Source organism: Lycium barbarum, chromosome 3, assembly GCF_019175385.1.
Source record: "Lycium barbarum isolate Lr01 chromosome 3, ASM1917538v2, whole genome shotgun sequence".
Classification (NCBI taxonomy): domain Eukaryota; kingdom Viridiplantae; phylum Streptophyta; class Magnoliopsida; order Solanales; family Solanaceae; genus Lycium; species Lycium barbarum.
In genome coordinates, this window is record NC_083339.1 from 2,250,235 (window position 1) to 2,322,323 (window position 72,089).

General features: G+C 35.6%; 4 protein-coding genes across 6 annotated transcripts in view; 2 read left to right on the forward strand and 2 right to left on the reverse strand.

Moving 5' to 3' along the window:
* Nucleotides 1-19,584: 19,584 nt before the first annotated feature.
* LOC132629898 (dnaJ protein ERDJ2-like) lies at nt 19,585-27,636 on the forward strand. Of its 2 annotated transcripts, XM_060345308.1 has the most exons (12): nt 19,621-19,740; nt 20,918-21,097; nt 21,175-21,394; nt 21,489-21,584; nt 22,531-22,651; nt 22,749-22,855; nt 23,024-23,241; nt 23,514-23,691; nt 23,826-23,945; nt 25,176-25,262; nt 26,032-26,142; nt 26,276-27,636. In XM_060345308.1, the coding sequence occupies exons 3-12, from the start codon at nt 21,209-21,211 to the stop codon at nt 27,110-27,112; spliced, it is 2,061 nt and encodes a 686-aa protein (XP_060201291.1). In that variant the 5' UTR covers nt 19,621-19,740; nt 20,918-21,097; nt 21,175-21,208; the 3' UTR covers nt 27,113-27,636. The 2 variants fall into 2 exon arrangements, with proteins under 2 accessions (XP_060201290.1, XP_060201291.1); XM_060345307.1 differs by lacking the exon at nt 20,918-21,097 and having other exon boundaries at nt 19,585-19,740.
* Nucleotides 27,637-28,043: 407 nt separating this feature from the next.
* On the reverse strand, nt 28,044-34,154 carry LOC132629899 (tyrosine-protein phosphatase RLPH2-like). Its single transcript, XM_060345309.1, has 5 exons — nt 33,734-34,154; nt 33,024-33,176; nt 29,908-29,975; nt 29,466-29,645; nt 28,044-28,490 (listed from the first exon to the last, which is right to left on the reverse strand). The coding sequence occupies exons 1-5, from the start codon at nt 34,107-34,109 to the stop codon at nt 28,320-28,322; spliced, it is 948 nt and encodes a 315-aa protein (XP_060201292.1). The 5' UTR covers nt 34,110-34,154; the 3' UTR covers nt 28,044-28,319.
* A 26,949-nt stretch (nt 34,155-61,103) lies between these two features.
* On the reverse strand, nt 61,104-66,147 carry LOC132634237 (uncharacterized). The gene is made up of 2 exons (XM_060350522.1): nt 61,414-66,147; nt 61,104-61,367 (listed from the first exon to the last, which is right to left on the reverse strand). Exons 1-2 carry the CDS (start codon nt 66,145-66,147, stop codon nt 61,104-61,106), a joined length of 4,998 nt encoding a protein of 1,665 aa, XP_060206505.1.
* A 2,382-nt stretch (nt 66,148-68,529) lies between these two features.
* LOC132629900 (uncharacterized) overlaps nt 68,530-72,089 on the forward strand; it is a 5,575-nt gene continuing 2,015 nt past the window's right edge. The window contains exons 1-6 of one of the 2 annotated variants that reach the window (XM_060345310.1): nt 68,530-68,691; nt 68,784-68,856; nt 68,938-69,122; nt 69,651-70,478; nt 71,524-71,988; nt 72,088-72,089. The exon at nt 72,088-72,089 is cut by the window's right edge and continues 91 nt beyond it. In XM_060345310.1, the coding sequence (XP_060201293.1) occupies nt 68,820-68,856; nt 68,938-69,122; nt 69,651-70,478; nt 71,524-71,988; nt 72,088-72,089 (1,517 nt within the window). In that variant the 5' untranslated portion in view covers nt 68,530-68,691; nt 68,784-68,819. The remainder of the gene's footprint in view (nt 68,692-68,783; nt 68,857-68,937; nt 69,123-69,650; nt 70,479-71,523; nt 71,989-72,087) is intronic. The other variant, XM_060345311.1, reaches the window with a different exon arrangement.

Genomic DNA, 72,089 nt, shown 5'->3' on the forward strand with positions numbered 1-72,089 from the left:
AACTCCGGATACCTACATGAGACTTAATAAAAATGTTAGTAAGAGAATAAATAACTATCAGACGAATTAAAGAAATAATGAATAAACTTAAAATAAAAAATCCGTCTTTGTACATGGAAGACCTTGGAAATCGACGGAAATTTCTTCATCGGCCATTTGGGTTTAGTATTCGCCCAAATGAATTTAACTAAATGCGATAAAAAAAAAGGTAACAATACCATTTATTGCCAAAAGTATTTTTTCAGGCACAAAGCCAACATTTATTTAGTAAAAGAAATGTAAAATCAGTCCGAATACCGATAGTAACAGCGGGCAGTAGCAACGTAACAAACCAAGCCAAATTATCAAAAGATGAACAATTTATATAGGCAAAAAAATGGAGACAATTAGCATCAGTAATAGAGGTCACCGGAGTTCGTAATAAAATGACGGAAAGTTGTACGAAACCAGTCCAACAATAGGAATCAAACAGATACATATACGAAAATAATATATAAAAAAAAACACAGAATAGGGGAGGGGTTGTTTGGGGTCTTTTTGGTTTGTGGTGAGTTTCTGCCGGAGCTCCGACGGAGGGAGTTCGTCGGGATTGGCTTGGCAGTGAAGAGTGGTGTTGCGGAGGGAGTAGAGGGTGACAAAGTGGCGGGGCAATGGTGGTGTTTGGGGTGTGACGGGAGTGGAGTTCGTGGTGGTGATGTGGTTTGAGTGGGCGGCGGCTGTGGTTGAAGAGGAGGAGAGGGAAAAATGTTTAGGGTTTCTTAGAAGAGAGAGAGGGGATGGACAAAATCTGAAAATGTGCTTGTGTGTTGTGCAAATATGTGTTGGATTTTTGCTCTTCCCACGAGCTTTATGTCAAATTAAGGAATATTACAATGGTTTGCAAATGCTCATTTTAATAGAATAAGCATTGTACAATAATGTGGCACCAATCTGATGCATATGGGCTAGATTTTAATATTGTCCTCCCCTTTCTTTTATATCTATATAATAATAATCCCACCAATTGACATATTGCTCTTCCACCTTTCACGTGCAACTTTGCATTCCAAGGAATATGACTCATTACAATATGAATACATAATACTACTAATTTAATTTGCTTCATCCATGAGGTACTACCATAGTTGCTTCCACGTTTCCAATGCACATGGGCATGTCCCCTCAATTTATCCATTAATTCCCAACCAATTTATTTACTTCCACTATAATGTCCCCACTTAAATCAACTATAATGTCCCAACCATGTGCAAAATAATGATTCTTGGAAAATAACAATAAATTGAGAAAATTCCTAAAATAAGAATAATCATCAATAAATTGTTGAAAAAATGTAAAAATGTGTAAAAATGTATTTCGTGCTCTTTAACGAATCAAGGCCCCCCAAAACGTTAATTTTAAGCACGTCGAGCCAAAATTAGGTGTCAACAATATATATATATATATATATAACATAAGTAAAACATGATAAGTAGGGAGATCATTTCATAAACCGACAACATGATATCACCACGTGGATACGTGGAGTCTGGTACCTCGCCGGACCAGCAGAGCCCCCATACCTTGCCAGGGTATAAGGTAGTAACGTGCCTGATGGATCTATTCAGTGTAAAATTAAGGTATCGTCCTAACTGGGCGGAGCGATCCTTGTCCTACGGTGGCTACGTAGTTTCAGGCTATCTGAGCCTTCTCGGTAATTCGTGCAACTACCAAAAACATGAACATAATATAGTTAGCTAAGAAGCCCATGATTTTCGTGAAATAACTTGTAATCATGATTTCACGAAGTAACTTGTAACATAGCTTGTATCATGGTTTCATGAGATAACTTCTAGCATGGTTTCATGAAATAACTTGTATTTAGCATGTATATTTCTTGTATTATGGCATGAAAGTAATTATATGATTTAATTGCGTGAAAACTTGTAGACATATAGGATGTTCATGACATAATCATTCTTAATAAAAAAACATGCATGCAAGAACCCATGGAATACAAAATATGAGTTTTCATGGATCACAGACAGATTCTCAATAATCATAATGAGTATCAAGAACACAATGATAGAATAATAGCAATTCAAACATAATATAGTCATAGACATGGACCTAGGGTTATCATGAGCATAGTATAGAATAGAAACCCTAGTTTTGTAAAGTTTCATACTTTATGGATTAAGAGGCGTGGGGAAGAACAATGATGTTCCCACACGTAGATAGTAACTCTACATACCTGGTAATGCTCCAAACTTGAACTAAAGACTTTAACTTTGAAGAAGATTTCCAAAATCTTGAATCTTGAACCTTGAGATGGGTTATCTTGAAAATCCTAGGTTAGGAATGATGATTCTTGTTTAGATTACAAGGATATATATTAGAATTTACTTGGAATGATTAGAATAGGCTTACCTTAGTGTTCTTGATGATGGGAGAGAATAGAAGGTCGTTCTAGGGCTTGGGGTGTGAAGAATGAAGTGAAAAAGCCTTAAAACGAAGTTTTAAAATTGCTGCCGGACCCATTTTACGCCCTATTTTACGGCCCATAAAAGTTTTACAGACCGTATATCCCACCGTAAATCAATCACAGTGATTTGGTCTTTCTGGGCCAATTTTACGGCCTAAATCTATGGCCTGTATAATTTTCACGGCCCGTAGATTCCGCCGTAATTCGGTAGAACACTGTTTTAGTAAAACGGGCATAACTTTTTGTACAAATGTCTGTTTGACCCCCTTAATATACCGTTGGAAAGGTATTTCAAAGATCTACAACTTTTAAGAAGGAAATTCCATACAGATTTTTCTGTATACTCATTTTAATTGAGATATGGTGCAAACTCACTTGAAAACACGCTCCGTAGGGTAGCTTCCGGCTTTACTTTGCTCAAGGACTCTTCTCATGTATTGATTGGGTTTCAAACACCATTTATACACTACTCAAATTGGGTTTATTATACCCCCGTCTTATGTGTCAAATCTTAGCCCGAATGCACGAGGTGTTACATGTTATTATAGTTGTTTGGGAGTTGTTTTGCAATATGGTGGAAGATGATGAAATAAGGGAAATGCTGCCCAATTTTTGTTGGCTCATGAATTATTCTAGATTGAACTTAAGAGTGTCTTTAAGGCTTAACCATGGTATGAATTCTTTTAAATGTAGATTTCTCAAGCGTTGGCGGTGAACATTAAGTAGTTAAGAAGACGTAAAGGTATGTAAGGCTAACCCTTCTTTCTTAAGGCATGATCCCATTGTTGTATACCCTTACGTGAATTCCATAATGTCTTCCATTATGACTTCATTCCTAGAATCACTAAAGCTCATAGTTCTTGATATTCTCATGATACCTGTTACACCCCGTATCTTCGAAGAACGCTTATCAAATTTGAAACATAAGTACGTTGAGTTAGGGTTAAGTAAAACCACTTTGAAATATAAGGAGAAAGCATTATTAAGTATATTTAATAAGTGAATGATGTATATAAGGTATACCGGAAGGTTTTATAAGGAAATGAGTGGAAGAAATGGAGTAGTACGACTTTGGAGAAAGGATGGGTAATGTTTTGTGTGAAAATTTTGGTCCAACTTGGGGAACGAATATCTCTTAGCATAGGAAGTGTTTTAAGATGAAACAAAAGTCTAAAATAAAGTTCGTCGAGTCTAGTTTCCAACGCAACAAATCGCTCGTTGATAGGATATCGGAGTAGAGAATTATGGACGTTACAAGTTCAGCTGACAGAGCAGAAACGCATGCTACAGTACTGCTACAGTACCGACCTGCTACAGTGCTGCTACAGTGACCCGACCCGAATTTGACCCTAAATAAAGGGTAATAACCCTTTTTTTTTCATCAGATTTTCCTACAAAAACTCCAGAACTTAGAAGACAGAAAGTGAGGGAATCAAAAGTGAGCAATTTTTTAAGTAGCGGAGCAGTGGTTTAGGTCTAGGTAACGCATGGTTGTGATTCTAGTATTGTTTTGAGGTGGATTTTAGCGGGGATATTGAGGGTATTGCTATCTTAACAAGAAAAAAGGTATGAACCTTTCTCTTTTGGTATTATTTAAGACTTATTTACGGAGATAAAGTCGTTAAATAATTGTGTAGTAAGTTGGTTAGTTATGGAAGTTGAAAAACAGCGTGTGGGCTGTTTTATGGTACATATTGGTGTTGGAAATGATGTTATTGATGTTGGTATTTTTGTTGTTGTTGTTAGTTGTTGGATTGTGATTTCAGGCTAGGCATATAAACAGGGGAGGTGCTGCCCGAATTTCGGCAGATTCTAAACAAAATTAAATTGAAGGCTTAAGATGAGCATATGACATTGAGCCTAATAATAGTATGAATGGTTTATATGTAGATTTACGAGCTTGGAAGGATAAACGTTGAATGACTAAGGCGACCGAAATGTATGTTAAGGCTCGTCCATTTCTTTCAATGGCATGATTCCTAAGTTATGACTTTATAAATGTTTCCATATCTTCCTTGTTATCAAAAGTTAAAAGTCTATGATTCCAAGGCATGATTTCCTTCCTGATAACCCGTAAATGTTTTCCAAAATGTCCGTATTTTTCCAAAACAAAGGTTTATGATTTTGTAAGCTTTTATGACTACAACGACGGACATGTTTTTGTAGTGGCAACGAAGATGTCAAAGATGAGAATATGTCTATGATGATTATGATGGGAATGGTTTCATGTTTGAAAGTCTCAAGTTGTGGATTCAATATGAATATGAGAATATTGAGCTATTTCTTGATCCTCAATTTTATTCCTTGATAATGACTCTATTTTCTAAAGACTTCAAAGTATATGAATTGATGCCTTATAAGATTTATGACCATATTGTATGTTTTCTCTTGATGTTATTCTTCATTGATAGTCTCACCTTAAAATAATTGTTCCTTCAAGGTGAGATAGAGCGATGATTATTCCATAATATAATCGAAGGTTACCGACCTTACGCCACTTCGATAGAGTTATAGCTTTTCTTGGGCTCTCATGCATGCTGCTTATATGATATAGGAATATGATATATGTATATGTATATGGGGAATATGGGAAAAAGGGCGAGGCGCTATAGACGCATGGCCACCTAATCAGTTGGTATTATATGACATGATACCATCCCGGATGCGGGATGCCCGGACGCGGGATATATGTGGATAAATGGATCGGAGTCGACGTTCCTCGGCAATATGATATTTTTTATTTTATGTATACACGTACAAGAAATGTTTTTCAAAGAAAGCATTACTATGTATATATGTATGTATGTGTATATGTGGATCGGGCTGCACGTTCCGCAGCACTAAGCATGCATGGTACCCGCCTAAAAGGCACTCAGATGTACAGGTTACTCTTTTATCTCATGATATGCTCTATATTTCCATCCTGTTACTATTCATGCTTTGTATCCTTTGCTATGTTATTATTCATGCCTTACATACTCAGTACATATCTCGTACTGACGTCCCTTCTCGTGGACGCTGCGTTGATGCCCGCAGGATCAGGTAGCCAGTCGGACGATCCATCGAGTAGGTCCTCCCCTCAGCGGCAGTCAGTACGCTCCATTGATCTGGAGCTACGACCCATTTGGTATGCTATTCTGTTATGTACATATATGGGTACGGCAGGGCCTTGCCCTGTCCTTTCTACAGTTTGTACTCCATAGAGGTCTGTAGACAATGATGTGTAGTTGTGATGTTATGCAGCCTCGTCAGCGTTTATTTTGTTGTACAGTATATATATGTGGCGGCCAAATGGGCTCGCGCTATTACTCTCAGTGTTTATGTTTATATGTATGTGTTGGCCGTGAGTTCCCGGTGCAGTGTCTCTTATGTTGATTGTTCGGGAGACAGTACAGCTCAGTTACAGATTGTGTATGGGCCCAGGATAGTCAGTGAGTAGTAAATGCAAACATATGAGTGCTTGGCCAGTAGTGGTCGGGCACTTGTTACGGCCCATCAGTTTGGGTCGTGACAAAACCATTGGTTCCATCCTATGATAGTTGATCCTCTAAGGAAAGATATAGCGAAAATGATGATGATGTTGATGATACTTATGTACTCCTATATATATATATATATATGTATGGCTATTAAGTAACACTAAGCTTATATGGTCGGGTATGATATCTATTACGCGCGCACCACTGCAGTTGGGTACGGATAACACTGAGCCTTGGTAGGGCCGGGTATGCATAACACCGAGCCTTGTTGTGAACGGGTATGTAAGACACCGATCTCACATGGTCGGATATGTTACTACTATATATGTAGGTGTATGTAATGGAAGGTTCCCATTAGAAAAAGGGTAAGTAAATATGATAAATGTCGCTAGAGGTATAAATGGCTCTACCATCCCATGACTCTGCTATCTTATGCTATCTTTCATGCTTCTATTATGCTATTGATTATGCCTTACATACTCAGTACATTGTTCGTACTAAAGTCCTTTTGTTTGTGGACGCTACGTCATGCGTGCAGGTGGACAGGGAGATAAACTTGATCCTTAGGCTGCCTATTCAGAGACTGCTTAGAGAAACTCCACCTGATTCGGAGCTGCAGCTATTGGTACTATTCTTTTGTGTATATATGGGCATGGCGGGGCCCTGTCCCGTCTATATGCTGTTTCATACTTTTCTTAGAGGCTCGTAGACAATTGTGTATAGCTAGATGTCCTTTAGCCTTATAAAATCGTATTTTGTATATCATTTTGTTAGCCTTGTCGGTTTGTATATATGTGTATGGTCATAGCTGATGATGTTTATATGAAAGTGCCTTGCCCGATTAGATTTGTGTTGTTGATGCATAGAAATTACGAGTTAGCCATGCGGCTCACCTAGATATGATTGTGGAAGTAAGATGAGAAATGCCCGGTGAGTTAGCTCCGGGGGCCGTCATGGCCCTCCGATTGGGTCGTGAAAGTGGTCTTTTGAGATATTTTTACTCTCCACGCTTTAATTTACACCAAAGTAGTTTGGAGCAATTACTTTTTTTTTTTTTGGCTTAATTACGGATATCATTTTATGAATGAAAATAGCCAAGAGGCTACCATTAAGGATGCATTTGAAAAATTAGAAAACTATGTGCGAAATTCTAGTAGGAGCATCCGGCAGGTTAGACATAATTGCATAAGTCGGTTCTATGTTACGAGTATCTAGAACCCTTCACATCAATCTAACCTATTAACTTTCTCCATTCAGTTTGACAATAAAAATCTATTATTTTTGCTAGTCAAGAATAAGTTGAAAAGTTAAAAAATGTCAGAATAAAAGTAAATATCAAACCGAAGAATATTACTCCACAAATAAGAGTAACATGTTTTCGTATATAGTTAATGTGACAAAAAAATGATTTGTCGTCTAAAAATGGACAAGTAATTTTATTTTGATAACAAAGCGGGCGTGTTTTCTATTTCTGTAGAACTTTACGGAAACAATCAAATAGGCCATGGCTGATAAGATCTTTACAAAATATTATTTAACTGTCGCGATAAAAGTGTTAAAATGATTAACACTTTCCCAATGTGAGAGAGAGTTTTGTCTTTCTCAATGTCTAATTGAGAGACAATTTTTGCTAAATAACTGAAGAAGAATAAAAAAAGTTACAAAGTTTTTAAGCAAACACCAAGTTTGCAAATGCGTCTAGAAAAAATTACTCGAAGTTCAAGCATTACTGTCAACTTAACAAAATTGTTTGAAGAGGGGCCAGTTATCCCCTAGATGCAGATTGGAGAAGTTCAAAGGATCATACACACAATTTATTTACTGAATACAATAAACCTACACAAAGCACAGACTGGTTCTTATGTATTCTTCTTGTGCTTCAACAAGCCGATTAAAAGAAACGTTATAAATCATGTCACCAGCAAATGGATGGCTGGAGATAGATCTCAGGCACGTGAATTCGATTATAACACCAACGTAAAAGTTAACTGGAAAGGACAGCTATTGCGATAAAACATGTTATAACACCCACATGAACAACAATAGATTGCGAATTGATATGATCTGAATTTCTAGCACACATCTAACTCATGTGAATAGCCATTTAGCGCCAAGTGGTTTAGCTCGTTTTTGCAAAATTACTTATGACTTAAGTTAGCATTCCATTTTAGCTTCTCTGATACAGTTAGCTATAGCTGAGTCCACAGGTAAGATTTTTTTGTTCCGTTGTAAATCGTCTTTTGAGAAATGAAGTAACCCAGTTTAGTTAGCTAATTTAGACTCTTTCTCCTTTCTCTGCCTTTTCCTTCTCACTACAGTCTTCTTCTAATATTTCAGTGGCCTTTCAATTTCAGAATGTACCGCGAATCAATCATGTAAAGTGGTACATAAACGCTATAGGAACAGAATATTAACTGGCTGATAACTACAGAAGACAATTGATTGAAATTTAATTTTGACATTTAAGGATCTTTCTGTTCAAAATTCCTTTATGGTTGCACAATCAATATGCTAGAGCATCTTATTCTTTCTACATTCACATTCTGTACCAGGAAACTTGGGATGATAGGATGAAAGACTGAATACAACTTGTCTAATCCCTCCACGGGGCTCCGGAATAACACACGGGGGAAAAAGAGAGAGACTGAAACTATACTTCCCCTTGAAAAAGATGTATGATTCAATAACACTGCATCTTGCTACGAATGTCTTTTCTCAAACTTCAAACACCTTGGATTGGGAGTCTCTTCAATGACCTTTTGTCACAATGGCTTTATTAAAAAGTGTCCTAAGAATGATCTGCAGCTTCATCATAGCTGGCTTTGAGAAACCAAGAACCTTAGAAGCAAAAAGAAAGACTTGAACACTGGTACTGTCAAACTTCGTCATGATTCATGAGTAGCCACCCTTCAAGTTGATGCTAACAGAAGCTTGCTATGGAAATATGGATAGCTGAAATGCACATCCTTTATTATGACTAGTATAGAGAGAAAAATAATTCACTTAATTGAGATCTCTGTTACAGTTGTTTCCTAGAGTCTATTAACAGGCTCTCCATAGATACAGTCGAATGGCAAGTTGAAACTAGACTTAAGGTATTACGTATCAAATTTGACAAGTGACAAGATTGATGGAATATAGGCATAAACAGCGGAAGTAAATAGCCAGGATCGAACTTGCATGTGATATAGACAACACATAATAAAGATTTTAATCAAACATAAAAATCGATACTTATCTCTTGAAGCGTGAATGTTACCACAAATGTAGCCTTCAAGCATGAGCAAAAACTATCCACGGGATCATCCTCCAGTTCCACAGTCTTCTACTGTGTAACCCAAATGTAGAAACTTGTAATGGCCATCACCTCCTTATGGAATAAGACCCAATTTGTAACTACAGATTTTAGGGTTTACACACTTTTTCCAAACCTGCTAGGTCTTTCTTTTCCACCAAGAAATAGGATTCCATTTAATTCTTTATTATTCGGGCAGTGCAGGGGCCACAAAATTTAATTACGAGGCTTCCTATTATGAAATTAATTCGAAATATCTGAGTTAATTCTACCATAATAAATTGAATTATTCCACTAAAAATTAGTGATTGCACTCCTCAGTTCAATTTCGAAATCTTTCATTAAATCTTATTTAACTCCCCATGTTAAGATTACAGATACCAATCAATTAAATTAAATTACTGACAACTTAATTCATTGATGAATTAAATCCTTTATACTTCCGCTTAACTTTTTTGATGTTGACGGATACAAAATCCACCTGCAGGGTTTTCACATAAAAACTTATAAGCATCCACAAAGGGGTATCATCAATCTCAAAGTCGAGACACGGATTCTATCAACTAATTATTATTTCTCAAATGTATTTTGCCATTATCCAATTTACCAAGAATACATAGACCTGCAATTGAATCATATCTTTTAATAAATCAAAATACTGAACAAATCACATTGATCATAATAATCATAACAAAATTAAGAGTATAAGTACATAGACAGGTTGTTTTATATATTCAGTACGAAAACAGTTATCTCTACTTGGTTTGTTCAATACACACAAAATGTACTAGCACAAGAAGTTGGAATAAGTTCATTCCCATAATCAAGATAAATTATATTTAATCTTGTGCTACAATCATACCGATAGCTTTGTCCAATTTTCATCTTAGATTGTGAACATAAACTTTATACTTATAAGAACCGATGATTTAATCTTCCGTGTATAGGCTAAACTCTATACACTAAATCATCTACTAAATAAGTAAAAGACACACATATTAGTACATGATCTATTTAACTCTCTATTAAAAATTGAATAAATAATTGTTCTATAATAAATACTATATTCAAACACATGGTTAATAGTATATACCCTAATAATCTCCCACTTAGACTTTTAACTATGACAATTGTTAGAATATACCATATCTAAATGCATGGTTAATGGTATATACCCCAACAAAGATAACATGACAATTTCAATACCAGAATATTTACTGAAAGATAAATATTACTACACTAGTAATTTCCTTCCTGCTAAATATTATCCACCTGCAACAGATCAGTGTGTCTTCCCCGGTTGTCACCTCAAGTTTATTTGCTGTATTTCATACATAATAAGGCAAAGAACATCCTTCCAGGAGGTAAAGCTACGCTTACCTTCTAAGATTCTTATTCCTGGGATAACTTTTTATCACATTAAACCAGATACGAAAATACACCTAATTATTATATAACAGCCAGTAACTCTTGTTTGTGTAGTAACATTCTTCAGTTTAATATTTACTTCACTATTTGATGGACAGAGAAGATAAACCAACATTGGTATTTTGAGTCACGTTTTATATTTAAAAATATATTAACTAACTTATGGATCTTTTTTTTTTTTTCAAAAGATAAAGTTATGGGTTAAGTTTTACATTTTAAATCATGGTTAGGAATCCCAAATCTAGTTTTTTAGAATTTGAGATTTGAATTTATGATATGAAGTTGAAGTTAAAATTTTGCGCAAATTTAATAAACAAATGCTGGTTTGAAATAAAAAATGTGAAATCCTAATTCAAATCGTATGACCAAACACCTACTAAGTGTCTTAATTTTTAAATTTTTTGGTTTGTCCCAAAAAAAGTGTCTCTTTCTATAATTAATAATTTTTTTAATTCTAACAGTCGACATGACAATTTTAAGATCATTATAAGATTTGTTGGACTACACACATTAATTTATTAAGACCACAAAATTCAAAAATCTCTTTGTTTGTTAAACTCCGTATCCACTCAAATTAAGACACTTAAATTAAGACAAAAGGAGTAATAAAATCTAGTATTAATTTCTATATTATATTCTTGAGGTATTTTCTTCATTTTAAAGAAAAACGTGCAATAATTCATCATCCAAGGTTATTTTCATCAAAGGCGATTTTCATCTTATTTTAGACTGTTGATGTATGATCAAAGGGGATTTTCATTAATAAGATGAAGAAAGTATATTTTAATTTAACAAATTTTAAGGGTTTAAGGCTGTTGATTAGAAGAGAAAAGAAATTAGGGGATATATAAAGAGAGAAATAGAAGGAGCTTTTGACCAAAATCATCCGTATTGTTTCATCACAACTTTTATTACATCTTATACTATCTCAGTTAACCAAAAACATCCCTTAAGTTTTTAAAACTTGACCAAAAAATTAACTTTTCCATCCAATCTAACGGTGCTTTCTTCTCTCATGCACAATTTTTTTTAGTTAAATTCCATAATCTCATTAAAGAAAAGAAACACAATAGACTTCGCAGACGACATTAAACCAGTAACAGAAATAAAAGCACACCCAAGCTTCAATGGGTGATTATATATAAAAAAAAATAAAAAAAACATGTTAGTTAGACAATTGTTTCACCTCCTGAAACATTTATTTCATGATGGCTTCCTAGGACATGTGCGCTGATATTCAAAGCTTTGTATGAATTTAGGTATAAAGACCTAACATGAATGATCAACAACAACTTAATTATTTTACAAAATAAATCAACTACACAATAACCTTTTTTACTTGTCTTTTTTTCATAATTAAGCAGTGACTATGTGTTAAGAATAGAAGAATTAACCACACACCAAAGGAACCATAATAACTATGCTATTAGTTGAGGAGTTGGGACCTGTAAACTTTTTAGTTTTGTTATTGGAAAAATTACAACCAAGTACCATTCGGCCCGTCTAGTTTACATAATATGTACACAATGTATATGTAGTGTATAGTTTATACTAAGTATATATACCTACATATAAATATAATATACATATCATATATATATATATCTAGACATACCTATACAGCCGAAGTATATAGGTAGTATATACTTCGGCCTTATTTGGTAAACAAGATGGCCGAAGTGTATATTCACGTAAGTTTTCCTTTGTTATTGGGTCAAAATTTCATTGATCAATTCCAAAATGTAACGACCCATTTGGCCGTTTAGCACTTTTAGACCTAATATTCCTAAAACACCCTTTCGGTGGTCGTATTTTGGTGTTTATAGCTTGCGGTAATGGGTGACTCGATTATTTAATTGACAGGTAAATTTTTGAATATATACTTATTTAACATGTGTGAATAGTTTATTCATAGGAATATCATTTACACCCATATAAGGTATAAGTTGGTAAATATATTATTTGACGAAGTCGGTAAATTTTAAAGTAGATAAAGTGGTTAAGGGAATAAATGAATTAAGGAAGCTACTGTGATAAATAATCGGACTAGGCCCACATATCTTTTCCTTGGTGGCCCATCCGTGGAGACCTACTATATAGAGTCTTAATTCATTAATTGCAAAGAAAGGGTCTAGGAGCAGTTGGTAATACACTATGCACAAACTCTGCACAACGAGGAAAACATAACTATTTGCAGGTAAATTATTTAACCTATGTCACGTGAGTTATTGAATTGAATTGTTGTACTAGTAGTAATTTAAATAAAGTAATCATTAGGTTAATGATTAGGATACATAATTGGATAATGATTTGCTAATCATTAAGAAAATGGTAGGGTAAATGTTGCACTGTTATGGGTATTACATATGTTGCTGTGTATTATTGTTGAGGGATATTATTTAGGGGATTGAAGTCATTATCTACTTTGGGTTTTACTGATTTCGGATTTTTACCGAGGGAGTAATAATTTTGGGTCAATAATCGATAGTAATGATGAGATGGAAAGGGCTAACAATCATGAGGTAGTGATGATTAATGATTATGGTTTCCTGTATAATGGCTTAAGGGTCGATCATTAATGTTTCTTAAAAATTGCCTCTGGTTTCGTGAATAGTGTTCCGAGAATTGCTTGTGGTTTCATCTTCGGTCATAGTTATTAGGTTAACAACTTTTATATATTTTGGGTATATGTAATTGAATATTAGTTTTAACCTTATCTGACTCCCTTTTTTATGCTTCTATTGAGCCGAGGGTCTCTCGGAAACAGCCATCCTACCTTGGTAGGAGTAAGGTCTGCGTACATTCTACCCTCCCCAGACCCCAAGATGTGGGATTTCACTGGGTTGTTGTTGTTGTAATTGAATATTAGGGTATTGGATTATATGCACATCTTCAAGTTCATGGTATTTGAGTTGTGGGAAGTGAGATGTTAATCCTAAGTTAAGATTTTGGGGTAATTGAAGGTTTGAGTCCTAGTCCTAAAAAAATGAGAATTTATGAATTGAGAACCCATTTGTGGATGGAATTGTTTTTTTTTTTTTAAACATAAAATACTTAATTGTTAGATTTCGATCGTTCGGAAGCGTTCCGGAAGGGTAAAGCTCAAGTTTGATTGTTAGTGGCTCTTGTTCAACTTCGAGGTAGGTTACGACTTACCTTCTTGGTTAGACTTCGATTAGCGAAACATATGCATAGTTAGATACTGTTGGAGAAAGCATGTACGCCTTCGGGTACGAAGTTGGGATGGACTAGGTTGGTATTGTTGACTGATTTGTGGGCTGGTAGCCTTATATGGTTGTGTTTGTGACTTGTGTGGCTTTCATCTCTCTCTTGACATCTCTCTTATCATCGGAAAGAAAGGAATATTGATAAATGGCCTGAAATAATGAAGTTTACTTTGTAAAGAATGAAATTGATAACCTGCATGACATAATATCTTATTTTACATGATAACCTGTTGTGACTGTGATTGGAAGTGATGATACGGAAGAGAGTATACGAGGCCCGAGGTCTTTATCGGGATCGTGAGAGTACACGAGGCCCAAGGTCCTTACCGGGATCGTGAGAGTACACGAGACCCGAGGTCCTTACCGAGATCGTGAGAGTGGTACATGGACTTCGCGGGTCCCCCATAGATTATGGTTGTTGGGCGACGATCTACACCGCCACAGCATGTGTGTACGGATAGTGCATTGCGTTGTATTGTATTGCCTTGCATTGCGTATTCATTCCTCATATCATCCTTTTATGCCTTGGATTCTGTATATGCCTTTCTATACTTGGACTGATATCTTGGACTGTGATTTTTACTTGTACTTGATTGCGACCATGTCTATTCTTCAGTTTCTTCTTGTATATATGTTAGCTAATTATTGTCGGCCTGTGATACCTACCAGTACTTGTGTTTGTACTGAACCTACCTTACTGCATTCTTTTTTAGTGCAGAGTACGAGATCGATACCACTTCTACACCTCGACACTGATCCCGAGGCTATCTACGAAGTTTTCTAGGGTGAGCTTATTGGACGGGTCCGCCGCCCCCGAGACTCATTCTTACTATCATACTTTGATCTTTAGACAATATTTCTAGTTTTGAGACTCATGTATTATTCAAACATGTTGATTAGTGGCTCTTGTACTTTTCTGACCATTTTCCTTGGGTTGTATTTAGAATTGGGAATTCCGCACTTGGTATTTATAATATATGTTAGACTCTTAATTAATTCCCCTTTATTTATTAATTATTGTTGTATAACTGATTAAGGGAAGAGTTCTCCTACAGAGGTGGGATATGATAGATGCCCGCACGACTTAGTGGTATTTGGGTTGTGACAAGCCCAAATCTTATTTGCATGCTTGTCTTGAATATCTCCGAGTCCATTGACTGGTTGGAGTAAGTCGAGGCCTATTCTAGGGCCCAAGTGAGTATGATTCTTAAACTATAGTTGTGACTTGGGTCAATTAGCAAACTTATTTTTGCGTGGATTGCCCTTCATTTGGGGTGGTCTTTAAGTTTTGCCCTTCAAATTGGTGGTCTTTAAGGTTTGCCCTTCGCTAGGGACCCCTTGGTCACGGGTTCGAACCCCCGCTCAGTGATTGTTTTTTTTTTTTTCGCAAGGCCAAATTCTGCCTTAGGTAGAGTTATAACTCTGTCTTTTTTCTAAACTTATGCCTTGCGATTTTTTTTTTTTTAATTTTCGCCTGAGTAGGGGTTTGAACCCATGACCAACCGGTCCCTAGCGAAGGGAAAACTTTAAAGACCACCATTTTGAAGGGCAAAACTTAAAGATCACCCCGTAATAAGGGCATTCCTGCTAATTGCCCATTAGCAAATGGTTGTACTCTGATAAAAGTATTAATGCTCACAAAGCTTGATAAAAGTAAGCTTACAGCATGGTTAAGTGATTTAGTAAAGTTTAAAATAAATGAATTAATCATAATTAAGTGAAAACTGTAGATGTTTATATATAAAAACATATCATACATTTATTAATTTGATGTAAACATTAGATGCGAGTAAATTTTTATCCCGATCACACTCATCATAGTTAAGAATTTGGTAAAATGGGCACTGGCTTGTCGGAGCAAGTTGAGGCCTATTCTAGCGCCCAAGTCAACATGATTGATTCTTAAGAAATAGTGGAATCAACATAAGAAAGTTAAATAGTTATGCTCACAAAGCTTGCTAATAGTAAGCTCATAGGGCATGGTTAAGAATATGGGCTGAGTTAGAGGGATGAAAGGGAGTTTATCAGAATTTTCGTTGCTAGAAGTCACACAAATTTATAAAGAAGTTAAGAGAATTCAACATCTATACTATATACATAAATAATTTAACCTTATATGCATAACGTAATTTTCTGACAATGGGGTTCAGATGAACCTCCCTGTTCCCCTACCCTTATCCATGCATTTATTAAGTGGTCAGTCAATATTAGGGGTGCACAAAGTAAACCGACAAACCGCACCAACCGATAAACCGAGTCAAACCGAGAAAAAAATCCGACTAGTGATTTGGTTTGACTTGGTTTGGTGTTGAGAAAAAAAACCCGTTCATAATTGGTTTGGTTTGATTTTAACTAAAAAAAGTCAAACCGAACCAAACCAACCCGATATTACATGTATTCAATTTTTAAAATATTTTATACATAAAAATATTTATTTGTAATGGAATTTATAAATATTTCTTTTATTTTTTCGTGGTTTTTTTATCCATTATCATATTATTTAAGCTTGAACTTAGAATTTTGAATGTCAATAAGTTTTATATCCTATGGATATTTGTAACTCAAATAAAGTTCAAACCAAAACCAACTCAACACTATCAATAACAAAAGAAATTCAATTTACCACTAGGAATGACAATAATGTTGGATATCTATTCTTTAGTTTTGCATAATTAGTTTAGAGAGTGAAAATACATAACCTAAGTTTTTTTTCTCTGTCATGTAATTAATACTTATTAGCCGTGCTTATTTTAGCATGACTTAGTATTTTTAGATTATGGTCATTTTTTTTATGACTTGTTAATTACCAATATTTATTTTAACTGATTTTATTAGTTTTTATTGAATATTTTAATACAATGTCATCACTCTTCTCACATTTTGTGTTATTTTCTTAAGAAACACCTTAATTATATAGTTGTATCTTACTAGGACAGAAATATTTGAAGTAAAAGTTATATGTATTGTATAAAGACTATTCCGAAAAAAAAAACCCGAAAAACCCGAGAAAACCGAATAAACCGAGAAAACTCGAGGTTGAAAAACCCGAATTTTATTGGTTTGGTTTGGTGTATAAATTTAAAAACCCGACGCGATTGGTTTGGTTTGATGTTTAAAAAATCCGAACCAACCTGATCCATGTACACCCTAGCCAATATAGGTAGTGTCAAAAATTTACTGCTTCTCTAATTTTGACACACATTATGAAGACGTGAATTCTATGGGTTAGCTTTCAATGTGACAACAGTACACTAAAACAAATTTTGTTAATCGACTAAGAAAGCTTAACAAGTGCACTATTGTTGAAGTGATAACTCTATTATTTGGTGATTAGATTACGACAACAATAGTGATACTATAATATCAAATAAAGAGTCAATTTTATAACAAAATTTAATACCACGTCCCCAAGTATGACAGTATGAGCAGACTTTAAAAGCCAGCCACCTATTCGTTTGAATCTTGATTCATAATGGTCTTTTATGGATGACCATCGAGAGTCTGTTTGGATGGACCTTTTGACTTTCTAAGTCGTTAGGAATTCTAACTTATTTTTACTATTTTAGCTTTAAAATAAGTATTTAAAAATATTTTTTATTTTATTCAAATACTACAGAAGTGTTTAAAAGTCATTTTGGCTTTAAAGCGCCTAAGATAAGCCAATCCAAATAGGCTCATAACCATACAAAAAAAATTCAAAGGGTGTGATATAAGAACCTATCTTAAGACAAAACATTAGTGGTTGTTTTCGTGGCTTAAACATGTAACTTATAAGTCATACGGAGACAATTTTACTGTTGCTCCAAATCTCCATTTAAGTTTATAGTTTCAAATTTATAGGTGCAGTTGTACTAGTGGGATTCTAAACTTAATAATAGTAGATATTTTTAAATTACATATATTGGAAAGTGGCAAATTATGAATTAATTAATTTTACCCCACTATAATTCTTTTGAAATGAAACTAAAACCAAATGAGGAGTTAACGGCTTTTAGATACTTTGTCTTGGCCACGTAGAATATATGACGTGGCATGATATAATTAGTCTGATGAGGTCATTGCACCAATTGAATGAGGCTTTTACTCCAACATTACATGATACAACTAAAGTTTAATTGGTCAAAGGTATTCAATTTTAATGTTCCAAAATATTTATTACTTCACCCCTGCTTCAGGAAAGGACACATAAAATGCTTCCCATCCAATTTTATTGAGTTTGATATAAGTTTTTTTTTTTTTTTTTTTGTTAAACATTGATATTCTGAAATTACTAAAGTGACTAATATGAATTTGCATTGGGTAATTAAGTTCGCTAAAAAAAATCTAAAGACTCTCTATCGAAACAATTTTAGTTTTAAAGTTCAAATTCTAGACCTAAATATAAAAGAACTCAATTAAATTGTCATACACCTTAATGGTCAATATATTATCAAATTATCCGCAAAAGGGTGAAATATATGAATTGACGGATCATATGATATAACTTAAATTGTAATTTCCCAGCACGTAAAACAATTAGGAGCCCATCAAGAGTTCGAACTCCACTGCGAATAATAGCTCACTGATCGAGTGCTCTTGCCCCGAAAATGAACGGGGCTAAGCGATCTGCCGAAGCTGTGGGATGTCAAAATACATCGGCAAGGATATTTGAATTCCTTGTCTACTCTTTCCAGTATTTTTTATAAAGCATGTTATTTAAGTAAAAAGAAATAGGAAAACATATTTATGATATATCGAATTTCAAACTGTGCGCTACTTACATTTGAAGATTAATCGATTATAATTTTTTTTATCTAGGTGATTTCTTTCCATTTGCTCTAGTTTCGGTGGTTAAATTACCTGGTGAGATGTGAAATGTATCCCAATTAGTCGAGGTGAGCATCATTTGGTCCGGACACCATGATTATAAAAAAAGTTAAAGAAATTATCAAGCACATAAGATATCAAAATTATAAACGGTGTAACTGAACAAAAAAAAAAAAAAAACCACATAAAATTGGGGTGAGAACATATATAAGGAAGATTGGATAATAAAGGTAATTCCGAGGTTACAATAGCAAATAACTTTAAAATCCTTATACTTCAGTAGAAAGCAAACTGTAGCAAAAAATTGAGTAAAGGCTTGAAACTACCCCTCTATTTTGGAAAAAGGGTTAAAAATATCCTCCATTATAAACTTAGGTAAAAAATATCCCTCCCGTTATTAAAGTTTTTAAATATATCCCTATCTTAACGGGAATTTCCAAAATTTCATTTAAACCCGACCCAACTAAATAAAAAATTCATATGGGTTACCCGCTCCTATGCCTGGTGGCTCCAGATGTAGGACTCTGGAACAAGTTGGTAGCATATGAGTTTCTTATGTAGTTGGATCGGGTTTAAAAATAAAATCGTGTTACTTTGGGGGATTTGAGAATTTCCGTTAAGACAGGAATATATATTTGAAAACTTTAATGACGAGTGAAGTATTTTCAACTCAAATTTATAACGGAGGATATTTTTAACCCTTTTTTCAAAGTAGAGGGGCATTTTTGACCCTTTCCCCCAAAAAATAATTAATATTAGAAATTAAGTCGAAAAATGTGTAAGAAGAGATCAAATTTTGGACTGTCAAAGTCAATCAAACAATAGTCTTGGGGTGAGAACATATATTAAGGAAGCTTTTGAGATAAATTGAACAATAAAGGTAAATTGTGAGGTTATAATAGCAAATGATATAAAAACCGTTATGCTACTTGAGTAGAAAGCAAACTGTTGTAATAGCCGATCCAAAATTTAGCTCAATTTTAAAGCCACCTAATCTCCGGCGAATATTCCGTCGAGATACAACATCGCCGATCTGTATTTATAGTAAGTCAATTTCCTTCATTCGCTTCATTTCTATAAATAGCTGAAATGCTAGGGCAAACAAATAGCTGAATTTAGCAATTGCTGTTCAATTTCTATATGATGTAGTTTTGCTAGGGCAAATAAATAGCTGCTGTTTTTTTTTTTCGTGATGAATACATGCAATTGATAATTTTTTTAACCGAATATCTGTTTGAACTGATAATATATCGAATTTTGAACTGTGTATCGCTAATATAAAATTTATCTGTGTTTTTCCTAATTCCTATATTTTTGAATCGATATGTGTGAAATGATGAATTGATAGTAAGATTGATGAAGTTCAAAACCAAAATTAGCATGAATTTAGCAATTGCTGTTCAATTTCTATATGATGTAGTTTTGCTAGGGAAAATAAATAGCATTTTTTTCATTTCTATCTAATGCAATTTTGCTAGGGTTAATAAATAGAGTGAATTTAGGAATTGCTGCTCGATTTCTATATGATGTTGTTTTTCTAGGTCAAGCAAATAATAGCATTTTTTCATTTCTACTTGATGCAATTTTGCTAGGGCAAACAAATAGGTGAAGTTTTTAAGTGATGAATATGTAATTCGTAATTGTTGAATCGAAAATCTGTGTGAAATGATAAATTGATCTTCAATATCGAGCTCTTTTTCATTTTTAACATGTAGTAAGATTGATGAAGTTCGAAACGAGAATATGCATGAATTTAGCAAGTGCTGTTCAATTTATGCAAGTTTTTTTCCATTTAATTGGAGGATGAGTGAGCATTTTTTGGTGAATCGAGATCCACCATTTTCAGGAGTACTCAAAGTACCTTTTCTTAGCTCATTTTGTGAGAGTGAATACGTATTTATGAAGTTCGAAACGAAAATATGCATGAGTTTAGCAATTGCTGTTCAATTGTTGCAAGTTTTTTCCATTGAATTGGAGGATATGTAAGCATTTTACGATGAATTGATAGAATACTTTTTTTAGCTCATTTTGTGAGGGTAAATAAGTATTGATAAAGTTCGAATAGACAATCTATTAAAAGTTGATGTCAAACTTCTGCAATTCGGTATCATCGTGCTAGCTTGTTGTTGATGGATCAGAATTGCACTCGGCATAGTTCTGCTTAGCTGAAGTTCTCATGATGAAAGTACTTGAAGTTGAACCAATATATACAATTTTGCAGTTAATGTTTGGTTCTGCAGTTTTGAACCACTGTTCTGTCCTTGAATTGGAGGCTGTCGTGATCTTATATTTGATGAGTTATGCTCAATGGAAACAACCATTTCAGTAGTATATCAAGCTTAGTTCAGCTTAGCTGAACTTGTCATGATATAAGGCAGAGTTTGAGAAAGTTTGGTTCGAAGTATATAAAATTTTCAAATTATTTATTAAGGCTGGTTTGAGCCCTTTATCGTACTCTAATAGGAATCACCATTTCAGGAACATATTTGCTAAATTATAAGAGAAATTCAATATGGGGGCTTCTGAAGAGAACAGCGCACTTTTCCCCATTTTTGTCTTGACTTTAATGGCTCTGCCATTAGTTCCTTACACTATAGTCAATTTATTTGGTGCTTTCAAGAAGAAGGCTGCCAAAATCAACTGCCAGTGTTCGGTTTGCGTTCGATCTGGGAAGTATCACAAATCCATATTCAGGCGGGCAAGTTTCCGTATAGCCTAGTTACTGGGTTTTTTTATATTGAAGTTAATTCTGTAAACGGATTTATTTATTTATTTTTCCTTCTGATTTTCAGATTTCAAACTTCTCAACATACAGTAATCTGACCCTCGTACTGTTGTGGGTCGTCATGGCTGTTCTTGTTTATTACATCAAGCATATCAGCACTGAGGTACTTGCTGTTTATCTGGTTCTTTTTTCTTAAACTCTATAGCCATATCTTTGTTGGTAATGCAAGTGTGTGGCAACCTTTTTCCAAGAACTCCTTAAGTGGACAAAAATACTATTGTTAGTAATAGTTGCAGAAAATGCGATGTTTTTTCATCTATATGTGCAAATTTATCAGCCCATTTTAGGTGTTCTGGTGCTTTTAAGCCTTCTTTAAATAGGATTCAATTTGGTTTTATTTTTATAAGATAGTGTTTGCATGTTCTTGAATCTAGTGCTGTCTTCAATAGTACAACACTTGTGTTCTTAAGTTTTTTAGTGTTTGTTTCCATTGGTCATATTTGTAAGTCTTCGAGTTCACATATCATAAATGTTTTACTTACACAAGCAATGAGGTATTTCTTACTGATGTCAAATTCTCATGTTGCGATGTGGGAGAGAGAGGTGGGGGGATAGCTTTTCCATCTCGTTTTCTCCTTGCCTTAGTAGTATTATTTTGGTATCGTGTAGATCTTTAACCTTATGTGTGTAGTACGATGTGTTGCTTCATTTGTTTGGTATCTTGATATATTTCTGTCTTATTTCTCTTGCAATCCTACATTGACTTAGTTTCTTTTGAGCCGAGGGTCTATCGGAAACAGCCTCTCTACCCCATAAAGGTTGAGGTAAGGTCTGCGTACATCTTACCCTCCCTAGACCCCACTTGTGGGATTACACTGGGTATGTTGTTGTTGTCAAATTCTCATGTTCATATATATATATATATATATATATATATGGATAAATTCAAGTTCCATCGGTCATAAAAACACATTATCATAACATAAGCACCATCTTTATCAACCTTCATACTGCCCTCTTGGATGTCCCTTTTATCGTGGTTTGTTTTCTTATGACTTCTTATCAATGGAGATGGTGCTTGTGCTCAGTTTAAACATTTTACTGTGTAGGTTGAAATATTTGAGCCATTCAGTATTCTTGGACTGGAACATGGAGCTTCAGACTCTGAAATAAAGAAGGCATATCGGAGACTTTCCATTCAGTATCATCCCGATAAAAATCCAGATCCAGGTTGAACCCAGAGCTATCATGTGTTCACATCTAGGTATTACTGTGACGAGCTATATTGGCAGCCACTTGGCCATGACTGTTGTCTCTTCTATTGCAGAGGCACACTCATACTTCGTTGAATTCATCTCAAAGGCTTATCAGGCTCTGACAGATCCTGTATCTAGGGAAAATTTTGAAAAATATGGCCATCCCGATGGACGGCAGGTAATTCACTTCTATCATCGTCCTGTGGATGTGAGGGATAGGAGGACATGGAAATGCGAACATCTAATTATTCTGCTTTTTCGTCCGAGACATGATCATTTCATTTATGAGGAATGTACTCATTTTTAATGAATCTTTTTTTTTCCTCTCTTTTTGTGCTTCCTGCAGGGGCTTCAAATGGGCATTGCCCTCCCTCAATTCCTTCTAAACATTGACGGAGCATCCGAAGGAATACTGTTGCTTGGAATTGTTGGAGTCTGTATAATTCTGCCCTTGACAATTTCTGTTATATACTTGTCTAGGTCGTCAAAGTATACTGGAAACTATGTCATGCACTCGACATTAGCCGCATATTACCACTTAATGAAACCTTCTTTAGCTCCAAGGTATGTGAGAGAAATAGTCTATTTGACTTTCTTCTTAAGGATATACACACTTAAGTTTGTAGATTGCTTCATAATATTGAAAATTCACATTTGCTCGCTGAAATGTTGTCGAAATATAATAGTTGCATAGGCATGTTTTGATTTCCACTTTATCTTCTTCAACCAGATAGTTCTCTCTCCCCTTCTACTATGCGGTAGTCTTTGCTTTCACGGATAATGTTGCTTTTATTTACTCCATTCTGTCTCTTAGTAATATTACTTCAATGATGCAGCAAGGTCCTGGATGTTTTCATTAAGGCTTCTGAATTCATGGATATTCCTGTTCGTCGGTCTGACGAAGAACCTCTGCAGAGACTATTTGTCTTAGTTAGAAGTGAGCTAAATTTGGATCTTAAGAATATTCGGCAAGAACAGGCTAAGTTTTGGAAGCAGCATCCTGCTTTAGTAAAGGTATGTGTGCTCTCTCTTCTATTTCCAAGGTCCAAAAGCTTCGTCACAACTGTCCTTTTTTTTGGTAATTAACAACAACAACCCAGTGAAATTAAAAAAAAAAGAATAAGCTAGAAGTGCTTCTCTGCTTGCAGACTGAATTGTTGCTTCAAGCCCAATTGACACGTGAGACGGCAGCCTTGTCTCCAACTTTACAGCGTGATTTCAAACGCGTGCTTGAACTCGCACCTCGGCTTCTGGAAGAATTGATGAAGGTATCACCATTCGTTCTGTTTGTAGTCTTATTACTACTGTTAGTGCTGGATTTTTTTTTTTGATAAGGTTACTGTCGGTGCTGCGTTTCATTTACTTCTTGCATGGTATATGTGGTAAGGTAACTGTCATTAGATAGTGAGATTTTTCACTTACAAGTTGGAAAATATATATTGGACGACGAGCTGTTTTAAAAGGGGTTGAAGGGGAATACCATTATGTTATTATCTTCAGCATGGCTATTGGCCTAAATGTTCATGGTATAGCTGACTGATCCCACCCAAAGAAAAGGTTCGTCGTATTAACGACTCAAAAAAAATCGAAGATTAGAGGACACTGTGAATTATGATACTGTATTTAGTGGATACAATTCCCAGAGCATTAATCAAGAAAAAGGTGCCGTAAGAAATATTCAATGTTTCATTACTTGATAAAAAAAATATTCAATGTTCCCTATTGCCAAAAAAAGTTCTAAACACATATTCCACAATCCTTGCATGTATAAAGAATTCGAATAATACCATAAGTAAATATATAATACTAAGCCAGATGCTAATTCTAATATCTAAGTCCAGTCCTGAATTAAATTGCATGGGCTTCAATCATGTGAATTAATTCACTTCTTTTGCATCATATAATGGACTTGTAGTTGGATAATTGGACATATGCCTGAAGCCCTTTCAAATTTAGTGACATCTACTACACTGGGGTTTAGAAACAACTTGATTCATTTCAGTATCACTCTAGTTACTATATGAAGTAACCATAATAAATCAACAAATATCTGGAGCATAGCTAACTACAAAATAAAATAACACATATAGTAAGAAAAAATAGGAGAAAGAAGACCGAGGGAGGGGAAGGAGGATAATGCACTAGTATGTCAAAAAAAATAGGCACATCCTAAAATTGTGAAGACATGGTAATATTTAGTGTCTGGGAAATGAAGCTGAAATGCAGTGTCACGCAAGTAATGTCTCGTAATGGTTTAAACAGTGGCTTGCTGTTAGATTGTTCAGAGACTTCCAAATTGTTTGTGTTTTTTTGAGCTGTGCATGGGAGAGAGGAGGGGCAATAGCATTATTTAACCTAAGGATAAGAATGCTTAGCTTTTTTTCTTCTTGTGCTCCGTTCTTTTAATCTGTATCAAGTCCATATGTCATGTTTGTTTTGTTGCTTAACATAATATTAGTTGCTATGGTAACGGAAGGAGTTTGTCTTGTTGCATGCAGATGGCTATTATTCCACGCCCTCCCATGGGGCATGGATGGCTAAGACCTGCAATAGGAGTGGTGGAACTGTCTCAGAGTGTTGTTCAGGTTAGGTTTTCTAGAGGGCCAGTACCCTTCTGAGAGATCATCACTAGTTTCTGCATCTATTATGCGCAACTGTGCTCATTCCATCTTATCATATTTCTTATCATTTTCTTCTCTTTTTCCCTATTCCTGCAGAACGCAAGAAAAGTAACTTAATTTCATGATAAACTTATTGAATATCATCTTGTGTACATTGACCATCATTTTGACTGCAATCATCCTCTGTCGGCTCTACGTTTGTATCTGAAACTTAAAAGTATTCTGATCATATTTTCTGAAGGCATAGTCATGGATACATTCATACGGGCATCACTGCTTATTCTTGTTTTCCGTCAAATATTGTTGAGATTCATGTATTAGGATAATAAGATGAATGTTTTGTCAGCCTTCATTTTATTTCTCTCAGTTGTTTTGACGAGTTTTTTGTGCACAAAATTTGGACTTCCAATAGCTGTTTGTTTTGGAGTTGGATGCTGCTTCCTTTCCTTTTTAATAGGTTGAGGACCTAGAAAGTCCAATATTCTACTCAAAATCATTTACGCACATTGCCGGCACAATTGGTTTTTCTTTCCTACTCTCATTTCTAACACATTTTTCTGTTAATGAATTGCTTTGAATGCTAATAGACTTATAGATCAGATGTCGCTCTTAACTGTTCTGGGCTCCTCAAGCTCCATGGGGTTACATATCAGTAGAGATGAAACATCTCGTTAATGACCCCTTACTGACACTTCCAGAAAATTTTTGACTCATTTTACTGTTAATGATTCAGGCAGTACCTCTCAGCGCAAGGAAAGCAGCAGGTGCATCCAGTGAAGGGTATGCACCATTTTTGCAGCTGCCACACTTTAGCGAGGCTGTTGTTAAAAAGATTGCGAGAAAGGTTGCAATGATTGCTTTTCATCTCTTCCTCAAACTTTCTAAACACATCTGCCTCTTACTCAAAGTATTTGCACGGGCTTTGCCAAGTGAAGCCTTTTGTTTTGAATATTCCTAACGCCTTCTTCTATGCACAGAAAGTTCGGACATTTCAAGACTTCCGTGACATGACACCGGACGAACGTGCAGATCTGCTGACTCAGGTTGCTGGGTTCTCCAGTGCTGAATCCTACGATGTGGAGATGGTTCTTGAGATGATGCCTTCGGTGACAATTGATATCACATGCGAGACAGAGGGTGAGGAAGGAATTCAAGAGGGTGACATTGTTACCATGCATGCTTGGGTCACTATAAACCGTGGTAGTGGCTTGATACGTGCCCTTCCACATTGTCCGTATTTCCCTTTTGACAAAGAAGAGAATTTCTGGCTGATGCTTGCGGACTCATTTTCGAATGATGTGTGGCTCTCTCAGAAGGTTAGCTTCATGGATGACGCTACAGCAATAATTGCTGTATCGAAAACGATCCAGGAGTCAAAGGAAGGGTCTGGTGCAAGTGCTAGGGAAATAAATGTTGCCGTTAAAGAAGCACTCGAGAAAGTGAAAAATGGTTCGAGGCTGGTAATGGGGAAGTTCCAAGCTCCAGCTGAGGGAAATTATAACTTGAGCTCTTTCTGCTTATGTGACTCTTGGATTGGTTGTGATGCAAAGTCGAATATAAAGTTGAAGGTTATGAAACGCAGCAGAGCTGGAACAAGAGGTGGTTTCGCAGCAGATGAGACTCCTGCCATGGAGGATGGAATTGAGGAGGACGAGGAAGAAGAAGAAGATGATTACGATGATTATGAAAGTGAATACAGTGAAGATGAAGAAGATACAAAGGAAACAAAGAGTAAAGGAGCTGTGGCAAATGGCTCGGCCCATAATAAGGGCACCGGTTCAAGCTCTGATGAATCTGGTTCAGAAGCCGACTAACTTCCTTTCTTGGCTAGTTATTTGATGAATCTGGTTCAGAAGCCGACTAACTTCCTTTCTTGGCTAGTTATTTGTTCTCCTAATTTCCCCGTTCGCATGATGTTCGAATTTTGTGGGGAGAAGAGAAGAGGAAACCTGCGAGAAAATATCCTTTCACTCCAAATGTTTGGGGAGCTGGGGTGGGGGAGGGGGCAGGTAAGAAGAGTATTTAATAGTTTTTCTTTTTTCTGTTATGACTATATATCTCAGTTAAATCACTTTGGATTATCTTTCTACAGTTGATATACCCGTTAGTACTGTTATTTTTTCACGAATAAAACATTTCATAGATGAGTGCTTTTTAGAGCTTAAATTAGTCTTTTTTTGTCCGACTAGATGGTTCTTGTCTTTTTAATATTCATGTTTGCTTTCTTTGTACCTCAAATACTTTATTCCCCCATCAGTACCATTCATCTTAAATTTGTCAGCACGAGGTTGCGATCTGGCAAAGCATGTTGCTGGTGAAGCAATCACTGTGGCTTTCAGCTCAATATCTCAGAAAGGGATGAACAGTCTTATCAGCAGTTTCATGGCTTGAAATTTTGTTTTATACATTTCTTCCCTCGAGAGCTCGAGTCAGAACAAAAATGGTTGTTTTGGTTTTTGCAGCGTACTGGAATTTGGTAGACTACGCAGAAAAGAAAAAGTGTTTGTGCTTTTTCCTTTTAGAAAAGAAGAAGTGTTAAAGACAAATGAGATTGCTCAGAACCTAAATGTTCGTTAAATAGATTAACTAAACTTTTTGACAAATTCAAAGCTAAAAGAGGACATACCATCAAAACTTTACTTTGCATAAGTTAAATTGACATTCTAAGTGAAACATAACTTGTTTTGGCGTGTAAATGATTTCTCAATCTTTGACACATCTGGATCGGCGGAAACTCACTCGGTCTGCGCGTCATACGGTACATAATTTCATTAAATATGGGAAATTTCCCATATACAAGCAGTATATCAAAAAGTAGAGAATCTACAACATAATATGATTCTCTACAGGCCTGGAAGTTCGTCCGACACAGGCTTATTGTGTAAATTCTCTGACTACATTCAACCAAGGTCTAGCCAAAGAAAAATATAAGAGGTAAAGACTTAATACATAGCCAATATACTACATATGGTGTCCAAGACTTTGATAGCTGATCAAAAAGTCATTCTCCCGTGCAGCAATCTATTTCACCAAACGATCAGTATCGCGTACAATTTCCATTGAAGGAAGCACTACTGCAGCTACTGGCTTATCTTCATATCCACCACCTTCATCTATTACCAGTCTTAGGCCTTCAATATGTAATTTTGCATGGTGGCCACTTACGATTATTGTTGGAGTTTTAGCCAGTTCCTATTAACAAAATAATGCAACAACAATCAGTATTGGTTGGAGAATCCATTTACCATCTTCTTTGATAGCATAGACATAATGTAGTGATGAGCAGCTTATGTTGCTCGGATCCTTCAAAAATATTATGGCACCCCTATCAGATCCTGTAAAAATGCACTACCTCTGGTGAAGCTGAAGCAATAATAGATCTCATGGGCCGCTCTTTAGAAATAGGCAGGGACACACCTTAGAACTCTCTCTAAATACTTTTGAACACCTTGGTGTTTGTTTTTCATAATAAACTCACCATTCTTAAAAAAAGGCGCACTGGTTATAACTGTATGTCTGGGCCAGTTTGCGGGCATCTTGCCTAATTTCACGAGGTATCTGATACCTCCCACCAGCACAAGTACCGAGTGACTCTGTCCACCAAACCTTGAACATATGGGGAAAAAACAGTACTAGTTTTGAAGGATCCGACACATAGTAAGCGGCATTTTTGAAGAGTCCAAACAACATAGACACAGTTATGGTCTCTATTTCTCAGCATGTCTCAAACTAAATGGATAATGCCAGAACACACGGCAGACCTACGCTGCTGGATAAGAATGGTGGAAGATAATACCACCTTGCATATGGTGGTTAACATGGAGAGAAAGAAACAACATATGTTTTGAGGATACTTCTAGTTCAATCCAGAAAATCAAAGAGAAATTTATCAATATTTTTTACTTTTGGTGTAAAGCGGAAGGTTTAGAATAAGCTGAACAGTTAGAAGATTTTTTAGGTTCTTTATAATTGCTATAGTTTTCTCTTGTTGTTTTGGGCCCAAAATATTTGGAGGTCTCCAGCATGTCCTTAATACTGAGGAATACAACATTACCATTCTCAAAAAAAGCATAGACTAGCGGCATCAACTAGTTTAACTGACATCTGCGAGCTAGTGAACACAAACACATCGAAAATTCTGTAAATGGAGCACTAAAGAGAAGTCACCTGAGGAATTTCCCATACATCCATCCTTCCACTAAGGGCTTCCACCTTAGGAATCCTTGTGTCCTTTGCTTTCAGGGTTTGAATTTGCTGCTCAACAGGTTTCTTTTTCTCCAGGCCAGCATGAACAGCAATTAGTTTGCACTTTCTAATTCCTTCCTCAGTTTTTATGGAAACATCGTCCTAGAAAGCAAAATAACAAAACAAACTTTTTAAATCTTAAATCCTGTTATTGTTGCATGTTGGCTATGTAATGACATGATAAATAAGCACTCTTTGAGTTCATTTATTAGCATAAAACAAACTTAGGCACGTCTTTCTTAGATAAGCAATCGATTAAGGGAAGGAAAAAGTTGAAAATGAGATACTATTTGCACAATTTGTAAAAGGAAAAGAGAAAAAAAAAAGTTGAAAGGGAAAGAATAGTTAAGACAAAAGAGCTTACCTCTTCGTGAATCCAAACCAAATTGGCAAGGAACTTCTTGTGCTCATCAGGAACTGCCTTCATAAGATCTGCAAAGAGTAAAATTTAACTGTTATGTGAAGCATTGCAATAGGCAGAATTAAGAATTCTCATAGTCTTTCCAGTAACAGGTCCACCCAACACCATATGAAAAATGGAACAATCTTTGAGCACAAGAAGAAGGAACAACACTTGTATTAAAAGGAATAGTCCTACTCAACAAAAGCTGTGTGTATATACACCTATATTTGAAGCGGAGAAAAATAAAAACTTAATGCTACACATTTCTTTACGATGTGAACACCTTCAAACACCAATAAACACAAGATACCAGACAAAAGTAGAACAGATTTAGTGATCCATCAAGGTTCTGATACACAAAATCTGCTGATTTTGAATCAGGATAGCAAATTAATACTCAATCAAGCAATTGCTACAACTAGTTGGAGTCAATTATATAAATCCTTAGTAACCATTCTGCTAAATAGAAACTTACTTCATTTCGATACTTCTTGAAAAGTAACTGAGGAGTTCTTTTAAAATTAGAGGGTTTTGAATTCTCACACTTATTTCTACACAGACATAAAGCCTAACTAGAATAAGAAGATTTCTAGCATATATCAAACCTAATGTTAGTGCAATAACAACCAAACCTAATCTAACTAATTGATATCACCTATATATAGATCCTTTGCTTCTCCTCTATTCTGGTCTGAGATAAATCCTTATTGATTCTAAGAGATTGTATGTCTTTTGAGACAATTCACTCCGTGTGAATTTAAGTCTACTCATTCCCTTTCACCAACTTTAATTATCATAGTGTTGAACCTACACGCTGGTGCATATGAAGGTTTGTGTAGAATGTGGTCAAATAATCTCATGCAATTTCTCCTGATTTATAATCTCTGTGTGACTTGCATCCAATGCCCGAGTTTTTGCCTAATCTTATATAGCCATACATCCTTCTTAACACTTGAATTTTGCGACACTCATCTAGTGGATATGTTGGGTTTTAGAGCCTCATCATCCCACATAATATTACCATCCTTACAAGCGTTCTATAGATATTGCCTTTACCGTTGTTAGTTCTCTTCCAATCACATATCACTTCCATATTAGTGCACCTAAGCTCCCGTTATGCGCAGGGTCCAGGGAAGGGCCGGACCACAAGGGTCTATTGTACGCAGTCTCACCCTGCATTTCTGCAAGAGGCTATTTCCATGGCAGCAACTTTACCAGTTACGCAAAGGCTCCCCTTCAGAGCACTTCCATAATTTTTTTGGTAATCAACTGTGAATATTACCATATACCAACAAAATAAGAATACAACCTAAGAGCATCCAGTGTCTCTACCACCTTCTAGGAAGAGTGCAGAGAGCAGCTGGACCTCAGAACCCAAAAAAAAAAAAAAAAAAAAAAACGATAGCTTGAGCTACAACACTTACTTCTAACTACAGAACCTTTGAATCAAACTTTGGCAATTTCTAGCTTTTCTAGACTGAACAAACTTACCCAGTCTCTCCCTAAGTTCCTTCTTTATCTGTTCAACTATAAACTCACTATTTACATTTATAAGCCTAAACACTTTCCAGTTTCGGGCTTGCCAAGTGTAGTAAATGATGGCACCACATAGCGCAGCTGCAATCTCCTTCTTTAGTTGCCTCCAATGTCTGCTTTTTATCCACTGTAAGCTCTGCCTTGCATTCCTTTTTGGTAAAACAATTCCAGCCCATGTAGCCAATGCATTCCTCACCTCAGAACTCCAATTGCACTCTGCAAATAGATGCTTTGCAGTCTCCATTTGATTTGCATCACATAGACAACATTCAGTAGTATCCACATGAATATTCAACCTCTGCAATCTCTCTTTTGTCAACAGTCTGTCCTGATAAGCCAGCCACAAAATTACTCTGTGTTTAGGAAGCATTACAGCACTCCACAGTAGTTCTGCCTCCCTCAATCTTGTCAAGGTACCCAACATAGAAATATAGCTACTAGAAACCGAGTACACTCCGGTCTTAGTCAGCCTGTATGTTCCTCTAATGTACCAGTGTTTCATCATTTCCTTCATTGAGTTCAACTTCTTCCAATACCAACTACAGTCCTGAGGAGGGACATGACTCCAAATATCTCTATTAGCTTTCATATACACCTCATGTACCCATTTTACCCATAACACATCCTTCTTAACAGCCAATTGCCATAGCAATTTCCCAACTGAAGAATTTTTGAATATTTAACCAGCCAATTGCCATATTATTGTTCTATTTCAATTATGCTATTTTAATTCAAAATCTTACATCTTTATCGTTCATGCTATTCTCCTGGAAAAATTGTGCCTACATTTCTGAATTGTCTTCTTTCAAGCACCACAATCCGGCCTAATCTCACTTCACTTTCATTCTTGAGGCGCTAAAATTGGAGTGACTATATTCCGTCTCGCTTCTACTTATACTAACCTTTTCTCTTTGCCTTACTTTCACTAGTCCTAAAACCCTCATTCTCTACCATGCTTATCAATAATTCCAACTTCTGGAGAACTCCCTAGTTAGATTTAGTCCATTAATACAGTATCATTTGCAAATACCATGTACCTTCAAACCTCATCGGCATACTGTTTGGTAGTACTGGTCCATAAGTTCATAATAGGAAACCATAATATTAAGAGATGTGTGTGTGTTGGGGGGGGGGGGGGGGGGGGGGGGGGGCGACAGTGCTCATCATACAAGTTTTTAGCTAAAATTGTCCCTTATCTATGGGAGTAGGTCTATTTTGGTCCTTTAGATATGACCCTGAGCATCTATAGTCCCTTAAATTTGCTAAAGTAGAGCACCTTTTGTCCAACTAACGGAATGGACTTAAAAACCAACACTGACTGCCAAAAAAGACTACTAAAAAGGGGGCCAAAACCGACCGACTTTCGGATCACCCAAAAAAGAATGATCTTATCATAATAAACCATACTCAGAACTACAACAGGAGTCAAAGTCATATCTAACTTCCAATTTTTGGTCCATCACAGAACTAGCAACTCATTCAACAGACAAAATCCAAAACACCCACAAAACAAAAAAGGAAAGGAAATTAAGAAATCATACCAGCAGAACCATGGGGAACACCATAAGACTCAAAAGTAGGTGCAGCATCATATATAGATCCTTTGTAGTCAATACCCTTAGCAGTATTAAACTTAACAGTATGATTCCCAGCCCATCTCCTCCCTTGCAAATGCATTTTCTCAAATCCTTCACCTAAAACAAAAATAAAAAAATTTAAAAAATAACAAAAAAACAACAACATAACTAGTGTAATCTCACCAGTGGGGTCTGAAATGGGTAGGATGACCTTACCCCTATCTTTAGAGGTAGAGAGGTTGTTTCCGATATAACCTCGGCTCAAAATAGAATAAAACAGCAAAATAGCAAGATAATACAAAACAAATAGAGCAAAAGCTAAAAATATACATATTGAAAGAATAAGAAACTATGTGATAACTAAGTAGTACTACTAAAAACAAGGAACTACGCAATAAGAAAAATACTCCCTCCGTCCCAATTTAAGTGTCCTAGTTTGACTAGGCACGGCGTTTAAGAAAAAAAAAGAGATTCTTGAATCTTGCCGATGTATTTAATGTACTAAAATACCCTTTGAATCTTGTGGTTATGAACTTGTAATGTACAGGTTTGAATTATCTAACTTACTAAATATATAAATGTGCACTGTGAGACAAATCAAAAAGGAAAATAAGATACTTAAATTAGAACGAACGGAGTAATAATAATAATAATAACAATAAAAAAGCCTTCACCTTTATACCACCCTTCTCTTTGCTCATTCATTTCATACTCTTTCCATGTCTCTGAAAATTCAGAACCATCAGGTGGACTTGGAATTACACCCAAGAATGCACCAAATGCAAAATCATGATTACCACAAAGAAAAATATGAGATTGTTTAGGGTATTTTGAGGGTAAAGAAATAAGAAAGTCTATAACTTTACTAGTATCTGAACCTCTATCACAATAATCACCCAAGAAAATGATAAGGGCAGTTTGGAAATCACAAGGGTTGATTAAAGATTCAAGATTTGACCATATATTTTGGAGTTTTGTTATGTGACCATGAATATCACCTATGCAACAGACAATTCTATGTTTATTGGGTGGATTATTGTTGTCCTCCATTGTTTTGGTGCTTTTGTGTACAATGCATTGATGATGGAGTAAAAATGGAAGGTTGGAGGTGGTTGATTTATTTTGAGAAAATGACAAAAATGGTCCCTTATGTTTGGGAGTATGTTCAAAATAGTCCTTCAAATATGGACTTAATAGTTTTGAGCCTTTAGGTTTGCTAAAGTTAACACTTTTAATGGTCGTCATACTATCGAACTCTGGCTGCTAAATTTGTCGGAAATTATGAAAAAATTGGAAATTAGTGAAACTCTAGAGGTATAATTTGTGTAGTTTATGTTGGTGCAGCTTGTTGGGTGTAATTTTCCTTTTTTTTTTTTTTAAAGAAAATATTTTTAGTTTGTGTTGCATATTTAAGAGTTTAATCAGACTTTTTTGGTGTTTATAGTTACACATTTTTTTTTCATTATTTTCATCAATTCTAACGGGGTTCAATAAATATTTTATCGGGACTAAAGTGTTAACTTTTGACAAATTTAAAGGACCAAAACTGCTAAGTGAATACTTAAGTAACTATTTTGAACCTATCCTCAAACTTAATGGGACATTTTTATTGGAGGCACACCCAAGAATGTCCCAAAAGCAAAATCATAATTCCCACAGAGGAAAATATGGGATTGTTTGGGGTACTTTGAGGGTAAAGAAATGAAAAGGTATAACTTTACTAGTGTTTGGACCTCTATTAAAATCGGATGGGTTGATTAAAAATTCAAGAATTTATCATAGATTTTGGAGTTTTGTTATGTAGCCTATAAAACAAACAATTTTATGTTTTATGGGTGGATTATTACTGTCCTCCATTGTTAATTTGTTTTGATGTTTTTGTGTTTTGTATGTATATTGACTATTGATGTCGGTGATGGAGTTAAAATTGGAAGGTTGGAGATGCTTGATTTATCTTGAGAAAATGACAAACATGGTCACTTATGTTTGAGTGTTTGTTCAAGAAAGTCCCTTAAGTATGCACTAAACATTTTGGTTCGTTAAGTTTGTCAATAACTAATATTTTTAATCTCCGTTACATATTTATTGAATATTGTCTGTTAGATTTGATGGAAATTATGAAAAAAAAAAGAAAATTAGTGGAAACTTGCATTTAGAGGTACGATTTTTATAGTTTATGCTATTATTGGTTTATTTTTAAAGTTTAGTGCAACTTTTTGAGGTATAATTTCTATTTTTTAAGAAAAAAATTAATGTCTAGTTTAGTTTTTTTGTGTTTCACATTTTAGGATTTGATGAGACTTTCTTAATATTTATACAATTAAATATTTTTTCAATATTTCAGTCAAATTAACATAACATTTGATCATGGCTAAGTAATAAATAGTATATATAAAAATATATATCACTTTATTGAATCATTTAATTATAAGAAGTTGATTTGATTTGGTGTAAATATTAGGTGTGAGTTCTATTTTGCCCAATAATTGCTCCTTAATCTTAAAACGAGTTCGGATCCGTTATTATGAATAATGTTATATCCCATATTTTCATACATTGGGACGTTTTAAACTAAACGTGACAAGTTAAAGACAAGACTATTTTAAAATACGAAGTAGAGATTTTAACTTCCGGTTTCGTTTCAAGTCACAATTTAACTACAAATTTCGTTTGACATTTATATATTAATGGAAAAATTGGGATTAAACTAACCATAAGTGGGATTGGGAACAAAAATTTGTCCATATTTTATTTTCCATGTGTAGCCGTGCATAATAGTGCCATGGTCAAAGGTTCTTGACCCAAGTTAGTGGGATACACATGTCCAAAGCATGGGGGAAACATATACACAAAAAAAATCTGTGTTACTCCACTTTAACAACTCATTTCAACACTTACAAGTTGAAAATACATAGTGAGAGAAAGAGAAGCTCTCGGCTAGAGCTAGCCGAAAGTGGTGAGTTAGATTCAATCCAAAAAATCAGTTTTCTTCCTCAAATCAACTCCTCATTTAGTGTACAAGAATATGTAGTAGTTGTTGAAAAGAAACAAAGAAGTGTAGCACCTCAATAGTGTTGAAGATTCGGCCAAAGTGAAGAACAAGATTGTAAGGTAAGAATGCTTATTGTTCTTGTGTTTCATGACGATTTGAATGTATAGTTCATGAAGGTTGTTGTTGGATTGTTGTTGTAGTTGAAGTAGGGGTGAGCCGTGAGTATTGGTGAAGTCATGGTTGATTTTATTTTGCTTGTATTGTTGATGAATTGAATGTGTGTCAACATATGTAAATGAACAAAGATTTTAGAAGTTGGTTTATGATGTTGTATGTTGGTATTGGACTGTTTTTCTTAAAATTTAAATGAGCCGTGAGTTGTAGGTTTTAATGGAAATCATGCTTAAACTTCTTGTACATATATTGGAAGTGGATTGAATGTGTTGTAGTATGAAAAAATGGATGAAAATCATGAAGTTGTTGGAGTGGTGTTGAAGCCGTGTAGGGGGCTGTTTTAGGAGAAGTTATGGACTGTTTTGTGCCATATTTTGATTGTTGTTGTTATGGACATTGTGGTGTATTGTATGCATGTTGAATATGTGAATTGAGGTGTTAAAGAAACGAATCATGTTGAAGTATACAAGCAGTCCAAAACTGTGGACTGTTTTAAGGTTAGAAGTGAATTAGTGTATGTTGAATGTTGTTATGAACATATAGTGAAAGTGAAGTGCAATGATTCAAGTTGAAATTGGAATGAATTGTGGGCTGTTATAAGAATGGAAATGATGCTAAAACAGTTCCAAGAATCATGAAAGTAATGTCATTAAACATGTTGTTGTCGTTGTAAGGTTTTAGTGTCGACAATGTAGCTATTTGCGTACGAATTTGGTGATATATTTATCGTGTGACTGCTGGTCGTATTTTACTAAAATTATATGAAATGAAGACATGAAATAATGTGTAAGAATCATATGTGGTTTGCTTGGTATGTTCGTAAACGTTCGCAAGAATTCCGGGAACCTTTATGTTGTTGGTTAGGGACTGTTTTGGGCGTGTTGTTGGTTAGGGACTGTTTTGGGCGTGTCGTGGTTAGGAACTGTTTTGGACATGTTGTCTTCTTTAAATTGGAAAGACTAATGATAGTTAAGAATATATATTGTATTTACGTTGTTTGGGTTGTTGTAAAGTTGCTACACGAAAACGTTAAGGCTACGGATTATTAGGAGTAACTTGAGAATGAAATAGCTGTATGTGAATCGTTATGGAATGTTGTGAATGTGGGCTATTTGGAATGTTATGTGGGCTGTCCGGATTGGTATTGAACATATGATTATTGATGTTGGATCGGTTGTATGTAGTTGGTTTGAATGCGAACGAAACGTGGTCTAAATGTTTGAAAGGGATTGTTAACGTTAAAGTACGTATTGAATTCCCTCGTAGACTAATCGTAGCTCTGATATCTTGATATAGGATAAGTACCATTGGGCAGCAAGTACAGGTTATAATACGACTAAACGCTAAAGGTATGTAAAGCGCAACCCTTCTTTCTTTTGGCATGCCTTTGTTTTCAACAGGCTACATTACGAGCCTCGAGGAAATTCTAAATTCGAAATCCGAGTACGTTATGATCCTTATATATATTCCTTGGAACTCTTATGTATGATTTGATGAAATATGAACCATTATGTCTTTGAAATAATCGCTTTCCGAACTTTGCATAAAAAGGTTTCACTTTAAAGAATTTCGTAATTTGTGAACGCCATATCTTTCACCGAAAGGCTCGGATTGCTTCAATATTTTTGTAGAAGTTTATATGGCATATAATGAGTATATTTTCCATAGGCGGGCCCGATTCGGGTCAATACCCGTCCGTGGGTCCCGCGACTTTCCTTTATGTAATTCGGACGACTTTTGAAAGAATTTGGTATGACTATTATTTCGATTTTCAAATATGATCATTTTACTTATGTTTGAATTTATGATAATGATTTTATGCATATGACTACTCACGACTCTATTCGTGCACTTTGTTATTCCCTCTCTATAGACTTAATGTACGTAAATTGAGCCTATCACTTTAGTTGACCCGAGGTGGGCCCACTATGCTCGATTTCACTCTTATTGCATTTTAACCTATTTTGAGAAGTTTTAAAGGAAACGTCTTAACTACTCTTCTGACTACTAAATGACACTTGTTTAAGTTATTCTATTGAGTCTTATAAATTATTTTGGAATATGGAAATGATCCCAAGAAGACTATTATCACATAATCTATTTTTGTTATCCGAAATATACGCACCGTGACTATCGTGCGGTTTCATTAATACGGTTGTTGTTCGGAATACTCCATCGAGTCCTTGTAAAATGTATTATGTCTCATATTGCATTAGTTTCTCACTACTCCACTCGTGGATGTCTCAATGTTTCCTTCACTGAGCCCGGGCCAGGATATGTTGTCAAGCGTAATCCTCTGCATTGTTCGCCGTGCCTCGATGTGAGGGGGCAGGTATACGTGTACATGGGTTTGTGGAGTATGCTGTGCCATGTACACACGTTCTGATATGATTTGCCATGGCCATCTGATATGATATACTATGTTACGGGGTTATGCCCCTATTCTGATTCTTCTGTGTTGTGGCACCAGCGTCGGGAGGGTGGCCACGTTCTGTCTGCCGAGTCCCTTGGCAGGGGCCGGATTTGATATGACATATGTTTATGTACACACTCCGCATGTTTTGAAAATATGTATTTGATACTTTGGATTTTCTACTCACCTTTTTCTGTACGTTCTGTACCAGTTATGATTTTGTTTCTGTAATTCAGGCTTTACATATTCAGTACATATTTCGTACTGACCCCCTTTCTTCGGGGGCTGCGTTTTCATGCCGCGCAGGTACCGACGACAGGTTTGCTGATCCGTCCGTCTAGGATATCTTTTCTGCCATTTGGAGCGCTCTTTTATTCAGAGCCCATCTTTTGGTACAGTCTGTCACTACTGTATTTATATATTCTCGTTCATGGGTACGGCGGGGCCCTATCCCGTCATATGATTCTGTCGGTCTGTTTAGAGGTCTGTAGATATGTTTGTGGGCTGGGGTCTTTCTGTACGAATGCGTGTATATGTTGTGTTTGGGCGATCCCATTCGCCGCGGCGGCCGGTCCGCATATGTTTAAATGTTGCTTTGTTGGCCCTGGGTGGTCATTGTTGGTATTATCTGTGCGCAGGGTTAATTTGGATAGTCTGTAAAACAAAGGAAACTCTGCCAAAATTTTTCTGGAAATTATCTAAATTTGAAATATAGCCTTGTCGGCTTCTGCTATATACTTGAATGCGTTTGATAAAAATTTGAGATAGCATTTGATAGATGTGTTTGGGTGCCCAGATCGGGCACTAGTCACGGCCTACGGGGTTGGGTCGTGACATTTCCTTTGCACATATTTCATCACAACTCGTCATGAATTTATCATAAAAAGTTTACTTAGCAGACAAACAGTTTAACCATTGTCAATTACAACACCTAATGTATCAATCTAGCAATTTAACTTTATGAATCAAATTAAGTGGAATATACACCATTTGATCATTTGATTAAGTAATAAATTATAGTATAAATTGAAGACACATATTTATTAATTTGATTTAAACCCCGAGTATAATCACTAAAGATTATGATAGAACACTAAATACATCTCCATCGTTAAGCAGATGTCTCATATTCGAGTCCTAGGTATCATGTCACCTTTAGTAGGGAGAGCTTTACCCTCAAAATGGTAATTTTAGATGCGAATCTGAATTAATCAGACCACAAGGCAACATGACAGATGGAGTGTTCAAGCATAGGTTCATCTGAACCTAATACTTTCGACGCGAAACATAATTTTTATGTGTAAAACGACTAAAATTGCAACAAATAGTATGTCTAAATAAACCCATAAATTTAAAAATATAATGAATTTGAACTCATAAAATTTAAATCTTATATTATGTGATAAATTAAATATTTATAGTTTATACACGTTTAATTCTCCATATATACTATTTGGTTCATTTTCTTATTTCCCTCCATTTTTTCTCAGACATGACAAGTCACGCTACATTTCCCTTTTGCTATTTTCCTATTCCATATACAAAGTGGAAAAAAAAAAAAAACACTGCTCTTTCAAAGTGCATTTTCGAATTGTGTTTCATTTTAATTGTTTGTAATATTTATAGTATCTGATTTTAGTGAAAAATTGCAGCATTTTTGTTCATCAAATTTCATCTTAGTACTCGTAATTATGGTCAATAAGAAGTTATCAATTTAGCTAGTTTGGTTCCTTATATCGATGCATATTTAGAATCATTAGTAGAAATAAGAAAATGATTCTGTTGATACATTCGAGTAATTAAACGTTTCACTATTAGGAAACTAAATTTATTGTTATAACCATATGAAATTTGCTACCTACACACACTCAGCATCTAGCTGGTGGAGTCATAATTTGAATTTGATGAGTTAGACCTTTGAAGTTCTTAGCAGTGAACTGATAATACTCCCTTCGGGCTCCGGTTCAAAAAGAATGTCCACTTAGCCTTTATTTTTTGGTTAAAAAAGAGTGTTCGCTTACCAAAATCAAGAAGGAATTAACCTTATTTTTCCTGATTTGCCCTTATTAAGTTTTAAGTGACCAAATTCCAATACCTATTTAATTAGGGATAGTTTAGTCAAATTACTTATTTTTGCCAAGGAGTTAATATTTTCTTAAGGGGCGTGCAAATGACTAAGTGAACGCTCTCTTTGAACCGGAGGGAGTATCTTTGAAATTATGGGTTCACAATCTAATTGTTGAAATCTTGTAATTTTTCACACATACACATACATAAGAAAATTAAATTTTGTTCCAAACTCTATGTTCTTAATCTGCATTGCTTGAGTTTTGACACATAGGTGGAGTGCATCTCGAATTAATGTGTTCCTTATATATCAAATGTCACCAAAAGTGCACCAGAAGATGCATGTTTTTAACTGGTGCAATAACTATCTGAAATCTGCTAGTTGGTGAATCGAGGATTTGAACTTGATGGGTCCGCTTTATAAAGTTCTTAGCATTGAACTCACAGTTTCTGTTTGTTTTACTGTATTATTTCACTTCATCATATGTGTTCTGTGTGGATGTCTAATTTGTGTTTCTGAGGATCAATATCATCAAGATTGCGTATTAGATGCTTATTTTAGTAATATTTTAATTGCAGTTTTCATGTTACTAGTACTAAACTCCAGTTGAGCTAAGGGTCTGTTGGAAACAGTCTCTCTACCTGCTAAGGTAGGGATAAGGTCTGCATACACTCTACCCTCTCCAGACCCCACTTGTGGGCTTACACTGGGTATGTTGTTGTAGTACTAAACTCCTGTATGTTAGGAAGTGCTCTTGGTTTAAAGCCCCATAAGCTTGTTGCTCTTTTGGCGCTTCTTCGCCTTATGAACATTGGTATGGGTGATAATTAGGAAACAAGAACATGAGATGTCTTGATTGTATCTGAATGCTGCTTCCTAGATTTTACTCCATTTTTCGGTATATCTACATATAGATTGCCTCATTAACCAGAGAACTCTATTTAAGTTAAAACTTAAATAGAGTTGAATAAAAAAACGTTTGAGATAACTTATCCAGATATGGAAAGATAAGAGTATTGGTTGAAAAAATGTAGTATCAAACTGATAAAATATATTAGCATTATTTATTAGGTTGAATTGTACAAGTAAAATTTGGCATTTAGGGACGGGGGCCAAGTAATTGTGATGGGAGAAATACCTCATTGCTTGTAGTACTAGTGTTTGTTTAGCCTACAAAGCTACTACACTGCCAATTGCTGCATTCAATCTTTTGCCTCTTTCTTAATCTAAGAGTTCAGTTTGTATTTGTGGTGGAACAACTTTTAGCATTAATGTCTCCTTTTGCCAGAGGTTTAGCAAATGCTGGCTTATTGACATTTTGTAGCTCCCGGTCTGTCTGTTCTGATGTAGCATAATCATCGCCAACACTAAATGCTTCTTCTCTGTTCCTTTTTTCTTTTGGGCTTCTCTTATGTTTTAAGACCATATTCTGTAATGTTCAGGCGTTGCAAGATGTTAAAGTTTCGGTCACCATATGCAAGTTGTCAGCTTTGATTCTCTCCAATCTTGGTCTTGTTAGATTGAATTCTGCATGGACAAAGGAATATTTGGTAGTCTGGCTACTGAAGCTTCATCACTTGCAACTACTCTGGAGCAGAAAATAAAGGCGTCGGATAGTGGTTTGATTGTTACTGAGGTTTTTGTTCCTAATCCTGCAAATTCCTCTGAATTTATATTAGGTCCGTGCTTCAGAAATGGATTTCCTTCAGAGCTTGAGCCATTTTACCCCTTAGCAAAAGGGGAAAAGCTCCTTATGCACTCTCTGGAACCTGATTGGCAGAGACGCAAAACATGGAAGTCATGGCCAAATATGACTAGCGGATGGACTGATTGGGTTGATCGACTGGAGAAGGTAAAAGGGGAGAAGTGGAGAACTGCTGGTATATATGACACCATCCAGCTTTCTAAATTCGACATACCCCGTGACAGAAGTCTTCTGTATGCTGCTTTGTGCTTTTGGTCAATCTCAAGTAACTCCTTTCACTTTAACTTTGGCATGATGGGTCCAACAGTACTGGATATTGTTGCCTTGACAGGGCTCAGACCTCATGGCGAGGAGATTAGCGCAATGCTCTACGTGCCAAAGTCCTTTACTTTACCGACGGGTGAGAACGATAAAAGATTATCTTATAGGGAATTCCTTGAAGTCTCCATGCAAATAGACGATGTAACGGAGGATGAACATATCTCTTTCCTAATTATGTGGCTTTGCAAGTACGTCTTTTGCAATGCTTCATTAAGGGTGACAAAGGAATGTAGCCAATTAGCCGTTGCTCTTGCTTCGGGCAGAAAGCTTGCTTTGGCTCCTTTTGTATTATCTCATCTGTGTCGAGGCTGTAGAAACGTAGTTACCAGAGGGTTTGGTCCTTGAGGGGGGCCCTTCTGGATCCTACAGTTCTGGCTTCAGTCTTATTTCCCTGAATATGGACCTTTGACTTCTGACTCACAAAATTGTCCAACTTATGGGGTCCCCCTGGCTCAAGGCAAGTTAAAACACAAAAGCTTCCGGGAATGTTTTGAATTTTTTTATTCATGCTCCTCCAGAACTCCCAGCCAGTTCACCCCATTTTCTTCTATGACCCTTGGTCCTGAGTGGCCAAGATTGTCGCTGCATCATCACTGCCGAACACCTTGTAAGGAGGAGCTGAATGACATCTGGTCCAGTTACCTTATTGCTCGAGACCTCCATTATGGCCTTGCACTGAGCACGTCAATTATCTGCAAAGCTGGAGTGGAGTATTACGCACCAAATCAGTTTGCGCGGCAGTTTGGCATGATACAGGCTGTGCCTCTCCCTCCTTATCAGTCTGCCAATACTTCATCGCTTAGTACAATTGTTTTCCGTTCAGCTAATTGCATAAAAGAAGTAGATTCAAGGTTCGTCCAATTGAAGAAATTTTTTTCAGCTGTCCAATTTGATGCCAATCCAAAATGTACTTCATCCTTTGAGTCCTGGTGGTCGACTTATATAGATAGAACTCGGACTGAATCAGCTGCCGAGATCCTTTATAGGATTTTACCAGATTTTCAATTGACTACAACTCTGGTGCAAGAAAAAAAGAACTTCCAGCCAGAGAATTCAGGAAACCATGCACAGATTGCTGGAGAACAAGCAACCAAAAAAACGAGGAAAGAAGGTATGGTAAAAAACGGAAACAGCTAAAATTTAATAAGTAGCTGAAAATAAAAGCGAAGTTGTTAAAATTATTGTTTGGAACTTTTTCCTTTCTTTAGTTCTCCTTATCTGTAAAGTTGTAACTGAGTCTCCTTCCATATTAGACCCATAGAAATGAGTGGCTACTTTCTGAGAATGAGTTGATTTAAGGTATGGTACATAGCAAAATAGTCCCACGGCCCTCACATACATTCCATGTCCTAGTTTTTTGCCATGTCAAAGTCAAAATAAAATTGTTACAGTGTAGTTATCTACCTCTCCGTCATATATTTGTACATTCTCTCAAGTGAAAGGGCATGGATGGCTTCTGTTTTATGTTCTCCATTGACACCTACGTTAATCAATATACTTGCAATCTGGCTGTGAGAGATTATCAAATTCTATAACTCTGATAAGTTTGACAACTTTCCTTCTCTAAATGAAACTTGTTAGCATTTCTTTAATTGTCTATAATTTTTTACTCTTCTTCATGAGTATATTTCACAGCAACAGAAGTTGGAAAGGCAAGAAAAAGATGAGAGGCCTTCTAAGAAAGCAGAAAGGAAACGGTTCCCGCCTGTAAGTTAAACCTTGAAGCCAAAGTTGTTGGTTCTCTTTAACCTTTTACCATTGCAACTTTTGTGTTTCATTATCTCTTCTCTTTCTACTTTTCAGGGCTTTACGGAGTTCTCTGCAAATAAAATTCCAAAACCTGCTATTAACATCACCAAACACTCTCCTGCAGTCCATGGCTCAAATCACTCTGCAGAAACTGTTACTAGTCATAAGTCTGTAACCGACGTTGTTGTGTTTGATGATACATCCTTTTCCACATCACCACTTTCATCTGCTGAAGTTCACTTTCGTAGTCTTATCTCAAGCACTACACAAGCATATTTCATATTACACAATATACATGCATGTTTATGAAAAAAGTGGATGGTAGACTTCCCAGGATTAGCTGTGCTAGGCTTGATAGAAAGAAGGTTTAGGAAACAAAGCTGAAAAGATATATTTTCAACGATATGTATGAATTTGATCACTTAAGTATAGTAAGAGAAACGGCAGACAAACGCTGTGATGACTGTAAGTTACCCAAGGTGTTGCATTTCATGTCCTAACTTTTGATACTGGTTGGAAGTTGGAAGTGAAATGGTTGAGATCATCCTTTAGTGTGGCTGATTGATTACTCTCTGAAACTGAGGGCTAATAGACGTGCATATCATAGTTATAGAAGTAGAAGAAATTAATACTACATTTTATAGGCAAAAACATCTACTAATAGAGTAAATTTGATTTGTTTGTTAAATTGAATTTCTTAAACTTGTAAATAGGTTTATAATGACTTCTGTTTGTAGAAGTATGTCAAATAGTTTGACATATCTCAAAACCAGAATTAGTCATCTAGTATTCAGCTCGTTAATAAAAAGGATTGATATGTGAAGTAAAAAAAATTAAATTTAACTTCAAATTGGGGCATAGTGAAAAGAGGAAGAGAAATGCAGGATCTCAATATGAGTGGTAAAATGGGATCTAATTTTAGTTAAAACAGGAAAGTGAAAGCTCTTGTTTGTAAATGGTGAATGCAAGTATGGATAGTAATTAAAGTTGAATTCAGTAGAAGAGCCTTGAAGGTCTGTTACATGATCACTACATAACATACCGTTGGGTGATAAAAAATTCTCGAGTAGTATCTTGGAGATGGCACTAGTATAACTGTGGCTGAAATGAGTACTTCAAGATCCATCAAGGGTAAAGTAGAAAAGAGAAGCTAAGAAGTTAAATTTGGAGAAAATGGAGAAAGAGCAAAATGGTCTGAGCACATACAAAGAAGGCTTAAATGATTTATGCTTACATGACGTATATTGTTAAACCATCATGTTGTTAAACGATCATGTTTGGAGGTTAGTAGTTCAATTAAGAGTTGCAGGTGAAGCTCTTTACATTCCACCATTGCTCTCCTTATTACTCGTGTCGTTATGTCTGATTACCCCGTCTAATTTTGAGAGCTTTTTCTTTTCAGGAAGGCAAAAAATGCAGAGTTTCCCAATCATTAGCTAATACCAGAAGCATGACATCTGATATTATTGAACCACCTGACCGCCCTGTGAAATTTGATAATCTAGAAGACTTCTTTGTGCGAGTTAGTGGACAAATTAAACGAGCTCAATCTCTCGGTTCTTCGGCTGACCAATCTTCTCCTATAGATGACAAGATATTTGCCACGCAGAGGTCTCAGCTATCAGCAGAAATGCTTGCCACAGCAAAAGGTGATATTGAGAGATTACTAATCATGCCTTCTCAAGACTTGCTTCTACCCGGAAACTGCTCAGCATTAAGTGCAGCACTATCAGTATATGCTGCAGCACCGGATTTATCAGCTGAGAGATCGCTTGCCTTGGAGAAACTCAAAGAGAACCTTCTGCACTGTCACGCCCCGAACCATGGCCTGGACGTAACACGGCACTCGGTGCCTGACTGCATGTGACCGAGCGAACCACATGGCTTGCTGAACTATCATGAGGCATACATGAGCGGAAATATAACGTGAATGCATGATGAGCCTTTATAAAACGTAGTAAGTCATAATACTTAATAAAAACACTTGTTTAAACATGAGTGCGAAAATAACATGAATGAGCCATAATGGCTATACGACTCCGAATGTCTGACATAACATAACTGACTTGTCTAGTCTATGAAACCTCTATCATGACTCTGACTGAAATACATACTTACTGGGACAAGGCCCCCAGCATACCTTAGATGTATAACTAAGCATAAAACAAAAGTTGACTAAACCCCGCATGAGATGGGGCTCACCAATAAGCTGATACAAATGTTGTCCTACTGAGCAGACGTATCGTCCTGTATATCAGTACCTGCATCGTGAAATGCAGGCCCCCGGACAATAAAAAGGGGACGTCAGCACATTGAATGTACTGGTATGTAAAACAACTGAAAGAAATAATATGGAACATGGAATAACATGATAAGAACTGAAACAGAAGACCTGGACATGAACATGAGCATGAGTACATAAACATGAAATTGAAATAGAAACTGAGTACTGGAACTGAACATGAACATGAGTACTGTAAGCATGAAGAAATCTGTAATAATCTGTAATGATCTGTAATATTCTGTAATACCGACATGAACCACCACGGGGAGAAACGTGGAGTCTGATCTCTGCCCAATCAGCTAAGCCATCTCGTACCTTGCCGGGGCACGAGACATGAACATGACATGAATGGATCCAAAATCCCTCAATGGGGAAAACATGAAGGAATCGTCCTAACTGGGCGGAGCGATCCTTATCCTACGTTGGCATACGTAGTTTCAGGCTATCTGAGCCTTCTCGGTATTAATACAACTCCCGAACATGAAAATAATATAGTTGGCTAAGAAGACCATGACTTTCGTGAATTAACTTGTACTTGTCTTATAATCATGATTTCACAAAATAACTTGTAAACATGGTTTCATGAAATAGCTTGTAAACATGTTCTTGATTTATGGAAATAAGAATATTTCGAAATCATATATATAATTGACTTGAAAACATGCTTGTAACTTGCTAGATAGAATCATAAAGTTTCATATGAACATAATGAGAACCCATGAGGAAGAATTCATGATTCATGGATTAAGCTAGGGTTCCTAATAACCGTAATGGAAGATTAGGAATACAACAACGAATGTAAATACAAAATTCATGTACATAAATACTTAAATACGGGCTACCAATATGTTGGGTTTAATGCCCTAAGATTTGAACTTCATGGATATCAATGAAATGAAGCATGGGGAAGAACATAGAGATTCCCTCATGTGGATGGAAGTTCTACATACCTTAGTTGTTCCAAAACTTGAATTAAAGACTTGGATTTTGAAGAAGATTTCCTAAATCTTGATTCTTGAGATGGGTTTTCTTGAAAACCCTAGATTAGGAATGATGATTTCTTGTTTAGATTACAAGGATATATGTTAGAATTGAGTTGGAATAATTAGAATGGACTTACCTTGGTGTTCTTGATGTTGGAGGAGAGTAGGAAGTCGTCCTAGGGTTTGAGGGAATGAAAAATAATGACTTGAACTGATATGAACGAACATATAATGTTCTGGAAAATGCAAATTACGACCTGAACAGTGCTGGTCGTAAATTCAGTTTACGGGCCGTAAATTGATTTACGGACCGTATTTTGATTTACGGACTGCACTGCCTCTCTTCAGTAAAATGGTCATAACTCTTTGCACAGGTGTCCGTTTGACCCCCGTAAGATACCGTTGGAAAGGTATTTCAATGCTCTACAACTTTCATCAAGGAAGTTTTTCCAAATTCCAAACACGTTTTGAAATACGGGCCGTAAAGTGAAATACGGTCCGTATTTAACCATATGACCTCAAAATGTCAAATTCCAGAATGTTCAGAAATTCTTGGTTTCAGTTTACGGGCACTGTTCATGGTCGTAAATTGAAATACGACCACTGTTCATGGGCGTAAACTACCATATCTCAACTGAACGGAAAAATTTCAATTCTCACATTCTTTATCTGATGTTCTAAGTCTAGAATCGTGGTCAAAACTTTCGTTAAAGGTACGGGTTGTTACATGCACCTTTCCTTGACCTTGCGTAGAGCTAAGAAGGACAAAGAGGATTATTACAAGAAGGCTGCCAAGAAAGTGCTCCTCATCGACGAACTCACAAAGGATCAGGAACTCTATACTAACCTCAAAGACGCAAATGACAAACTTGAATACCAAATCAGCAAGTTGAAGGCAAGCTTGAAGGATGCTAAGACGAAGAGAAAAGCAATCCAGGAGCAAAAATTGAGGTTGGCTAAGAAGTGTTTTAAAATGACTAATGCTCTTGATAGAATGAAAGCTGAGTTTCTTGTCATGGAGGAAATGAAGGAGCTAGCCGATTTGGACATTGCCCGAGTGGAGGAAAGCTTGACAGACTTCAAGAGTAAGATAATCGAATCACCTGGATTGGTCCAAACTTGTAAAGTGAAACAAGAAATGTAGACATACTTCCAAAGACATGCTTGCTGGTGGCATCGGTTGATGTACATGGATGCTTCAAAATAGCACTAATTTTGACATGATGACAGGGTAAAATGCTGAGGCGAATCTAGGAGGTTCCGTCTGCTTTTAGCTCGAACTATGTATATATTGGAAAAATTAAAATGTATGAATATACAGCCGCACTCATTCCAGTTTAGTGACGTTAGAGCCTGAATTCGCCTCTTGTTATAAAATGTATTTAGATGGCGAAATAGTTTTAGACAAATGTAGGCACAAAAGTATTCTCATATGTCCACATCTTTAGCAAGAACCAAATATCAGTGAAGATTGCAGAAGACTAGTAGTGACAATTGGATGGGTTGGGTTGAATTTGGATGGGTTAAAAACGGATTATCTAAATTATTCATGTCAATGTCCAGAGGATTAAAGTCTACAAAATAATTATTTCCAGGGGAATAATTCAAATTATAAATAATTTAATTGTGCAATTAATAATTCGCCCAAGTTTAAGATGTTTCAAGATATTGTTCCAAAAATGAAAGTGTCCTTTTGGCAGCAATGTAATCAAATGTAAAAGGCAGAATAATCCATTAAATTTGTCAATAAATTTTAGTTAAACACTCTAATTGATTGTTCCTATCGAGCAACACATGATAAGTGTTTATATTAGACATCGAGTTAAATTTTGGAAAAGTTATTGCACGTGTTCTCCTGCGCCTACTAAATAGATAAATTAACCACATAAAATATTTCACATCCTTTAGTTATATACATATGAGGTATTAGTGTGATTTCGTATAATTGAAGTAGGTGACATATTTTAAGTAGTAAGCAAACAAGGTAAAACCTATTTCAAAATGGTATCGAAATCATCTACTCCCTCTGTCTCAATTTAAGTGTGTTAGTTTGATTGGACATCGAGTTTAAGAAATATAGGGAGACTTTTCAATCTTGTGGTTCTAAATTAAAGATGTGTATAATGTACTAAAAAGTAATTTGAATTTTGTGGTTTTAAACTTGCTACGTATGATGTTTGAATTGTCAATTTATAAAATATGAAAAGACACATTCTTTTTGAGACATACCAAAAAAGAAAAGTAAGAATTTAAATTGGTACGGAGGGAGTAATAAAAACATTTTATCTGAAGCCATTTCACCTTATTATTATTGGCCCAGAATTGATCATAATGATGGTGCTTTTCTCTCTTAATCCCACTGTCTTTTCGAAGTACTATATGTAATTGTAATTCCCCTGTATCTTCCAAACGTTGTCATATATCGCATCCAATATGAGTATACATTAGTAATAAATACATCTCTTATTGATAAATTATGTACTTCCTCCGTTCACTTTTGCTTGTCAATTTTGGATATTTTACGTTGTTTAAGAAACAATAAATGAAGTGCATAATTTATCAATGTACCCATATTAATTGGTGCATATTTTTATTGGATTTGAAAAATGATTTGAAGTGAGTGATTAATACTATGGGTTAAATAAGAAAAAATAAATTGTCTTTTCTTGATATGCTAAAAGTGATAAGTAAAAGTGAAAATATATTTTTAGAATACTGGACAAGTAAAAGTATACAGAGGGAGTAGTTACTTACTACTCTCTTTCTCCCAATTTAAGTGTCTTATTCTTTTTTTCTGTTCCAAAAAGAGTGTCTCGTTCTATATTTAGTAAGTTTCTTAATTCCAACATTTTACATGATAAGTTTAAAACCATAAGATTTACAGGACTATATGCATTTTTAATTAAGACCACAAGATTAAAATATTCTCTTTTGTTTCTTAAACTCCGTGCCTAATCAAACTGAGTTCTTAAATTGGAATGGGGAGAGTAGTTAATTAATATGCCATACCCAATTTGGTGTCTTGCTTTTCTTTTTGTTCAAAGTGTAGGTCACAAGATTAAGAAAATAACATTTAAAGGACTATACACATCATTTAATATAACACGATAAGATTCAAAAGTTTCTCTGTATTTTTTGAATATGCAGTGAAAAAGAGATCACATTGTCAAGAACCAGCAATTTCCAGCTATGGGGTAACCCTAAAAAGCTACTACTACTTAACTCATCAACTGGGGTAAGTTGTTTTTTTTTTCTTTTCTTATTCTAATAATATTTGTTTTACATTATTGTTTGTTGTACTCAAGTTGAAGTAATGTATGTATGTTGATTCAAAAGTGTAAGTTTTAGGTGAACTTCACATGGAAACTATGGTTTTCTTGAGTTGGTGGGATTCCTACTAGTTCTTCAGGACTTGGAGTGGGGAAGGTAGAAGAAGAAGTGGTGTTGATGCTCATTCTAGGGCCACAACTGCTTCTACTAGTTCCGCAACTTCATCACAATATGATTTTGGTGCTACAAGACCAAGGTGCAGGGATATGGTATTTACACTAACATACATACTGGAACATCAATATTCAATGTAAGTAAATTTGGTTTTCTTAAATACTGCAGGATATACACTATTTTGAGACGTTGATTCTAATTTGAATTTACTTAAACATTGCAGCAAGGGATGCCAAGTGAAAGGCATCATTCATCTTGGCTTTCGACCTCACGGTCTCAAACAGAAAGGCAAGAAAGCTATCACCACTTCCCAAATTCAGCATCACAGAAACATTGTTGCAAGTGCCAGAAAAATGTTGCTTCATCAAATGATAACGGTGACCCAGTGAAGATGCAACTGATTTGCCGTATTTAAGAATCACTTTAGGAGGAGGACTTTTGTAAATCAAGTGCTTTAGCACAACGTGTTTTGCTTTTTTGGGATGTTACATTAATTTCTTCAACACTAATTGTTTTTTGTTAGGATTTACTATTAGCCATGCGGTTTGATTATAGTATTATGTTTTATTCTTTATGGAACAATTGTTTATTTAGTTATTCAATTCAATAAAGTCTTATTCTAAATAGATCATTTGTTCATATTGTGTTCCCTTTACTTATATAGTAGACAATTTGGTGTATGGAGTTTTAGCTCATGCGCAGAAGATTAAATTATCGGTTCTTATAAGTTATAAAGTTAATGTTCACAATCAAAGATGAAACTAGGCAAAGTATCTTGATGATTGTAGCATAAGATTAAAATATAATCTATCTTTGATTATGGGAATGGTTTTATTCCAACTTCTTATGCTAGTACATTTTGTATGTACTGAACGGACCAAGTAGAGATAAGTGTTTTTGTACTGAATATATAAAACAACCTCTCTAGCTCATTAAATGTACTTATATTCTTAATCTTGATATGATTGCTATGATCAATGTGCTTTGTTCATTATTTTGATTTATTAAAGGGTACGACTCAATTGCGAGTCAATGTATTCTTGGCAAATTGGATAATAGCAAAGTGCATTTGTGAAATAACAATTAGTTGATGGAATCCATGTCTCGACCTTGAGATTGATGGTACCCCTTTATGGATGCTTATTAGTTTTCATGTGAAAACCCTACAGGTGGATTTTGTATCCGTCACATGAAATAAGTTAAGTGGAAGTATAAAGGATTAAATTAGTCGATGAATTAAATTGTCAGTAATTTAATTTATTTGATTGGTAACTGTAATCTTAACATGGGGAGTTAAATAAGTTTTTAATGAAAGATTTCGAAATTAAACTGAGGAGTGCAATTACAGTTTTGTAGTGGAATAAATTGTAATTTATTGTGGTAGGATTAATTCACTCATATTCCGAATTAATACCGCATTAGGAAGCCTCATTATTAAATCTGTGGTATAGGTTGATGTACATGGATGCTTCAAAATAGCACTAATTTTGACATGATAACGGTAAGATGCTGAGGCGAATCTAGGAGGTTCCGTCTGCTTTTAGCTCAAACTATGTATATATTGGAAAAAATAAAATGTATGAATATACAGACGCACTCATTCTAGTTTAGTGACGTTAGAGCCTGAATGCGCCTCTTGTTATAAAATGTATTTAGATGGCGAACTAGTTTTAGACAAATGCAGGCATGAAAGTATTCTCATATGTCGTACATCTTTAGCAAGAACCAAATATCAGTGAAGATTGCAGAAGACTAGTAGTGACAATTGGATGGGTTGGGTTGGGTTGAATTTGGATGGGTTAAAAACGGATTATCTAAATTATTTGTCATTTCAATGTCCAGAGGATTAAAGACTACAAAATAATTATTTCTAGGGGAATAATTCAATTTATGAATAATTTAATTGTGCAATTAATAATTCGCTCAAGTTTAAGATGTTTTTAGATATTGTTCCAAAAAAGAAAGTGTCCTCTTGGCAGCAATGTAATCAAACGTAAAAGGCAGAATAATCCCTTAAGTTTGTCAATAAATTTTAGTTAAACACTCTAACTGATTGTTCCAATCGAGCAACACATGACAAAGTGTTTACATTAGACATCGAGTTAAATTTTGGAAAGGTTATTGCGCGTGTTCTCCAGCGCCTACTAAATAGATAGATTAACCACTTAAAATATTTCACATACAAGTGATTATACACATATGAGGTATTAATGCGATTTCGTATAATTGAAATAGGTGACATATTTTAAGTAGTAAGCAAACAAGGTAAAACCTATTTCAAAATTGTATCGAAATCATCTACTCCCTCCGTCTCAATATAAGTGTGTTAGTTTGATTGGACATCGAGTTTAAGAAATATAAAGAGACTTTTCAATCTTGTAGTTCTAAATTAAAGATGTGTGTAATGTACTGAAATATCATTTGAATTTTGTGGTTTTTAAACTTGTCACGTATGATGTTTGAATTATCAACTTATTAAATATGAAAAGACACTCTCTTTTTGAGACATACCAAAAAGAAAAGTAAGACACTAAATTGGTACGGAGGGAGTAATAAGAACATTTTATCTGAAGCCATTTCACCTTATTATTATTGGCCCAGAATTGATCATGATGATGGGGCATTTCTCTCTTAATCCCACTGCCTTTTCGAAGTACTATATGTAATTGTAATTCCCCTGTATCTTCCGAAGGTTGTCATATAACGCATCCAAAATGAGTATACATTAGTAATAAATGCATCTCTTATTGTTAAATTATGTAGTTACTTAATACTCTCTTTCTCCCAATTTAAACATATTTTCTTTCTGTGTATTTATTCCGACTAGTGACCAGTCTGTTGATAAATTTTGAATATGCAGTGAAAAAGAGATCACATTGTCAAGAACCAGCAATTTCCAGCTATGGGGTAACCCTAAAAAGCTACTACTACTTAACTCATCAACTGGGGTAAGTTGTTTTTCTTCTTTTCTTATTCTAATAACATTTGTTTTACATTATTGTTTGTTGTACTTGAGTTGAAGTAATGTAATGTTTATTCAAAAGTGTAAGTTTTAGGTGAACTTCACATGGAAACTATGGTTTTCTTGAGTTGGTGGGATTCCTACTAGTTCTTCAGGACTTGGAGTGGGGGAGGTAGAGGAAGAAGTGGCGTTGGTGCTAATTCTAGTGCCACATATGATTTTGGTGCTACAAGACCAAGGGTGCAGGGATATGGTATTTACACTGACATACTTACTGGAACATCAATATTCAATGTTATGTAAATTTGGTTTTCTTAAATACTGCAGGATATACACTATTTTGAGATGTTGGTTCTAATTTGATTTACTTAAATATTGCAGCAAGGGATGCCAAGTGAAAGAGTTCTAACACCCGGACTTCTGAAAAATGCAGCTGATACCAATATTGATCTTGGCTTTCGACCTCATGGTCTCAAACGGAAAGGCAAGAAAGCTATCACCACTTCCCAAATTCAGCATCACAGAAACATTGTTGCAAGTGCCAGAAAAAATTTGAAAAATGTTGCTTCATCAAATGATAGAGTGACCCAGTGAAGAGGCAACTGTTTTGCCGTATTTAAGAATCACTTTAGTAGGAGGACTTTTGTAAATCAAGTGCTTTAGCACAACGTGTTTTGCTTTTTGGGATGTTACATTAATTTCTTCAACACTAGTTGTTTTTGTTAGGATATACTATTAATAACCATGCGGTTTGATTATAGTATTATGTTTTATTCTTTATAGAACAATTGTTTATTTATTTATTCAATTCAATAAAGTCTTATTTTAAATAGATCATTTGTTCATATGTGTACCCTTTACTTATATATTAGACGATTTGGTGTATGGAGTTTTAGCTCATGCGCAGAAGATTAAATTGTCGGTTCTTATAAGTTATAAAGTTAATGTTCACAATGTCGGTTCTTATAAGTTATAAAGTTAATGTTCACAATGTCGGTTCTTATAAGTTATAAAGTTAATGTTCACAATCAAAGATGAAACTGGGCAAAGTATCTTCATGATTGTAGCATAAGATTAAAATATAATCTATCTTTGATTATGGGAATGATTTTATTCCAACTTCTTATGCTAGTACATTTTGTATGTATTAAACGGACCAAGTAGAGATAAATGTTTTTGTACTGAATATATAAAACAACCTCTCTAGCTCATTAAATGTACTTATACTCTTAATCTTGATATGATTGCTATGATCAATGTGCTTTGTTCATTATTTTGATTTATTAAAAGGTACGACTCAATTGCGAGTCAATATATTCCTGGTAAGTTGGATAATGACAAAATGCATTTGTGAAATATTTTCTCCGAATAAAAAAAAGTGTCCACTTAGCCTTTTTTTCTTGGGTTAAAAAAGTGTCCACTTATTAAATCAAGAAACAATTAACCTTATCATTTCAGATTTGCCCCTATGAAGTGGTATGTGATCAAATGCCAATGCCTATTTAATTAGGGGTAGTTTAGTCAATTTACATATTTTTTTCTTGGAGTGAGCAGTTTCTTAAGGGGTGTGCAAATGGCTAAGTGGACTCTTTTTTTGATCCGGAGGGTGTAACAATTAGTTGATAGAATCCATGTCTCGACCTTGAGATTGATGATACCTCTTTAAGTTTTCATGTGAAAACCCTGCAGGTGGATTTTGCATCCGTCACATGAAATAAGTTAAGCAGAAGTATAAAAGATTAAATTAGTCGATGAATTAAATTGTTAGTAACTTAATTTATTTGTTTGGTATCTGTAATCTTAACATGGGGAGTTTAAAAAGTTTTTAATGAAAGATTTCGAAATTAAACTGAGGAGTGCAATTATAATTTTTTAGTGGAATAAATTGTAATTTATTGTGGTAGAATTAATTCACTCATATTCCGAATTAATACCGCAATAGGAAGCCTCATTATTAAATCTGTGGTACCTGTTGTGCATGAATATTCTAGAACAAGGAAAATAAAAGGAAAAACAATATCCTTGGTGGGTAAGGAAAGGGCCACACATTTTTGGCTAGGGTTTTACCCTAAAAATGTGTATATATAAACAAGGTCATTCAACCCTAAGTGATATTGATACTCCAGCCGCAATACTTGCCACTCAGGTATTTCGTTCATAGAAATTCAAGATACACAGCTCAACTGGTGAAAGTAATACTTGCCACTCAGAATTACTTGCTGCAGCTCAACTGGTGAAAGTCGTTTCCTTCGGGAGAACAAAAGGCCTGAGGTCACGGGTTCGAAGTGCTGCAGCGCGTAGCGAATTGTTGTGATTTCACTGCTACAATACCTGAGTATGTCATGTCATGCAGATCATGTTCATGGGGTCAGTATGGTTAGCGCCCAGCTGTACCCAAGGGTTCACAGTATGGTTAGCGCCCAGCTGTGGGTCCTCACAAACACATTGTGTGGGCCAAAGACAAATAGATATTTGTGGAACACTTAAAAGATGACCATGTATTCATCTTCTTGTCATTTCCCACACTTAGAAAAATCAAGACCTTGGAGAGCAATACTCCCTCTAGCTCACGGCTTGGACCATGGAAATTCAAGTCCAAATTTTGCCTCTCCAAAAATTAATTCTTTGGTACAAACCCACTAATTAGAGGTTCCTAAGTAACGTGGAAGTGTCGTTGGAGCGATCAAGCCATCAAATTTGCGGATTTCAAACCCTAGCCTAATGGTGGAGTAAAGAAGAAAGGTAAGAATTTCTCTTGTTTTATGAGTTGTGAATGTTTTGTGCACAATGTAGTATGTTAATATGGACGAAAATCATGAAATATGGAATATTGGAGTTGGGTCGTGTGATGGGTGTGTTAGCCGTGTAAGGTGGGTGTGATTGTGTAAATGGGTGTTGTGATTGAATTGATGAATTAACTCTTGTATCATGATTTATTGTTGTAGAGTGGAGAAGAGAAAAAAAATCATCAATATATATGTATGTGTAGTTTAGCCGTGTATATAGCCTCTAATGTGTGACGAAGGATGAATTAATATCGCTTAGCGTCGTAATGGTTATTGTGATGACTTTTATGTTGGAAATGAGAATTTAATGTCCCAAAACGACATAGTAAGCGTTGCGGACTGATTTGGAGAACTTTATGCGTTTAATGCAATCCTTATATATGAGAACCATTAACATATATATATATATATATATGTGGAGTATGGACGAATGTGAGCCCTATAATATGTCGAAGATCGCATTACTATCGCTTAGTATTTTAGTTATCGTCGATATGAACTCTAGTTGGAAATGAGTATCTAATGACTCAAGAATTATGTTGAGATTGTGTGGGCTGTTTTAAGGCTTATTGTACGTTTGATGTGATTCGTATATCTATGAAAATTATATCGTTATATGGTGGATTGTGATACAAAACATGACTTGAAAATGAGGAAAATAAAAAGGGGGCTGCTCACGGTTTTGGGGGACTGTTTCGGCCAATTGGGAGAAAAAAAAATGGATTGTTGGAAATATTATGTGAATTAGTTAGGATGTTCTTGAATGTTGTTAGTATGGGTTTGGGTTAGTAATCGAATGTACGAACGATATTGTGGCTTGAAAGTAAGCCATTGAATAGAATAATTGGAAAGTTGTCGAATGGTGTAAAAAAAGAGCTACGTAGTATTATCATTTTGCCTTTCGAATTGATTATCGATGTTGTTAGGTTGGTTATTGTGGTTGTTGTTGATTTGAGCGAGTTAAATTCTTGGGATGGCCTATTTACAGGGGAAATGCTGCCGAATTTTCTGTAGAATTTAATGATTAGTTGGAATAAATGGCTTAAGTGCCTATGTTTAATATTGGATATTCGTTGGCATATTTGTAGACCTTGGGGAGCCCGAGGCGTAGATTGGGATTGACTTTAGGTTGGCTATCTTGGAGTGCGTACGAGGTATGTAAAGTAACCTCCTTTCTTTTTGGCATGTCTTAGTTTTACATAGGCTAGATTAGAGCCTTAAGGAAATTCCAAATCCGAAATCCGAGCATGATATGATCTATATATGTTCCTTGGCACTCTTATTTATGATTTGATGAAATATGAACCTTTATGTATTTGAAATAATCGCTTTCCGAACTTTGCGCAAAAAGGTTTTCACTTTAAAGAACTTCGAAATTTCTGAATGCCATACATTTCACATAAATGCTCGGATTGCTCCAATATTTTTATAAAAGTTTGCATTATGTATAATGAGTATATTTTCCATAAGCGGGCCCGACTTGGGTAAATTTCCGTCCGTGGGTCCTGCGACTTTCCTTTATGTAATTCGGGAACTTTTGAAGGAATTTGTTAAGACTATTATTTCGATTCTCAAATATGATCATTTTGCTTATGTTTGAATTTATGATAATGATTTATGCATATGACTACTCACGACTCTATTCGTGAATTCTGTTATTCCTTTCGCCGAGTCCCGGGCCGGTTCTGTTGTCGTGCGCACTTTGTTATACTCCGGAGTTATGCTGTGTTTATGGTTCACCGAGCTACTCGCAAAAGAGGGTCGGGTTCCACTTATATTTGGTGTTATGCTGTGTATGGCGTTATGCGGTGATGTGATATGTGACGGGGATACGGAGATTTGAAACTTTCTGGTGTTATGCTGTGTTATGGCGCCATCGACGGGCGACCATATTCTTCTGTACCCTATGCATGACTTACATGTTTGAAACTAAACATTTTGATATGATTGGATTTGCACTTATGTTCGACACTTCTGTTTCGTTTATGTCTCAGGTTTGATTTCTGTATATTCTGCTTTGCATACTCAGTACATATTTCGTATTGACCCCCGTTCTTCGGGGGCTGCGTTTCATGCCTGCAGGTACAGACGCACAGTTTGGTGATCCACCCGTTAGGACATCCTCTTCTGCCGTTTGGAGTGCTCTTCTCATTTCAGAGCATACTCTTTTGGTATATATTTTGTTCGCTATGCATGTATATGTTTGTTCAGGGGTACGGCGGGGCCCTGTCCCCCCATAGGTTCCATTTGGTCTGTTTAGAGGTCTGTAGACGTATTTGTGGGTGTGTGTGCCTACTTCTGTACAACTGTGTTTATATGATTCTATTCGTTATGGCAGCCTTGTCGGCGTGCATTTGTATATGTGATTTGGGTCGTTGTACCATTTGATAGCCTTGTCGGCTTTTGACATACTTGATAGCCTTGCCGGTTTTTTGATATATGTGCATATGTTCGGCGATGTATATTCCGCCGCCTCTTCTGATTCTGATATAATGTTTTGTACGCGCAATCGCGCAAGATAATATTCGTTCTCAACTCTGTTTAAAAATGATAAATATGAAATCTGTATTTAGCTTTGCTATGATGATTTAATTTGCATGTCCGTTTGGGTGCCCAAGTAGGGCACCAGTCACGGCCCACGGGGCTGGGTCGTGACATCGTTATTCACTTTTTTTTAGTCGAAGGTCTATTGTAAACAACTTGAACGCGAGTAATTCCGAATTCTTTCAAATATTTGACTGATACATTGATTTACAACATGGATGTACTAAATTGAGATTGCATACAAAATGCATAATTTCCATCCAAATTGTAGAATTTACATCAAAATGGCCTTGCAACATTAGATTACATAGTCCTAATAATAGGAGTTACACTATAAACTAAATTCAAACCATAGAATTACATGATAAACCACCATATTAAGACAAGAAAGACACTTCTTTAGATTTTTTTTTTTAACACTAATGTGAGAGAGAGGTTGAAGAAAGCGCATGGGATGACCTTTGAAACTTGTGGCTTCAATGGTGTTGTTAGCGTGAAGAAGAATCGAACTAGGCCTTTTTTTTTTAAATGGGTATAAGTTATATAATGAGGTTCTTTTTTTGTTACCTTATGTTCTGACTCAACAATTTTAAAAATGCTTCACGCGCTTATCCCAAAAGTTAGGACACGCGAGTTTCCAGATGGAGAAATGTGTTTAAAAAATACACTTTGGGCAAGTTTAAGTGTCTATCTGGTCACCTTTTAAGTTTATATGTCTATCTTACAAAACATACCAAGTTTAAGACTCCATCTACGTATTAAGCCTTTTTTATTTATTTCTATAATCTGATGCAACTTTTTCAGGTGTAATTTCTGTCATATTTTCATATCTTTTTAGTGTCTACTGTAACTTTTGATGCACATGATTAAAAAATTTTCCCGCTATATTCGTCAAATCTAATGAATATAAATTGTTAAATATTTGACGGAAACTAAAAATGTTAATATTTGACAAACTTAAAGGACTAAAAGTGGTCAGTGCATACTTAAAGAGCTATTTTGAATCTACCCTCAAACATAAAGGCCCATTTTCTCACTCTTTCCATGTCTCTTCGGGTGGACTTGGAATTACACCCAAGAATGCACCAAATGCAAAATCATGATTACCACAAAGGAAACCATGGGATTGTTTAGGGTACTTTGAGGGTAAAGAAATTAAAAAGTCTATAGCTTTAATAGTATCTGGACCTCTATCACAGTGATCACCCAAAAAAATTATAAGGGCAGTTTGAAAATCAGATGGATTAATTAAAGATTCAAGATTGTGATGCAGATTGAGATTTTTCGGGTAAAAATTAAGAACAGCTACAGCTAAGAAAAAGAAGAAAAAGAAGAAAAAGAAATAAGCAACAATAATGATATATCTGATAGATGAAAATGAGAGGAATACAAGGCATATATGTCAGTGCTTGTGCTCACTATAGACAAAACACCATAACTAACTTATAGGGACTAAATAATAAATACTGATACTAGAATTAATATAAACTCAGGGACTAAACTGTGAAAATCACAACTTCTTATTTATTCCCTTCATTAACTACTTAACAGACTGTACTACTTCCTCTGCCTTCAGTACAACTCGTATCAGTCCTTCCCCCTTAAAATCTTCCTTGACCTCAAGGAATAAAAGCTGGAAACCTGAGGAGCAAAGCATTATAGTCTTCCCATGTGGCCAAATCTTTTGGTAGTTTTTCCCATTGTACTAACACTTGAGGCACAGCCTTATTGCCCTTTTGAATCATTCTTCTTTCTAACACCTTAGCTGGTTGAGGACAGTAGGGACTAGCAAGTTCAACAACAGGTGGATGGGAGAAAACAGATGGTAGTGTGTGACAAGGTTTTAGTTGAAACATGGAATGTGGGATGAAGAAGTAAGTGTGCTGGCAAGGATAGTTTGTATGCTACTGATCCTATTCTTTGTAATACTTGATAAGGGCCATAATATTTGGCTGACAGCTTGTTGAAATTTCCTCCAGATAATGTAACTTGCCTATAAGGTTGAATTTTTAAGTATACCCAATCCCCTTCTTGAAACTGCCTGTCTGACCTATGCTTATTAGCTTGGTCCATCATTCTCTGTTGAGCTCTCTTGAGATGAAACTGTAGAAGCTGATTCTTGAACTCCCTTGTCAGTAAACTTCTATCAACTTCTTTCATGCCTGACTCTCCTGCTATATAGGGTAAATGCATAGGTGGAGGCTGTCCATAAAGGGCCTCATAAGGAGTGGTTTGTATTGAGTTGTGGAAAGTGGTGTTGTACCACCATTCCGCAGTAGCAAGGTAAGAATACCAATCCTTCTGAGATTCAGAGCAAAAGCACCTCAAATAAGTTTCTAAACATCTATTGATCACCTCTGTTTGACCATCAGTCTGGGGATGGTATGCAGTAGATGTGTTCAAAGTGACCCCCAATATAGAAAACAATTCTTGCCACAACTTGCTAGTAAATACAGGGTCCCTGTCACTTATAATGTCTTCAGGCATCCCATGAAGTTTATAAATGTTCTCCATGAACAATTTAGCTATTTCACTTGCTGAATAAGGGTGGGATAAACCAACAAAGTGAGCATATTTGGTTAGTCTATCTACCACAACCCAGATAATAGTTTTTCCCTTAGACTTAGGTAAACCATCTATGAAATCCATGCTTACACTTCCCCAAGCCTGTGTAGGCACCTTCAAAGGTTGTAACAATCCAGGGTAAGGGGCATTATCATATTTATGTCTCTGGCAAACATCACAACCCTTCACATATTCTTGAACATCCCCTCTCATCCCCTTCCAATAAAATAATGCATATAACTTCCTGTAAGTGTGATCCACTCCACAGTGTCCTCCCAGAGGTGAATCATGCCAAAGAGTTATAATTTCTTTCCTCAATTGTTCCACTGGTCCTACCACCAATCTCCCATTCTTTCTTAATTGATCATTAAGGAAAGTATACCCCTTTTCTGTCCCACTTCCAGTTTTAAGAGTCTGTATCAATTCAAGTATTTCTCCATCTTGCTCCCAACTCTGCATAACCAACTGTAGCAAGTTAGTCTTAATTGTGGATAGTGTCATTGCAGAAAATTCTACTAATGGCAGCCTAGATAATGCATCTGCAGCCTTGTTTTCCTTCCCCTTCTTATACTCTATGCTGAAGTCATACTGCATAAGTTTGGTAATCCACTTGAGTTGTGTTCCAGTGTGTAATTTCTGTTCCAATAGAAATTTAAGAGCCTTCTGGTCTGTTTTGACAATGAATGTCCTCCCTATCAAATACTGTGACCATTTGTTAACAGCCATCACTAGAGCCAATAATTCCTTGTCATAGACAGACAAAGTTTGGTGCTGAACAGACAAACCCTTACTGAGAAATGCAATGGGTTGTCCTTTTTGCATCAATACTGCCCCAATACCAATGTTGCATGCATCTGTTTCTACAACAAAGATCATTGAAAAGTCAGGCAACACCAATACAGGTGTTGTTGTGAGTGCCACCTTGAGCTTCTTGAAAGCCTCAGTTGCCTTTTGATTCCACATAAATCTGTCTTTCTTCAACAACTCAGTAAGAGGTTTACTGATAACCCCATACCCCTTAATGAACCTTCTATAATAACCTGTTAGACCTAAGAACCCTCTCAACTGTTTGAGAGTCTCAGGTACTGGCCAATCTTGAACAACTTCTATTTTTTTAGGGTCTGTAGCTACCCCTTCTGCTGATATGTAGTGTCCCAAGTACTCTACCCTTTCAGCAGCAAAAACACATTTACTTCTTTTAGCTAGCAACTGGTTCTTCACCAACAGTTCAAAAGTAATCTTAAGATGCACCAGGTGGTCTTCCAAGGTTTTGCTGTAAATTAAAATGTCATCAAAGAAAACCAAGACAAATTTTCTTAAATGATCTTGAAATATGTGATTCATAAGACTCTGAAAACTAGATGGAGCATTAGTTAGCCCAAAGGGCATGACTAGATACTCAAAATGTCCAGAATGGGTTTTGAAAGCAGTTTTGGCAATATCAGCTGGTGCCATCCTAATCTGGTGGTACCCAGCCCTTAAATCTATCTTTGAGTAGATTTGAGAGCCTCCCAATTCATCCAACAGTTCTTCTATAATTGGTATTGGAAACTTGTCTTTTATAGTTCCCTTATTTAAAGCTCTATAGTCTACACATAGTCTCCATGACCCATCCTTCTTACCAACTAGCACCACTGGTGATGCATATGGACTTGAACTATGTTGAATGATCCCTTGCTCCATCATTTCCCTTACCATCTTCTCTATAATGTCTTTCTGTATTGGAGAATATCTATAGGGTCTAGAGTTAACAGGATTGACCCCTTCAAGCAATGGAATATGGTGGTCAAAAACTCCCCTTGATGGAGGAAGTTTCTGAGGTTCCCCAAAAATACATTTATACTCTTCTAACAACCCTGTCACAGCTACTGGTTCATCTTCTATCACAATTTCCTCCCTTTTGTTTATCACCATTTCAGCACTTCTCACTTTTATCATGAAAAACTGCGAGCTCACCTCAGTCATTTTGGTGATGGACCTTGCTTCTACAGTCTTAAACTTGGGTTGAATCCCTTGTAATTTCAGCAACTGTCCTTGATGTTCAAATTCCATAAAGAGTTTCTGAAAATTGAACTTGATATCTCCCAAAGGACACAACCATTGTACTCCCAATACCATATCACTCTTGCCAACAGGGAACACTAAGAAGTCATCTTGAAACATGGCCCCTTGCATGAACCATTTGAACCCTTTACATAACTTGTTAGTAGGTATTCCCCTTCCATCAGCTACTTGCACCAATTGGGCTTTAATTGTTATCACCTCACACCCCAATCTTTTAGCTGCTTCCTCATCAATGAAGTTGTGGGTGGAACCACAGTCTATGAAAACTTCTATAGGATTCTGTTCATTAAATCCCTTAAGTCTTAATGTCTTGTATCCCATAGTGCCATTTAAAGCTTGCAATGATATGGCACAACTTTCCAGTGTTGTTTCTTCCACACACTCCTGTTCTATTGGATCCTCTTCTTGTGGAACTTCTAACTCACAATCCACCAGTTCTTCCCCTTCCTCTAGTTCCATGGAAAACAGTTGTCTCTTAGCTTTACACCTGTGACCAGGTGTATACTTTTCATCACACAAAAAACACAATCCCTTTGATCTCTTTTCATCCAATTCTGCTGGGGTCAGTCTCTTCCTTCTATTGGTATCCATCCTTACAGTAACAGGCCTTCTATACCCCCCAAAATTTCCCTTCTGAAAGGTATTTGAACTATTACCAATAGCTGGCTTAGATTGAGAGTGAACATATCCAGAAGTTATTCCTTTAATTGCCTTGCTTTGAGCAGCAAAATTAGATTCATGTAATCTTGCCAAGTAGTAAGCTTGTGGCAAGTTACAAGGATTTCCAATCCTCACAGCATCACTCAATTCAGGCCTTAGGGTGTTCAAAAATATACTAATTGAATGTTCAACAGATAAGTTCAGTCTAGTCATGACACTATCAAAAGCTGCCTGATATTCTTTTACAGAACCAGTGTGTTTCACCCTCATCAACTCTGTCATAGGGTCAGTGTATTCTGCACCAAATCTATCAGCAAGTGCATACAAGTATTCTTCCCATGTGGGTAATGGCAAGTGAGCTCTTGCTTTCATATACCCTTGATGCCATTGTAATGCATCACCATCAAAATGAATTGCTACTAGTTTCAACCTCTGGTAGATGGAAATGTCTTCTACAGAGAAGAATTGTTCCACCTTATACAACCAAGTTCTTAAGTCCTCCCCGGAGAACCTTGGAAACTTAATTTTGGTGTACTTAGTGAATGAAGGAATAGGAAGGTGGATATTGTGACTGTTTTGTACTGGATTAGGATAGGGTATTTGCTGACTAGTGTTATAGTTTGGTAGTGGTGATTGGGCTACAGGAATTTGATAGTATATGGATGATGGAATGTGAGTAGGTAGATAAGTACTTGCATATGGAATTCCTGAATTAGAGTAGTTAGTACCAAGGGTTGCACCATAGGGCAGGTGATTATAATTGGAGAACTGTGTTGGTTGAAATTGAAATCCTTGTGTGGATGGGGCTGAATAATTTTGATTCTGGAACATGGGTGGAAACCCTTGTATGGGTGGAACTGGGTAATTATTGGGTTGAAACATGGGTGATTGGTGAAATTGGGGCATAGGAATTGACTGTATGGGTAAGGTGTGTTGGTGGTTCGAAGTCTGAATTCCTTGGGTGTGAAAAGGTGATGAGATTTGGGAATAAAGAGGTGCAGAGGTTCCATTAACAGTACTAGTAACAGCATTAACAGACCCAATTGCGAGTGAATTAACTGGTAGATTAGGAGCTTGACTATAACTTACCCCTGCTGCATTTGAATTAGATGGAAGCATGAAGGAGCAAGACCCAATCGAAAGTGGTGTATCCGATGGGGAATACAGTCGTTCCCCATTGTTCACTGCTTCCTTGTCTCTTTCCGGTCTCCGATCAATGTTGACTGCATCTCGGAGCTCACGTATTGACTGTTCTTGAGCTCGTCGAGATTGTTCCTGCCTCTCTTCTAATTGTTCTTGTCTACTGGTAAAATTAGACATCTCAGATGACAATTTTTGTAACATAGTCACCATTTCTAACATTTCCGACGACATTGATACCCACAGAGCCAAGATCTGCTCTGATACCACTGATGCGGATTGAGATTTTTCGGGTAAAAATTAAGAACAGCTACAGCTAAGAAAAAGAAGAAAAAGAAGAAAAAGAAATAAGCAACAATAATGATATATCTGATAGATGAAAATGAGAGGAATACAAGGCATATATGTCAGTGCTTGTGTTCACTATAGACAAAACACCATAACTAACTTATAGGGACTAAATAATAAATACTGATACTAGAATTAATATAAACTCAGGGACTAAACTGTGAAAATCACAACTTCTTATTTATTCCCTTCATTAACTACTTAACAGACTGTACTACTTCCTCTGCCTTCAGTACAACTCGTATCAGATTGACCATAAATTTTGGAGTTTTGTTATGTAGCCATGAATATCACCACCTATGCATCAGACAATTCTATGTTTTTTGGGTGGATTATTATTTTCCTCCATTTTTTGATGCGTGTGTTAGTAGAGACTAGAGTGTATTGATGGAGTTAAAATGGGAAGGTTGTAGATTCTTGATTTACTTTGAGAAAATGATAAATATGGTTCCTTATGTTTGAGTGTTGGTTCAAAATAGTCCCTTAAGTATGTACTGAATTGCTTTGGTCCTTAAAATTCTGTCAAAAGTTAATAATTTTAGTCACCGTTAAATTTTATTGAATATTGTTTGTTAGATTGATAGGAACTATGGTAAAAAGGGAAAATTAGCGGAACTCACATTTGGAGTATGATTTTTGTAGTTTCTGTTATTTTTCATTTATTTTTAGAGTTAGATGCAACTTTTGAGGTGTATTTTTTTTTTTTTTTTGGCATCTTATTAGTATCTAGTGTAGTTATTTGTATTGTGTATCTTAGGATTTGATAGGACTTTATTAATGTTCATGATAGATCTTTGTTTCCACCGTTTCGTCAAATCTAACGAACAGAATTGTTAAATATTTGAAGAGATTGAAAGTGGTAACTTTTGACAAACTTAAAAGACCAAAATTGTTCGGTGCATACTTAAGGAACTAATTTGAACCTACACCCAAACGTAAGGAACTATTTTGTCATTCTCTTGCTTTATTTGCTTTGTGTGTCTGCCTTTTGCTGTCATTTTCCTTTCATTGCTTTCTTTGAGCTGAGGGTATATCAAAAACAACCTCTCTACCCCACAAAAATATAAATAAGATCTGCGTAAATCTTACCGTCTTCATACCTCACTTGTGAGATTACACTGGGCATGTTATTGTATATGACTCACTATTCAATTGCTCCATTCGAATTCATTTTCCGTTTACACAATTTTCATCGCATAGCTTGTCATGAATTTTATGATAAATATTGTTTAAGCATCCGTTATAACACTTAATACTTACATTAATCAAGCAATTTAAGTCTATCACTCAAACTAAAATTAAAGTCAAAATACACAACATCTAATCATGATTAAGTTTTTAAATTGTATATACAAAAACACATATTACCTTATTAAATCAGAAAGCTAATATGATTTGGTATAAACATCGAATGCATCAATAATTGTTTTTAGTCTCAAAACGAGTTTGAATCCGGTATATGAATCTGCACTATTCTATTGCTCCATTCCAACTCATTTTCCATTTCCAAATGTTTCCTCCACAACTCATCATATTTTCATAAAAAGTTACTCAAGCCTAATGTTTATATTAGTTCAGTAATTTAACCTTATTAGTTACAACACCTAATATTTACAAATTATGCAATTTAACTATGTCAATCAAATGAAAGTGAAAACACACACTATCTAACCATGATTAAATAATAAATTATATAAATCAAAGACACACATTTATTAGTTTGATATAGACTGTGAGTATATAGACAACCACTGAAGGTTGTGGTGGAGCACTAAATACACCTCCATCTTTAATCAAAGGTCTCAAAAATCAAGCCTTGAGTATGGAGTCCTTTCTAATAGGAAAAGCTTTACCCTCAAATGGGACTTTCCGGTGAGAATCCAAATTAATTAGGCCATAAGGCAGGTACCGAACATCGGGTGAAAAACTGTAAATACTAACCAGTGGCTGATGTTTACACCAAATCAATTCAACTTACCATTGTTTATAAATGATTTAATGATATACAATACACATAAACTAACTACGATTAAGTAATAATTGTGTATATTCAAACACATGTCACGTTGTCATTGGATTGGTACAAACACCCGAATAAAATTTTGGAATTTTTACTTGGCATAACTAAGTCTAAGTGTTATTTATATGTAATAAGTACCTTTTTATTTATTTATTTATTTATTTATCATTAGTAGCTATAAAACATTTTTGATTTACATATTATAGCTACAATTAGTAACATACGGTTACTTTACCCCAACATCATATTTCACGCCTTGTATATCAAAATTCAATCCCTTTTCATTCACTTTTCTCTCTCTATTTCCTTTCTCTTTTTCTTGTTTTCAATCACCATATTTATCTCCACTTTATCTGTCAACTGAAATCCCACTTTCTCCGTCAACCCAGATCGTTATTGCACACAAATAGGTAAGTGTTTCCCATTTTATTGGTTGTTCGTTTTATTTTGTGGGTGTTTCCTCCTTCTTCATTTTCACTTAATAGAACTCATTCATACTTAGGGTTTTACTTCAGAACTCTCAGTTTCTTCGAAATCAATGGCTGATGCAAAAGTACCAACAAGGGTTACTAAAGGTATTCCCTTTAATCCCAACGATTTTATCTGTGCTCCATCGTTCGACTTAGGAATTTCTCAACAACATAATGTTGTTGCAGGGTCTACCGAAAAAATGTATGCTGAGAGGCATGCAAAGCAAATGCATGAACCCCTCCCAAGTCGGAAATCTGAAGTTCCCAAATCTAACAAAACCAAACGTGCTGCACAAGCAAAAAGTCTTAGAAAACTAGCGGAGGAACAACCAATGGAAGCATACGAGGAGATGGAAGAGGTGGCGAAGCAGGTATTATTTCTCAATACAACGTAACTTGTATTCACGTATTTCAAAATATACTGAGATTTTTTAGATGTTTTTATGATATTACTTCATTTTGTGTATTCTATCCTGAATTGGAGGAGAAATTTCATATATTTATGTAATTTGTGTGTAGTTGATGCTTTAATAGGCATATATATGCAGACAAATACATGTATTTATATGTATTTCTTAATATAATTTGCTGACTATGTTATTTTGTCCAAAACTGTATGTATTTCTTGATATGTACAAATTATCTATATGCATTTCTTCATATTCTTTTGTCCATAAAATTTGCTAATTTGGATGTATTAACAATGATAAGGTAGTTCCAGATACAATTATATCTGGAATCATATATCTAATATGGATGTATTATTTTTTCATTTTAGCACTGGCTGTATATTTTATTTTTTATTTTTATGGTATATATGTATTTGTAATTTTTTTGTATGTATACACATGTATTTGTTGAGTTTTTTTTTTTTTTTTTTATAAAAAAACTGTATGCAGGATCCTAAATTCTATGTCAAACGTCTGCCAAGGCTTTCTCCACGATATTCCTGCTATACGAATTCAAAGGTATTTTTTGATTTGGAGTCCAATCTCTCCAAAAGGCAGCATGAACTTTTTTCCAAAACTATCTTTGGAAAATTCCTTGGTATGCAACACTTTGAAGTAACTGCACAAATGTTTAGATGTTTCATGGTTAGAGAATTAAGGAAAAGTAAACCAGATGCTTTTCTTATTGAAATTAATGGTTTTGTCTTGCGGTTTACCATCCTGGAATTTGCCATAATGTCTGGACTCAACTGTTATGGTGATGAAGGGGTTCACATAGTTAATGAAGATAGTAAGAATAGGCTTATGGATAAATATTTTCCTGGATCTGAGAATAATGTGAGAAAAAATGAATTGGAACTATGCTTCAAGCAAAAAAATAAGAACCTTGAGGATGGCGATGCAGTTAAGCTTGCGATTTTGTATTTTATCCATTCATACATCTTGTCTGGTGAGCATAAGTCTACAAGGATTCCGAGGCTTCATTTTGACTTGGTTGAGAATGGGAAATACAAAGATTACCCATGGGGTAAGGTAGCATTCAATGATTTGATAAGAAGTATTCACCAAAAGATGACCTCCGAGTCAACGTTCTTCTGTCTTAGAGGTTTTCCTCCTGCCATGCAAGTTTGGTTATACGAGACATGTTCCAGTGTGTGTCCCAACTTGGCCATTAAGCGTGGGAATTCGATTCCAAGAATTCTAAATTGGAGAACCATTGAAAGTCAGCCAAGTTACTCATCTTTAATGAGTGGAATGTTTAGAGATGACGACTCACCGGTAAGTTTCTTCATTTATTCATTTTTTGTTCATAGTTGATGCATTTTCAAGTAAATACATATGTATACAGATGTATTTACGTATTTTATTGGTTGTTCTGGTGGGTGTTTGCTGTGTTCCTTTTTCTGTTTTGGGTTTATGCTGTTTAATCTTGTTTGTTTATTTTCTTGAATTACTACTGTGAGAATGTGGTATTAAAATTGGTATTGATGATTTATAATGTGGGGGTTGTTTTATATTGGTATTAAAATTACTGTTGTTTTCTAATTGAATTCAACTGCACCAAAAGAATAAATGAATTATACCAACATATACAACAGCAAGTCACTTTGACCCTCATTGCTGTTACTTTTCAAGTTCCATCTTCTAAGTCATGTATAAAGAAGTCCAAATCAGGAATATATCGTGCATCTCTCATATGCTCGACCAGGATTTTAACAATTTCACGGACACAATCCATATGTGAACCCATCTTATCTCTAGCAACAAAACTCTAGTTCTGATTATTTATCTCCACGGAACTTCGCCCAGCCTCTTTCTTGGTAGCCATCCTTCTCATCAACTTCCTCATTTTTGCAGAGTCGCCCCATTTACCATCAACTGCATAGATATTTGACAAAACTACATAGGTTGCTACAATTTTTGGTTTCAAAGCCAACACATTTCTTATAGCCAGCTTGCCCAAATCTGGATGATTGTGTGCTTTACATGCTCCTAGAAATGCTCAGATGTATGTATGTGTATTTACGGATCTTCTATATGCCATCATGGACACTTGCCTCTGGCTAAGCAAATAATTTGAAGTAAATACATATGTATGTATGTGTATTTACGGATTGCTAGTAAAAACACATGTGAATACATAAGTGGATATGTGTATTTTCTTCATCTGTATATTTAATATATTTTATTTGATATACACTTGTATCTTACATTATTTCAGTGTGATATAATTTGATTATGACATTTTCATAAATTTTGATTGTATTCTGTATTTTATTTTATTAACTTAATAATTGAGATATTCTCTATCATACCTTTGCAGGGAAGAGTTACATACGCAAATGTCGTGCCGACCATTGAAGAGATTGAGGCTCTTCGATTGCCCGTTATTGTAGGTGATTCACACCAAAATACCCCTGCCAATGAAGGGACAGAAGTAGACGAGTATGACAATTTTATTTCTACACCACCTGGTAGGGTTATTCGTAAACAACAACAACGTCTTTCACATTCTCCACCTCATAAGAAACGCAGAGAGACGCGACTCGAGGGAGGACCGGCAAAGAAATTATCAATTCGGCACGCAACAAATTCAGCTTCCGTGAGTCATCCTAGTGATGAAAGGTTGGCTAAACAGCATGTTTTGCAGAGTGAAGTTCCAGTTTCTACAGTTGCCAATGATCAATCACGTCAACCATCCCCCCGTGTCCACCGTGACGTCCCTGCTACCATGAAAGATGATGACGTGATTCTTTTGAGACAAGAACTAAAAGAATTTAAGCAGTCGGTAAGTTTGTTTTTATGAATTTTTTTCTTATATTATTACACTGTATTGAACAACTATATTATACTCACTTTAATTGAAACATGTTGTCGATTTATTTAGGT

What these genes read in the sequence shown, in the direction of transcription:
- LOC132629899 (XM_060345309.1), bottom strand. Translation starts at nt 34,109, where the DNA reads ATGGAGGACAACAATAATCCACCCAATAAACATAGAATTGTCTGTTGC. An exon ending in TGGTTTGGATTCACGAAGAG is followed by an intron (nt 29,646 to 29,907) that starts GTAAGCTCTTTT and finishes TTTGCTTTCTAG; the next exon opens with GACGATGTTTCCATAAAAAC. An exon ending in ATGTATGGGAAATTCCTCAG is followed by an intron (nt 28,491 to 29,465) that starts GTGACTTCTCTT and finishes TTTTGTTAATAG; the next exon opens with GAACTGGCTAAAACTCCAAC.
- LOC132629898 (XM_060345307.1), top strand. Translation starts at nt 21,209, where the DNA reads ATGGGGGCTTCTGAAGAGAACAGCGCACTTTTCCCCATTTTTGTCTTG. An exon ending in TCAAGCATATCAGCACTGAG is followed by an intron (nt 21,585 to 22,530) that starts GTACTTGCTGTT and finishes TTTACTGTGTAG; the next exon opens with GTTGAAATATTTGAGCCATT. An exon ending in TGTCTCAGAGTGTTGTTCAG is followed by an intron (nt 25,263 to 26,031) that starts GTTAGGTTTTCT and finishes TTAATGATTCAG; the next exon opens with GCAGTACCTCTCAGCGCAAG.
- LOC132634237 (XM_060350522.1), bottom strand. Translation starts at nt 66,147, where the DNA reads ATGTCGTCGGAAATGTTAGAAATGGTGACTATGTTACAAAAATTGTCA. An exon ending in AATATTATGGCCCTTATCAA is followed by an intron (nt 61,368 to 61,413) that starts GTATTACAAAGA and finishes TATCCTTGCCAG; the next exon opens with CACACTTACTTCTTCATCCC.